This window comes from Aulostomus chinensis, chromosome 12, assembly GCF_037954235.1.
Source record: "Aulostomus chinensis isolate RoL2024-O1b breed Wild chromosome 12, RoL_Achi_v1.0, whole genome shotgun sequence".
Lineage (NCBI taxonomy): Eukaryota > Metazoa > Chordata > Actinopteri > Syngnathiformes > Aulostomidae > Aulostomus > Aulostomus chinensis.
In genome coordinates, this window is record NC_141331.1 from 5241084 (window position 1) to 5313172 (window position 72089).

The 72089-nt window shown below is 44.4% G+C and overlaps 3 protein-coding genes and 1 long non-coding RNA gene across 5 annotated transcripts; 2 read left to right on the top strand and 2 right to left on the bottom strand.

Moving 5' to 3' along the window:
- Nucleotides 1-7815: 7815 nt before the first annotated feature.
- Nucleotides 7816-11538, top strand: LOC147251814 (beta-crystallin A2-like). Its single transcript, XM_086221167.1, has 5 exons — nucleotides 7816-7858; nucleotides 8444-8631; nucleotides 10036-10177; nucleotides 10458-10600; nucleotides 10882-11538. The coding sequence occupies exons 2-5, from the start codon at nucleotides 8474-8476 to the stop codon at nucleotides 11027-11029; spliced, it is 591 nt and encodes a 196-aa protein (XP_086077293.1). The 5' UTR covers nucleotides 7816-7858; nucleotides 8444-8473; the 3' UTR covers nucleotides 11030-11538.
- Nucleotides 11539-12181: 643 nt separating this feature from the next.
- LOC147251815 (uncharacterized) lies at nucleotides 12182-49538 on the bottom strand. Of its 2 annotated transcripts, none has more exons than XR_015118812.1 (3): nucleotides 49243-49538; nucleotides 47833-47978; nucleotides 12182-12851 (listed from the first exon to the last, which is right to left on the bottom strand). It is a non-coding gene; the product is annotated as an uncharacterized LOC147251815 (long non-coding RNA). The 2 variants fall into 2 exon arrangements; XR_015118813.1 differs by lacking the exon at nucleotides 12182-12851 and adding an exon at nucleotides 38977-40030.
- On the top strand, nucleotides 16159-18506 carry fev (FEV transcription factor, ETS family member). Its single transcript, XM_086221168.1, has 3 exons — nucleotides 16159-16222; nucleotides 16874-16945; nucleotides 17965-18506. Exons 1-3 carry the CDS (start codon nucleotides 16174-16176, stop codon nucleotides 18504-18506), a joined length of 663 nt encoding a protein of 220 aa, XP_086077294.1. The 5' UTR covers nucleotides 16159-16173.
- LOC147251817 (cyclin-dependent kinase 5 activator 1-like) lies at nucleotides 30952-33182 on the bottom strand. Its single transcript, XM_086219757.1, has one exon. It carries the CDS (start codon nucleotides 32916-32918, stop codon nucleotides 32040-32042), a length of 879 nt encoding a protein of 292 aa, XP_086075883.1. The 5' UTR covers nucleotides 32919-33182; the 3' UTR covers nucleotides 30952-32039.
- Nucleotides 49539-72089: the final 22551 nt, after the last annotated feature.

A 72089-nucleotide genomic window follows, 5' to 3' on the forward strand; every position in this document is an offset into this window, starting at 1 on the left:
CCTTTCCATTCAAGTCTTTGCAACCTTATGGGTGATTGACAGTTACTGACAGTTACCAGACTTACAGGAAACAGATGTTATCAGGCTCTGCCTCCTGTCTGTAAGACTAAATTGAGGGCTTAAAGTCCATGGCTTACTACCTTTATGCACAAGGACATATCGTGAATGAAATCGATTGATTCTTTAAACGTGACATTAAAGGAGATTAAAGCTTCAATCCAACGTGTGTTCTGGGTGAATTTAAGGCCCTCATCAAAGTTGCGACAGACACACCTGTACACTCAGCCCCCCCCCCCCCCACCCCCCATGAGACTTTAACTGACACTGGGAGTGTGTGTGTGGTGGTTATTGGCTGTCTAAGTTGCTGGTTTGAAAGTCCTCCTGGATCAGAACACGCTCACTCCTCTGTGGCGTTCGTCTCTTGGATGACTTGGATAATCATTCCCCCATCGGCACATTCATGATGTCAGCGTGTGTTTTCCCGACTGTTCATCCCCGTCCACCTCCTACGTCATGAGCCGAGGCTGCAGGCGAGCACCGTGCGGCACAGAGATGGGCTTAATGGGGGCTTCTTTTAATCATTAACTAAACATCAAGCACACACACACACACACACACACACACTCAGCTCACATCTGATATGGGCCATCTGCCATTTGGATGCAGCTGTAACACTTTTATCCATCATTATGTTAATTCTTCGATTAAAAAACAAGCTACGCTGCTGTTTTGTCCGAAAAGAGAAAAAAATAAATGACACTTTGTTGCAAATGTTGCATCGTCGCTTCTTTCCTGCGACCAGACGTCACTTTTGACTTATGATTTGAACAAACGTTCGTCCAGACGGGGGACACGGAGCTGATGTCTCAGAGTGACCTCAGAGGGAATATTAAATGCAAACAGAATTGAAGTTAAGTTGGATCTTTTAAAAATTAAAAACTACTTTTGCAACTCAGACGTTTGAAAGCACATTTGAGATTGGAGATGACACTGAAGAAAGAACAAGGCAAATAAAGAAGGAAGAGTTTACAAATTCTGTATTTTCAAACTTGTATTCATATTTTTTACAGCAAATTCAATTTTTTTGGTGGGGGGGGGCAGAAATAAACTTGGGATACTTGAAATATTCTGTTGCTACTGAGAGGCAAAGAAGGAAGTTCTGCTCCTCCATTTTAAATGCAATGAAATAAATGTTAAAACAGCAACTATGAATATGAATTGTGATCATCAATTGCCTACCTTTGTGTTTGGTCTTTATGGTTTTTATTCTTAAAGATGCAAAAAAAAAAAATCCTTTCCAAGTTAGTACATTATTTAGTGGGAGAACTCTTTTTTTTTTTTTTTACAAATATGATTCGTTCAATTTAATAATGTCTCAATTTTAAACTCAGAGGTTTGCTGTAGATTGTCAAAATTTGTCATAATCAGGGACTTCATCACAATCACACTCAAGGTTCTCTTCTTCAAAAACCGTTTCCTTAACCACGTTTTTGTTGCTCTACGATTAAAAGCCCTCTGTGTTAATGCTTCCGTTGACTCTCAGGTTGGTAGCAGGGGGGCTCCTCGTGTGGATAACTGCTGTTGAAGCTCTGCTAAAGTCCCAACGTTAGCTCATAAAATGCCTCCCGTGTGTAAGAGGCATCATGAGGAAGCCAGTCCTGCATGTCCTTCTCCACCTGAGAGCTTATTTGACTCTGCTTGAAGCTCCAGTCAATATTTGTTTAAACTGAGGAGGAGGGAAGGCTGACGCTCCTCAGTATCCTGGTTACCTGCAACTGACTGTCCCGACTGGTCCTTCTGCTGCTGCTGCTGCTGCTGCAGCTTCACCCTCTCTCCCTCCCGGCTCCAGGAGCCACAGTGGCTCCCAGGTATTTTGTTTATGATTCAGGGTGGAATCTTAGCTACGAGCTTCACGCCCTCAAATGGGAAAAAAAAAAAAAAAAAAAGGTGTGGGACGATACGAGACGTTTGGGAGGTGGTGTCAGTTTTCTGCGGCGCCACTGTAGCCAGCCAACACACAGGAGAATCAATATTTTCTGGATCTATATGACATCATTTTACTCCGCTTCATTTCGTGTAGAAGAGTCACAACATTAGATTTGCTACTTCCAAGACATCAATTTCTGCCGAGTCACAACTTTTACAGCGTGACCTGGTTTTTCTCTCAAGGCTGCAGCATCTGGAGGGATGAGGGTGGGAAGTGTGAGGCTCAGTGCTTTGCTGCTGATCTAAATCTTAAATCAAAAACTATGGAGGAAATGATACAAACTTGTCAAGTGACCCAAATAAAGTCTCCTGTGACCCCGCGGGGTCACGACCCAGCCTTAGAACCCATACATCTGAGCATTTCCTTATGTCATGATATTATTTCTCTCTTCTTTTTTTTTTTGTTTTAATTTTGTAGTTTCCATCTGAATTGTCAAACGCCTCCCCCCTGGTCTGGCCCCTCCCAAACGACATCACCTGCTCGCAGCTTTCCTAGGAGAAGTGGTTCCTTGATGTTCTCGCTCTCTCGCTTTACTGACAGGCTCTCAAGTTGCTATTTGCTTTTAGAAATAAATCAACCTTTGTGTTCATGCATTCCCGGCTCAACAGTTGCGGTTGCCACATACCGTTTTCCCACAATAACACACGGCCTGCCTGCTGATGATTCAAATTTACTTGAAAGTTATCCAAAACAAATTGTTTCCTTTAACCATTTGGACTTCCCACACACCTCACAGTGTGACAACATCCGAAATACAAATCCTCCGATTTGATATTAATTTACCAATAAGAAAAAAGCTAAAACACCAAACCCAAAGGTGAATCGCAGCCTGGCATGTAGGAGCGTCAGTCGGCTGCATGTGTGAATTGTACTCCATTTGTTTTTTTTTAAATTTAGTCTCAGTCCAGTGTCACTGTCCTTGTTTGTCTGTATCATACCTAAGCTAAAGTTGACGAAAAGTCTCAAAGTAAACTGTAACTAAGTCATCGTGGTGAGCTGTAGGATGTGTGTGTGTGTGTGTGTGTGTGTGTGTGTGATCAACTTTTTGGGCACCTGATTTGTTTGTTAATTAATTACATTCTAATTTTGTTTTAATAGATGAAATTAACTCTCAAAAACAAGTGTTCCTACAGTCCAGAACAGATAAATGAAAAACAACAAACGCTGTGTTCCACTGAGAGGGATGATTTTTAGTGAATTTACGTTTTTGTTTTTTTTGTTTTTTAAATGGTGGTTTGAAAAAAATATACTAGAATTGCTTATCTGGGCGTAAAACTCAGCACCTTCAAGTCTGATTTGGATCTTTCAAGTTTCCTGGTCAAAGGCAGCAAATGGACTTCAGAGAGAGAAGGAGATCTTATGGAGATGTTAATGTTGTAATTGCTTTCCTGTACAAACCATCTCAGACACAAATATTTTTCAGGAGTATTTCTTGCATGTGATGCGTGGAGGTGACGTTCTAAACCCCGGGGGCGTGACCCAGGGACACCCGTGACCTCATGAACCTGCTCTGTATTTGTATCAGCATCATTAGTACCACTGTCTGTATCTGGGCAGCAGGAACATGATTACATTTGTGGTGTCTGCTAAACTGCTGTTTTCTACTATCTGTAAATGGTTGAGTGTGTCCTGGTTTTGTGTGTGTGTGTGTGTGTGTGTGTGTGTGTGTGTGTGTGTGTGTGTGTGTGTGTGTGTGTGTATGTGTGTGTGCGCATGTGTGTGTGCCGTTTCCTCTGACAGTTACTGATAATCAGGACTCATGCAAATGCCCGAGGCTCTGGTTTCGGCCACCTCACCTTTGCTCTCTGACTCTCTGAATGCAGTGGTTGGATGAACCTGACATATTATATTGTATTCATGCTCTAAGGAGGGTCAGCTCTTCTATGAAGGTCAAAAGGTGGACGATTCTGCGCTAATATGCTGTGATTCTGAACATTCCCTCTCAAAAGGAAAATGTAGAGCGCAGGTTACATTTGGCAAGCGTGGTAACGAGGTTAGGGTTCGTTACACACTCCAACATGGAGGCACAAGGTAAAACACTGGTACAAGAAGTACACAGTTCTGTTACTTAAATAAAAGTACAAATACCCAGATAAAATAATAGGTACTCTGTTAGAAGTAACAGTCTTCGATCAAAATGTAATTTTAGTTAGAGTGGTGAAGTACTTGTAGTATTCTGTGGGTTTATTCATGTGACTGACACCTGTGACGAGCGTGAGCCTCATCAGTCAGAAAAGTTGAACATTGAGTGGTTATTTCTTGTTTATGTACACATTGAAAGTATATTTTTGCTCTTTCAAGGGAACATTTTCACAAGTGTGAGTACAGTGTCGAATCTCCTTTCATACATATGAATGTCACGGACTGGCTTTTACTTTTCTGGCTCTTTCAAGCTAAAATTGTCCTTCTTTTGCTCGCTGTCCATGCTAGCGGACCGGCCTGTAGGTCGGAAATTATTCACACGCCTGCACAGAAAATACAGCAATCGTTCTTTCCTTTCTGCCCACTTCCTGCTGGTAAATCCAGACGTTTGGGTGTCTGCTCAGATGTCAGCGGAGACAAGAGGACGCAGTAAGAGCAGATGTCCCGCTCACATCATCCTTACCTGGATTAGTCTCCACGGCAACTTCCCACCTGAAGGGGGGCATTGAGTGCAGATATACAAACAGTCACGTGTGTGTGTGTGTGTGTGTGTGTGTGTGTGTGTGTGTGTGTGTGGCTTGTATGCAAACACGTTTGTATGTGTGTGTGCAGGTGCATTCACTGACTATTCAAATACATCTGACTCACGGGGATTCAGAAACAAGATCTCACTCAGCAGTGTGAATACACATCCTGCACTGCAGCCCGTCTCTGCACGTCCAAATGTCTGCCTGAATATCACCTATTACACCTAAATATTACCTCCTTGATCTGCATGAGGAGATACGAGTGAAGCCTTGGTTATTATCTGGATCTGAGATGTGTGCGTGCCTGCTGCAATATAGCTCTAAGGTACTGGACTCCGAGTCACTTTTAACGGGTGAGCTGAATTTTGAAGTAGAAATGACAATGCTGGATAAAGGGAACGCAAAACAACTGCAGGAGGATGGAGGGAATGCAAAAATAATTAAACAAACGGATAAATCTCACCGTTGTGTACTGACATTTCCCCATAGTGCTAAAAAAAAAACAGAATTCAAATAAACAAGCAAGAAAAAACAGATTAAAAACCACTAAAATCATACAAATTCTTTAAGGTAAGTAATTTGCAAACAATTAGAATAAAAGTCGAGAGTAAAAATAGCACTGGCGACTCGTCCAGGGTGAACCCCGCCTCACGCCCAGTGTCAGCTGGGATAGGCTCCGGCCCACCCACCCCCCCTGAACCTTGAAGGATAAGCAGAATAGAAAATGGATGGATGGATGGATTTATGAAAAAGTTTCAATTTAAGTTCTCAGCAACCAGATTTTGAGTGGTTGAGGCAGCTTCAAGTTCAGTCCCCGCAAGTAACCCCGCGTCGCCTGAGAGACCAGCAGTGTGAACAGTCCACCTGAACTTTGTAAATATTCTTGAAAAAATTTGACGCCATTACACACGACGTAGAGAGACACTTAGGAGACGTTGGTTGTTGTATCCACAGTGGTCAGGAGGGGTCGAAGCACTAATAATCTCTGAGTGAACAATCTGAGACTTGAGCAACTGGAAAGGTCAGAGTGGGTTCTGTGAGGAGAGAACATGTCGATACGAAACAAAGCAGCAGAAGTGTCACATGACCACTGAGAACAATTCATCATGCAGGAAGATAAGGTTCAAAGCAGAACTGGACCATCTCCACGCTGGACAATAGTCCCTGACGCATGCAAATACACTTAGCTGCATTTAACAGGGAAATGAGTGTGTGTGCGCGCTCTCTAAACGACTGATTCGACTTATCACAGTCAGCAAAGAAAGATGAAAGACCTTCATACCACCATGCAAAAAGATGCAGACACTTTTCCTTCAGTACTTGTGTGACGTAACCTATCGCATTTAAATGCTGAACCTGACCCCCCCCACACACACACACACACGCACACTCCTCCCCTCTCCTCTCCTCCCCTAAACTCAACCTTAGCTCTGAAATCGAGTCTCAACCATGTAAAAAAAAAACAGCGTTGGTGGGCTAAAACATCCTCAAGATGCAGACTGTAGCTGTGGAGCAGCTCAGGTCGTAGAGCACTAACATGTGACATCTGTCTATGTGTCTTTTCACCTGCCCATCACCTGCTTGGGGGGGGGGGGGCACTGGGAGAACAATGAATGAGTTAACAGAGTACATTGACAGAACTGTTTACACAACCCCCCCCCCCCCCCACACACACACACACACACACATTTTCATGGCTTCAGGGGGCCATTACATTGACTCAGTATCAAGTCCTGAACACCCCTTAACCTCAAAGAGCAGAAAGTTCATTCGGACTTCTTTGTTTATAACAGATTCATGTCCTCACAACATGATAAAAACCTCACGCACACACACAGTGGCGTCACACCTTTACATCACGCTACTGCTGAGCTGGATGGCGTCCGACCGGTACAAGCTCTTTACGTTTGTAATTCAATGGTTCTGTTAACAGTAGTTCAGCAATAACTCTCATCCCCCTGGTTGGAGTACAGGGATCCTCCACTAGATGTCACCGTGAGGAAGGCAAAGGTTTTAGCGGCTCTATTGTTTCTTGTCTGCTGTGACAGTGGTGCAGCAAAAAGAAAATCAGCTCATGGAGAGCGAAATAAAAGAAAATCTCAAACGCCACACGCCGACAGTGATCGCGGGTCCGTGTTCAGACGGTGGAATCCTACGATTGAATCCCCTCATATAAATTACATTACTGACAGAAAAACGAATGAGACTTTTCAAAAGCTGGAATTCGGCTGTGCGCAGAGACAAAACCATGAAGGACAATAGTGTGAGAGTGAGAGGATTGTCATTCATGTGCTCACAGGGCCAGCGAGTCCTTTCTCAGAGACCACAACAACAAGCGCCACAACATTCCAAACATATTCCAGATTTATGTCAGAGTTTTGATGCTGTTATTATGTTTCAATTATCCCTGCTATAAATTTATCTGTTCTGATATTTCACTTTTTTTTTTTTTAATTCTGTCCGTATATTTTCCAACGTATTTCCTGAGCTCTAGCTGGAGGTGAGGCGACCGAAGCGACAAAGCCCACGCGCTTTTCTTTGCAACGAAGCAAATCCCAACATCGTGCCGCTAATATTTAACAGATTACTCATCTCTGCAGCCCAAATATTTATCCATATCTGCTGTGTGTCACAAACTGCCACCAGGCGGACCTGCTCAGATGTTTGATTGGTTCTGGCAAAGCTGCTGTAGCTTTACATCACTTCAACCAGTTGACTCTTTTCAAATGGCCCACTGGAGGAGAAGACGATGAGAATGTCCCCAGGCTGGACTTGGCAGGAGTCCCAGCACGAACTATATGGGATGCTGTGTTTCCCACCTCTCCTCTAGTTTACCTACAGCGTGAGTTAGAGAGACAGAGGGGATCAGCTCCTAGAATGTGTCTATTATGCTGCCACACCAATCAAACTGTTGTGTCAGTGCGTTGCCATTGTATAGTCCCGGGTCAGGTTGCAACTGGCCCTGGCTGCCATATTGATGACTAAGTCGGTTTGGGGCTCTGAGGACAATACGTCCCTGCAGCCTCCACAAAGCGTGAGGCTAATGCTCCCCTTTCAGCCGCTCCGCTCAGCTGCTGAGTGTGCAAGGCTGCTGGGCAAATGGAGTGGCGCAGGTCCAGGGGGCCCGGCCCTATAAAAGCACAAGCGAGTGTCTGTTCCCCGACATTGATTATTCTGGATCTGTCCCACCTCAGTACTGTCTGTAAGTATATCAACACACTGCATCAGGCTCAGCTGAGAAACTGCAGTAAGAGGGCAGCTATGTGCACTGAGGTGGCGCTCCACAAGATGCTGTATTTGACTGACAGGTAGCGGCTTGATTTGCTAAGATTAAAACAAAGGGGGCCACCTCAGACTTAGTGTATAGAGCATCAACCCTTCTAGCAGCTATAAAAGACTGAGCCGTGCTATAAAGGGCTAAAATTACATGCTAACAATGGCCAACCCAGTCATACGCCTTTACTTTATTAAGATGAAGTGATTCTGGGTTGAATCTCCAAATTTGAAGGAAAAGAAGCTCATTTTTGGAAGTTTAGAAGGGCCATATTTGGGTCTCTTTGTCTTATTAAAGAGCAAATATTGGTAGTTGATTCTTATTTCCTGTATGTTTCCTACAAGTCTGTCGTCAAGGCAAGAGTCCTCGCAAAACTTTCCTCAGCAAGCAAGACACTATACCTGTATATCAGGTCACTTTTTTTTTGCTTTTGTTTTTTGTTTTTGTTTTTTTGGATAAGTGATCGACTGATTTGATTCTTCATCCCCAAAACGACCTTTTACCCTTCCTCAGAGAGTAACCCCCAAGGGAGTAGCAGCAGCCATGAACACTCAACAGATGGAGCAGATGGGCCAGTTCAAGATCACAGTCTGGGAGGAGGAAAACTTCCAGGGAAAGCGCTGTGAGTTCATGCTGGAGTGCCAGAACATCATGGAGAGGGGCTTCAACAAGATCCGCTCCATCAAGGTTGAGAACGGACCGTAAGTAGACCCTGGTCCCTCTTTGAATCGCTCGTTTCTGCTCTGGGTGCCTAGCTTGACATCTGGAGTTCTGAATATTTCCCGGACGTGACTTCTTTGCCCTCTTGACCTTTTTACTGATGCACTACATGAGTGCATCATGACGACTCTCACTTCGCCTATCTCAGTCTCTCCTTCAGGGTGAGATGGTGCTAATCCAATTTTTGGCATCAGCCTGATAACCCCCAAATTCCCTGAATTGCACATAGGGAAAAAAAATTAATTAGTATATGCAGTATTTTACACTATGACTCCATATAGCTAAATTAAATCTTTTTGTTGTTACATTTTTCATATTTGACTGGTGCTGCTGACCAAAGAATGCCGCTGAAGTAGCGCAGCAGAAATACGTAGCAGTGTTCCTGAATCCTGGTGTGGGAATATTTCTACTCCCAGTTGGAGTATAATGTGTTTTAAACGGAAAGAAGATGCATGCCTGTGTATTCTGGTCTGCTTAGCCGATTGAGGATTTAAAAAAAAAAGAAAAAAAAGTCACATATGCAGGAGCAGAATTTGTATCAGTATTGAACATCGAACAGTGGTACGTTCCAACAAATTTGAATACATCCTCCTAATTCAAGCTTTGATATTCTAATTTCAAAGCCAGATTCGTCTTAATTATCTTTTTAAATCTGTCTTAAATACTCTTTTTTTTCTTTACATAAAGCTAATAAATATTTGTATTGTGAAGAATGAAAAACGACTGTGGGGACAGAAGCAAAGCAGTGTTTCTATGTCGGTCCCCCCTAAGGACAGGAGAGAAGAGCCTTTTTGCCAAATAACACTATCTAATTTAACCATATTGTTGACCTCGCCTCAGTCGAAGTCAGATTAAAAGACACATGGTCAGAATTTAAAAATACATAAATTACAGCTCACAGCATTATTACACTGCCATGTAGAGTTTGTGTGTGTGTGTGTGTGTGTGTGTGTGTGTGTGTGTGTGTATGCGTCCAAGTGTGACCCTGTTATGAGTTGGCTTTGAGCATCTGCTGGCTGTGAGTCAGAGCGGCTGACTGACTGGTGATCAGATAAAAAGGCCTGGGTGCAGCCGCCGCCGCTGCCGCCGCAACCGCGGTGGCGGCAGGAGCAGCAGGATTTAATGTTTGCTTTGTGCGTTCACTTACAAAAGAGGCTGTTTTCATTAGAGGTTATTCTCTGGGCGTGCGGCTGAATTGTTTAACAAAATTAAAAGGTTGCAGCAATATTACTTTGCATTTACTGGTTCATTATTGCTTCATGAGTCTTTTTTTGGGGGAGGGGCATTCAGCTTTTTATGTATTTTTTCTGGCTTTTTCGTTATATTTCACCCAATCTAAGCATTCCTATCTCTTCACTCCCTTCCTTTCCTCTGCTCTGCATCAGTTGGGTGGGTTATGAGTACCCAGAGTTCCAGGGACAGCAGTTTATTCTGGAGAAGGGCGACTATCCTCGCTATGAGGCCTGGAGTGGAAACAGCAGCTACAGAACCGAGCACATGCTTTCCTTCAGACCCATCAAGTGTGCTGTAAGTCCTACGTTTCCCTGCCCCGCCCCTCCCCCCTCCGCCACATCACCTGTCCCTCCTCATCCCGGTGAAACCATCAGACGTGTCTCTACCACAGCAGCTCTGTTACGTTCGCTGATCTCTGCAAAACATGAATCCCTGCTAATTTGATCTTAGCCTGCTTATTTTCTGTTAACACCATTTGATTTGTGCAACTGCGTTTTGCGGTGATCATCGGCCACACAAACACCTCACATCTTCTCTCTCTCTCTCTCTCTCTCTCTCTCTCTCTCTCGCTCAGAACCACAGCGACAGCAAGGTGACCCTGTACGAGTGTGAGGACTTCCAGGGTCGTAAGTTTGAGATGTGCGATGACTACCCCTCTCTACAGGCCATGGGCTGGTGCAGCAAGGAGGTGCCTTCTATCAAAGTCAGCTCCGGAGCGTAAGTTCCGCACTTCCATCTCAGTTTGTCTGGTTTCAGACAGGATATTAGAGGCCAACCAGCATCCTTAGAGAGGTCAACCTCGTCTAATGATGGAGACGACGTCAACAGATCAGCAGCAGAATTGTGCAGGACGCTAATATTGCTTTTCTCCTTCTCATAATTATCCACAGCCTGTCAAAACACACACACACACACACACAAAAACATTTAAACCAGTGCTGAAATGATATACTGAAGTCCTTGATGTGACATGAGACTCTCTCTCTCCCCCCGTGCAGCTGGGTGGCCTACCAGTTCCCCGGTTACCGTGGCTACCAGTACATCCTGGAGAGAGACAGACACCAAGGCGAGTACAGAAACTACAACGAGTACAGCACCCAGGCTCACACCAACCAGGTGCAGTCCATTCGTAGGATCCAGCACTAAGCCTCCATTCTACCTGCCTGACCCAACCTGAAGGAACTTTTCCCGACCCCCCGCCCCCACCCACCCCACCCCTCCCCCTTCCTCATCTTGAACCCGGACTGACCACCGTCACAGAACAGTAGATGGACAAACTCTTTCTATCACTCTGTGGCTCTGCATGTATGGATATCTAAGTGCCTACTTCTTCTACCATGCTGAAGCATGTTCTTGAAATAGGAAATAAAGGCTTTTCTTCCAAACTAGACACTCTTTGTTGGTATTATTTTTCTTTTTACATTGGAAATTGTCATGTTAAGCAAATAAGTGCAAGTCAAACGCTCAGAGAAGCTGATTGGCTAAGCTGAGCGATAAACAGTCTCGCAAAATCAGAGCCCCTTATTCTCTCAGACGCCGCTGTTACCAGAAATAGTTTTTTTTTTTTGCTTTGTATTAATTTAAAGGAGATATTGAGCTTTAGATACATAGGTAGATCTGATTCAAATTTCTCTGTAGGAGGTGAAACATTGTTTTTGTCAGATTGTATTCTTATTTCCAATAAACAAGCGCTTGAGATTACATTTGTTTCTATTATTTGTTGTCTCGCAGTGACGGTGAAATTTGTCCAAAAGGCAAATCAAAAGAAGAGCTGCATGAGAAGCAGAGTGTAGCTGAACATTGTGAAGCACACGGCGTAGCTTGTGTCTATTTTGATGTGGGGAATTAATGGAAAAATAATTAAGATGGGAGTTCTCTTGCTGTTGTATCGTCTAACGAACAAACAGTCTTGCTCATATTTTTTTTTTCCGCCCGTCCTGCTTCGTGGTACCACTTCGTTCAACAATGAACCGGCACTGAAATGAGCCGAGGATGCGCCGGAGGGACGACAGCACACTGTGAAAGCAGAAGAAAACACTCATGTATCAGCGCTCTCAGTTGTTCAGTCACCAATGATTGTAAGAGGAGCGTAAGGGGAACATAAACCGACTCATGCTGAGGAGGTAAGGCAGCATTCCCGTCATCCTAACTGAAGATCTGCTGGTGTCACGCTGTCACCCACCGATTTGGAGTGGGTTCTTATCCAGATACAAATTGCACCTTTACCGATCGAACTCCTGGCGCAGGGTCACTATAGTTTTACTGTCCACACCTCGACAATGTGACGTGCAGCCATCCCTGCTCCAACTCCTACAGGAGGAGTCAGAATGAGCAAATGTGTCCCCCTGCTTCAAATACAACCCCGCATCTGCAAACACTTCCACCTGAGCCACATATTATCGCTCCACTCACTTGGGAAGTCACTAAGTCCTTTAATTAGCTTCTGCCTGCCTTCCGTGTCCATGCCAGAGCTTCACCACAAAAGTTAAGAAACACAAGAATGGATTGTGATGAAATAATTCATATATGGAACAAAAACTACGAACATTTTTTTTTTTCATGCATGTCCTGCAACCCCGCAGTGTGAATCTCAAGCCGAGTGTCAGAAACTGATGCTTTTCCTCTCTGGGACAGATACAATATTTTAGGACAGTGACAACACTGTGGATCATTTAGTTCACAGTTTCGGTTCAAATATAAATTTAAAAAAAAAAAAATCCAAATATAATGGCTGCGGTTGTTTTGATCTCTCAGGGTCAAGGTTAATAAGTTATTAAGTTGGTTTTCAGCTCAAATGAAAACGTTTGCGGTATACAGAACAAGGCTGAACTAAAGGGACGTGGCCTGTTCAGGACGAGGCTCCTGAGAGTTTGCAGATGGACATTTGCAACGGTTTTGCTGTTGTTGGTCTCTGTTAGCTTCAGTTATGTAGCTGGTGTGGTCTGAATTCTGGAGTCACCAAGGCGCCCTGCAGGGAGGAAAAAGGTCTTTGTGAGTTCAAGACATCTAATGTTTAGTGTTTGACTCGTCGCTACGTGTCGTACACTTTTCAGGTGAAGTATCACTTTTATTTCTCAGTGTTTCGGATCCATAGCTAGTTAACGCTATGAGTTTATTCTGTAAGGATGAGCCCAAGTACAAGACTGGGTGCTTTCTGTGTTATAATGATGTAATCCCCCCGCCTACCTTGAACACGGCTGCAAAAGTTCCAAAACGAAAGTCTAGTGTGTGTTTGGTTACTCTAATGTGGCACGACCACGTTTATCTTACTGTCACACTCTGAGATCCTGGTGTGTGTTTACCTCCACACACTCCTCCTGTTGTCCAGGACATAGGATTCCGTGTTACACACCCACAGGCCTGCTCCGGCTCATAGTCCCACACCCAAAAAAAAGCAGGATATTTTAATAAATGTGTAACTGTGTGCACACACCTTTCTCAAATATACATTCCTCTGCAGACTGATTAAAGCAGCGCTACTGTAGCTCGTGGAGGAGTGACGCTGCAGAGGTCTAGCCAGGTGCACCTAGGGTTCACCCAGGTAAGTCTCTGGATTCAGCAGGGATTATTCATCGGAGCAGTCAGGGCGTCACGATAGCCGACTACCACTCTTGGATGAAAAACATTTTGGATACACGCACTTTTAATTTTGCCTTAGTGTTACGAGACTTAACTTGGTGTAATCTACTAACCGTAGCGACGTATATTTTTGTCTCTGTGTGGACGGATCTCTTCCCTGCTAATTGGAGTTTATCCAGCCATTTACCAGCGTGGCCATCAACGGACACAGTCTTGCTTTCGAGGCTTGTTTTAAGTTGCCTGCGACTTTTACTTGGACACAGGCAGCTAAAGCAAGTCTGGGATGCCAGAGACACACCTACAACCCCCGAGGAGTATCCGCCAGCAGGAGCAACCACCAACAAATAAATAATATTTGCTTCTCAAGTCCTGTTTTAACGAGCTATGCAAATCTTTTTGTCATTAACCGGGACAGAAAGCTTTACAACTTTGTCATCTACAGTTCATCCAAGCTGACAACTCATAGAGAAAACACAATAATCTGCCACAGGAATGTAATACCTCGGTGTCGTACTGCACTCTGCACTACTTGTACTCTGTGTCTTTTCGTGCCTCTCTGGGCTCAGTCAGGTTACACATTATACAGTTGATGAATGATTATTCAATCATTCACTCTTACTTCATTTTTCAGGATCTCTCTGCACTCCAAGGGTTGGTTGTTTTTTTTTTTTTTACTGCTGTGAATGTGACGTCATCAAAGTTTTGAGTAGAAAATAAAAGTTTTTTTGGGAGGGGGGGGGGGGGATATGAGCAACTGCTGTGTACGTGGTCAGGTGTGGAGATCCAGGATAGAGGTGCCTCAGTGTTCCCGAGCCTCCACGAACACAACCGAACTTTAACATCGCAGAAATATTCGTTTTAAATATAAAACAGATGTGAAAAACAAACAAACAACACAAATAAAACTCAATCTTTTGGTATCGAACTCATTCAGGAACAAGTAAACTATTTGTGACTATCTTTGACACTGGCACTTTATCAAAGAGGTGAGCTTTTTCTTTTTTTTTTCCCATTTGTGAATTGAAAAGGCATTTGTGGATCTCAGTTGTACGGAAGCCAGGACAGGCCAAACTCGCAGTTTTTTTGTTTGTTTTTTAATGCCATAATCCCGTGATCAAAAGACATCCATAAGATATAAGTTATTATCAAGAGAACAGGTGCTATCTTGCTCTCAAGTTATCGGTGTCCAGACAACAATTAGCTGGTGCTAACTGGACGTGGTTTGTTGCAGGGCGGTGCATGAAGCCAAAAACACTTCCTGGAACGAACCAAGCAAATATGCTCAGCTGGTGAAACAACTCCTACCTGTGGTTTAACCCTACGTTCACTTTAGTTGGGATGAAATGGTTTAATCTCACTGCTCTTGCAGACTTTCCGGACGTTATCGGACCCAGCAGATCAAATCCCAATTGTTAAAAAATAATTTATTTCACAGGGATTTTGAGCTAAAAAAAAAAAAAAAAGGGAAGCTACAGTTTAAGTGTATTTTTTAAAAAAAAGGTCATACATGTAATAACACAGTTTTGCCACAATGTACAACTGACTTCACCTTCCTGTCTTGTGACATCACTATTTTTGTAGGACAGTGAGCATCGGTGATGTCAGTTCCTTTTTCAAAGTAAGAGCACCTGATGTTTTTGTTTTTTTGTTGTTGTTGCTGTCTGTGCAGGTTTATTGGTTCCTACATACAGAATAAATCTGTTCACACTCATAATACTGAGTCAAATCCAACCCCATAACTATTGTGTGTCTGCATTATCAGCAACTAAATAAATATTTGTGGAGTTGTCTTGTCTGCCTTTGTGATTTCATCTCTCAGCTGTTGCCCTCATCCAGTTTTGAAAATAATGATGATATCATAATCAGAGAGGTTGTGTTGACTATTACATTATTATTATATATCAGAGTCAGTAGGGCAGCAGGATAAAGCTATCACACGTTCCAAATTCAAGATTTGTATCGCTTTGCTCATCCAGTTTTGTGAGTCAGTTTGGCTGTGAAGCGCCATTATGGGAGGAAAAAACGAGAAAACCGTGGTGAACAAATAGCCCACAAGTCATAAAGTAACAAAACGCAGCCCCAAGCCGTAGAATACATGCTATATTTGTCCTTTCTGAAGGAAAACAATAAGGAAACTAAGAACTGATGTGTTGCGGGCAGCAGCCGTGCTCCCTCAGGCTATAACCTGAGACAGAAGGCGGGGGTTGAGGGGTGGGGGGGGGGGGGTGGGGGGGATGTTCTTGTTTTCTCATGTCCACTGAAGCATGTTTTTCAAGGTAAATATTCTTTCCCGACGTGAAATAGGTCTTTGTTGTTTGCCCAGAGGTAAAGAGGCGGAAAAGTGAGGAGGATCTGAACTGGTTTCCATGTCAAACACTTCAATTCACCATAGAAACTCAGATCTTAACGCTGCAACTTTATTAAACTGTGATGGTGGATTGATAAGGCCCCAATTTCTATCGCCCTCTTTTTATTGTGGGCACCAGGCGGGCTGACAGAGGTAAATTGCTCTTTTAATTAAAGCAATGCACCAGGGGAAATTGCTGTCTGAATATTGTCTCAGAGATGGGGGCCAGTGACAGTTGCCTGGAAACTTCAATCTGTCCACTCGCATTTATTCCAGATCACAGTTATGAGATAAAGTTTAATAAAAATCTTTTCCTCCGCCACCAACGAAATGAAATCCAGCCCTTTCTGAACAACTGAGCACAATGAGGCAGGACTGCGGAGGAAACCTCATGTTCAACATGTATCTCCCAGGTGCGTCGTTTTTGGCCTGTTGAGAATGACGGGAACGAACGGTTTTATTCTTCTCGGGGGTTTTTTTCCTCCCCTTTTTCTTCTTTTTCTTCAAACGTTCTGCTCGGTAACGGCGTCCTGAGGCGGCGGTGCTCCGTTTCTACGCAGCATTGTTCAGCCTTTTCAATCTGAAAGCCCGTCTGCTCTTTTGTCGGAAATCGGAAATCCTTTTTCCTGGACGCGTTTCCTGGCTTCCCGCAGAGAGACGCGCGCAGACGACACGCTTCACGCAGTAGACTCCGACCCCGGGGGACGCAATTAGGATTTTAATCCCCTCCTTTTCGTTCCTTTTTTTTTATAATTTAAGATTTTAACACATTTGATTTTTCTTTTGGACAATTTTCTACATCACCTTAAGTAACTTATCATATCACTAATTTACAGAAATCAAAAATGTATCCAAAATTATTTTTATTACTCTCACACCTCTTTGCTTGAGAATGTTATTTTTTTAGATTTTAGATTTTTTTTTTTTTTGGTATTGTTTTGCTTTAGATTGTAAAACAACGGTTTCCTCAATGGCTTTATTATTATCATCATCGTTATCATTTATAATTCTCAAACCGACTGTTCCAGAAATCACCTGCTGCTGACAATGTGATTTAATTTCAGATCCAACAGAAAATCTGTTGAAAGACAGCAAAGGAGCATCCTGGGGTCCAATAAATACCGGAGCACAGAAAGGTAAGAAAACGGTCAGACAGTGACGGTTCCTGGAGCTTTTGTTCCATATCAGCCGCTGTTAGTTTGTTGCTTAATTCGTTGGTAAATGACAAAGACACACACACACAAAAAAAATACAACCAAAAATACGGACATATACTATCAAAATAATAATAAATCAGGTAAATACAGCACGGGCAGCCTTCGCGCTGCTGCTTTAGACCTCATAGCGGAAGGAATAATATCTCAATGTCCTGCTCTTCTTCATGTCTGCTCTCAAACTACAGTTTATTTGTGTCTCTCGGTTCTGTTCGTGAAATTGGCTTTTTTTTTTGGGGTGTTTTTAAAAAAAAAATCATAAGAATCACGATTATCCGCATGTTTTTCTCCGTCGTTCAGAATGAAAAATAAATCCAAGTTAGAGGGGAAAAATGGGATAAAAATACCAAAGGAGCCATTTATGACTCGCCGACAGGTACTTTACATCAGGGTCGCCGTGTTTATCGTTATTCCTCTGAATAAAAATGCATTCGAAAATTGAAAGAAAAAAAACATGTATTTTATTGTTTCATCCACTCCCTGCAGCCTATATTTTAAAAAAGAAAGCAATAAAAGGGGTATGTTTGAGTGTTTTACGCTATTTATGAATGGGACACAGAAATATATGTCAGAAATATAAGATGGAATAAACTGTCACTCCACGATCCATCCGCGTCACGGACGTCGGTCTGTGGAGGTGAAAGCGGCTGCGCGGCTCCTTCATCGGAGGAGGAAATCCATAAACTTAAATAAATAACAGAAGAATCAGAGAAGCGAAAATCAATGGGCCTATGAGCACTTAAAAAAAATAAAATTAATGATTTAAAATATAGATATATGTAAATGTATCAAACGCAGCCTTCAGGTTTTTTTTCTTCCACAATGCAGGGTTTGGTTTTATTCTGACAAACAGCTGGATGGAAGACTTATTGTGGTTATAATGGTTATAGGCCTGTTTCTCTCTGATTTGCCCCCCACCTACCCGCCCCACCACCACCCAGGCAGCGGGCAGATCCAGCTCTGGCAGTTCCTGCTGGAGCTCCTCTCCGACAGCACCAACATGTCGTGCATCGCCTGGGAGGGAACCAACGGCGAGTTCAAGCTCATCGACCCGGATGAGGTGGCCCGGCGGTGGGGGGAACGCAAAAGCAAGCCCAACATGAACTATGACAAACTGAGCCGGGCGCTGCGCTACTACTACGACAAGAACATCATGACCAAAGTCCACGGGAAGCGGTACGCCTACAAGTTCGATTTCCACGGCCTGGCGCAGGTGTGCCAGCCCTCCACCACGGAGCAGGCCATCTACAAGTTTCAGGGGAATTTCTCACCGATTCCGTTCTCCGGGATCTCCAAACTGAACCTGGTGGCTCCCGGCGTGGGTCCGTCGGGATTCTCCTACTGGCCCGGGTCCCCGTCGGCGGCCCTGTACCACAGCCACAACCTGCAGCCTCCCGGGCCGTTTGGAACCGTGTCCCCGACGCACATCAGCTGCGTCAACAACATCAACAGTCTGAGTAACATTAATAATCATTACAACTGACAAATTGCAGGGGGATCAACACGACACGTTCATGAAGGAGGTCAGAGAGCACACGCAGGTCGGGGGGGGGGGTCATTTATCCACGATACATGACGTGAAAAGTGAATCTTTTTGATCAGAACGGTTCTGTTTTGGAAAAAATTGATGTGAGAAAAAAAACGGATGCTTAAAAAAAAACACGCAGTTGAGCGGACACGAAACAATTCAAGATTCTAACATTAAAGCCACCAGGAGAAACTTAGATCACGTTAACGCCTTTAAGAGCCATTCGCCGCGGTATTTTAGGGTTCGGGGCCATTTAACAGAGCCCAAGATTCACAGTAAATCGGAGTATTTATGTGATGATAAAGCTGCGAATCTTCTAGAGTGATCTGAAGGACCGCATGGACAGATTGTTCCTTTTCGAAAGTCTCTCATCCTCCTTCCGTCCGCTGAGCTTGATTTCACACGCAAGTGTCAGTCGTTTATCAGACCACTGGCGCCCTCTGGTGGTCAGTGAATGCCTTTCGGGCTGAATGCCTTCTTGCTCGTGTGAGTGTCATCACCTGACACCCTCATATTCCGGGTTCCACGTGTCAACATTCCACATGTAGTGTGGACACGCAGAGGCTGCAGGGTTGTTGTTTCGGTGTGAAATGATTCCTCAACGTGAACAGAAACTGTGAATTCATGAGCTCATGTGTAAATACTGACAGCGGGAGTCCAGGGAGCTGCTTTTTAGGGATTTAGAATGCATTCACTCACTCACTCACTCACTCACTCACTCACTCAGCCAGATCCACTCCACCAACACAAGACAAATGGAAGAAAAATAAAAAGGAATGGACAGATGAACCCGTTTGTCAGTACTGTTGTTGTTCTTGAGTCGTATCCAGAAGTTTGTTTGTCACTCAGTTTCTCAGACAGTCTGAGCCACCCCCCCCCCCTCCGTTCTCCCGCCAGATCCCGGCAACCTGTTTTAAATAAAACATCTTTTTTTTTTTTTACACAACTATTATCAGTCTCCACATAACTATTTGGAGGCATCCAGGTGGGGAACCACTGGCCCGTAAACTCCCGTTTTCACAGGACTTTAATTCTCTGTATTTTATGCCGATAAGTGAAGACGCCCCCGCCGCCTTTATTAATATGACAAATATCAGAAAGCACAATGTTCACATGGCAGGAAATACGCCATGATGTCATGTCATTCTGGACTGAGACAAATCCGGCACAGCAGCGACTCGGCTTCTTCGTCCGCGACTGAGAACGTGAGCCGATTTGTTGTTTTACAAATGTTTTAATTTGTCCGCCACCCTGACGACCAGTCGAGTTACCAAATCACGGCAGAGTCAATCAATCACGACTCACTCAAGGGTCTCATTTTGCTGCTGGTTCTGAGAGAACGTGTGCATCCATTGCTGGGAGAGCGACAGTATTTCTATCAGCCACACGGGGGCGCCACAACTTCTCTGATATCACAAAACTGCTTACATAACGAGGTGTTAATGCAGAGCACAGATGCATCTGCAAATAGCAGATTAACCCCAAAACAGACAGGTCTACAGAGTGACGGCTTTCACACACACACACACACACACACACACACACACACACACACACACACACACACACACACACACACACACACCTTTGTACTTATTCTTTGTGAGGACTTTCATTGATGTCATACATTCCCCAGCCCCTCACCCTAAACCTCACCATCTCAACTGACTGCCTGACCCTAACCCTGACCCTAAACATAATCAGAACCTGATTCTAAACTGGACCCTAAAACCAAGTCTTGACCTGCAAACGGCCCTTTGAAGATGCGAGGACCGGCCTGTCCTCACTTTCCAAAAATGTCCTCGCTCTGTTGGTTAAATACGTATTCTAGCAAGTACAAGAACACACACACACACACACACACACTGCAGATTGCAGGTGTGGCCTGAAAATGCCCCTAAACGCGAGCTTGACCGACAGTACAAGTCCATCCTCTCTGGAAAGTTCTTGCCATATTAAAAAGTATAATTGAATACTTAAAAAAGTATCCTTTGTTCTGTCAAACAGTTAAAACTCCAGTCACCCATATACTTATTAAAACACTAGAAAACCAAGGCTGCTTATTTGATCCCACAGCGGAGACTGAATGCAGAAAAAATGGCCCTGGGAGGCACAGAACCATTAAAACCTCCATGCATCACCAGGCAGCAGCTTAAGGTGGAACACGTCGCTGCCATGTTCTGCCCACTCAACGCTCCGCTTTCATCTGGTGCTGATTATTTGAACGTGGCAGCAGTTCAGCCTCTCCTTAAATAATGTTGCCATATTATATAACTAATATTTACATAATATTTATGTAATAACATAAATGATATGAACAATCAGTGAGAACGAGAAGTTCTTGAGTAAAAAAAAAACCCACACACACACACACACACAAAACCACAAATGTGTAGATTTTATTCATGTAATGAATAAGCTGGAGCCCAAAACAGAGCATCCACGGATGTCTGGTGCTGGGTGGGTGAACGCCATGACGCCAGGTGACCGTGGAGTTTGTTTCGAGGATTTAGTTTAGTGGGCGGCATGGCTCAGGGGTAGAGTGGCCGTCTAGCAACCGAAGGGTCGCTGGTTCGATCCCCGACCCTGGTGACCATGTCCAAGTGTCCTTGAGCAAGACACTGAACCCATAATTGCTCCTGATGAGTAGGTTGGCGCCTTGCATGGCAGCCTCCACCATCAGTGTGTGAGTGTGTGTGAGTGTGTGAATGAGACGACACTGTAAAGCGCTTTGAGTGCCGCTAAGGTAGAGAAGCGCTCTATAAAATTGAGTCCATTTACCACTGGGTCCATTTACAGTACTTTAACACTTTCTGAAGCTTAAGTCATTCAAACTTTTTTTTTTTTTTGCCAGAGCTTATTAATTAATTAATTAATTAATTTTTATCAGTAATCCAAAATCCAATGTTAAAAATTCGAACGTTTGCTCAGGGGAACGCGCCGTGACGCCAACAACCCCAGCTGCACACGCCCTCCTGAGTAGATGTTGCTATCTTTGTGGGGACCCTGCGGTTAACGTTCACTCATTCACTTCCATCAGCCAGACTCTTACCTACACCACCACAAGGGGACGCCTAACCCTGACCTTAATACCCCGTGAGGCGTGAGGTCACTTCCACAACTCTCTAATCTTCTTCTCTCCCTCTAATCTGTTGTGCCTATCGTCACTGCTGAGCAACACTCATCAGCTGTCTTCTTCTCAGTCTTGCATAACGAACTTGGTGGGTGTTTTCCGTACAAGCTCCAGGAATAACAGTGTGAATATTATATATATATATATATATATATATATATATATATATATATATATATATATATAGTGATAAGTCGAGAAGAAAGAAAAGGGACATTTCTGGTTAAAATCCTCCCACTTCTGCGAATGTGTTGTGTAACGCCGTGTAATTCTGGAGTGAAATCACCTGTCTAGTCAATGCAAAATCCCCTCTGATCATTCTGCTATTGTTCCCTGTGTTTGGAGAACATAATCGCACCGAGGCCTGTGGGCAGACGCTAAATCTGTCCTCAGGACTCGGCCTTGTTTTTGACTCATTTCACATTCATTCAAGTGCTTTTTTTTTTTTGCTTCCCCCCCCCCCCTTTCTTTTTAACTTCAGCTATTCTTCTAAAATGCGAGCGCCCTCTAGTGGGCTGAGAAATACTTTTAAAATGATGCTCACGTCTTGCCATTCAAATGACTTTAGTCAAGTACACATTTCATCTCTAACGTGTAATAAAACGAACCAACATTAAGCTCGGCTTTTGTGAAAAATGAAAAAGTGGGTGTATGTATGTTGTTCATTTTTGGTCTCCATTAACTTCCAGCCACAAGTACCAGGCTCCTAATTTCCTGAATTCTCGATTTGCCAGGTGTGACGTCAACACTCCGGCAACAGAGTGGTGTCCCTGCTCCTGTCGAACAGTTGCAGGTGAAACTGTCTGGCTTCACATCCAACCTTTACATGTTCTCCGGTACGATAACGTCAGAATGTCGCGGAATGAGAGCATTAACGTGGAAAACCGCGTGCGAAACGCTCAACTTTTCTAAAACACGATGTTCTTTCCCCGTTATGTTTCCTACCCTGTCAGGTACGCATGAGTCACCCGCCAAGCGAGAAAACAGGTCTCTGAAGAGAGCGCCATTGTGACACAGGGTGAGACAGTCAGTGGGCTTTGTGTGGCTCTGCGCGAACGTCGCAGTCAGTGAGTCATTCTCCCACCTGGAGTGAGTGGTAATGACGGCTCAGCTTAATTAGAACAGCACACTTACACGGTACTGAAATAGACTTGAGAATGAGCGGGGAAGAGAGAGCGAGAGAGAGAGAGAGAGAGAGAGAGAGAGAGAATGCTGGTAGAAACAAGAGAACATGAGAGTGAGAGCACTGGAAAATAGAACAAGTTTGATCAATGTATTTGACACGCGCTTGCCAGGGACACAGACCTACATTCGGTGAACCAAAAAAGACAAACAATCCCGACAGTAATCAAGGCCAAGGCTCCCGACTGGATGTACAACGTCCTCAGTAAGCTGCACTCACTTAAAGAGGAAAAAAAAAAACAGAAACCAACAACGACAACAACCCACTTCCAATAATAATAATAACAATAACAATGCCAAGGTGAGAACAGTGTGAGGGCTTCATCGCGTCCAGAGGCGGGATGTGACGCGCAGTACTGACGTGTTTCAGACCCGCTGGAGTTTTCAGAAAACAGTGAATCTTCGAGGCTCATTCATCCCGTTTCGTCTCGGAGAAAAGCGTGAGCTTTAGCCACGTATCTGTGAGTATCTGAAGGCAAAACCCACTGTTGGGGTTGTTTTGATGCTGTATCGTGTAACACGACGCCATTGGTCCCGCTGTGGCCCAGTCCATTGTTCCTGTTTTGGTTGTGAACTGGTGAATAATTCGGTTTAAGCTGTTAATGCGGAGAGACTCACCTGGCAAAAATGAGCACGGCTAGAATTAGTTTTCGTTACCCTCCAGAAAGATCTGATCGTCCTGAACAGTTTGAGGTACAAGTTCGTCTGAACGGCTCAAGAAAGAAAGAACCGGAACCCAGAGCCCCAGCCCTACTGAGCGCCGTGAGAACTCACTTAACAAGGGCTTGAATGTGAGGGGCGTTCATTTACATGAAAACAAGGTGCACTAGAGCTTTAAAGAACTTCTGTTCTGCTGTGCGTTTCGCTGCATTATCCCCTGCGCCAACGTCATGAGCATCAGACCCTCTCGACTCCCCCGATGCTGAGCCTCAATCAGCGTTGGCCTCTGCATGTATGGTGAGTAACCATCCCGGCTCCCGCTGATGAAAAACACACAACTTGGTGCAGAGTGAGCACACATTTAGCGAGTGTCCCAAATGTGATGAACAGTAAAGCTGCGAGGACGGAGCACCTCTGTGCTCCCTCAAATCCAGGCTTGGATTTTTTGGCTGTTACGTAAAACTACACGGATGAATAATCACGCAAATGTGAAATGATTCACTGGGGGGGGGGAAAAAAAATAATAATCATGAGGGGACCAAAAAAAAAAAAAAAGAAAGAAAGAAAGAGAGAAAAGACAATGATCACTTTGTAGGTGTGTGGTGAATGAAGAAATTATGCTGCTTCGGGATTATTGCATAACATTTACATCTGAATATAAAAGGTGTCATGTAGACGCGACTGTGTGCGTTATATAACAGTCGCTGGATGAAGGAAATCGCTACAATCAGACGCGGATATTGAAGTGAGGGAAGTTCCTGCGGCCGAGTTTTCCTCTTAAGCCCGACTTCACCTGCTTTGTGACGGCCGCGGCCAACTGCTTCCCCGCAGCTCCTCACTGGAGTAATCTAGTTAAAGAGATTAGCTGGGTGGTTATGAGGCGAGAGGGCAACAAAATAGAAATAATCCCTCTCTACACTCCTCTTTAAGTTGCTCCACATTTGGCCCTTTTTTTTTTTTTCTTCCCCCCACTCAGCTGAGGGGCTGAGAATAGAGTTCCGAGAGAGCGGACGGTTACCTACAGCCATTAGGAGTCAGCGGGTGCAACGGAAAAGCAGGAGAAGGTTTACTCAGAGGCGAAGAACACCCTGAAACATTTGGCTCCCATGTAAAATGACTCACTTTCATCCAACCGTTCTTCAACTAGGAAATTAAAAGAAAACAAAAACTAAACACCTAAAATGGCACAAATGCTGCCAGTCGGGTCTTTAAAGGTAGAGCAGCGTTTCTGGGACTTTATGGTCAACACACACACACACACACACACACACACACACACACACACACACACACACACACACACACACACACACACACACACACAGGTTAGATGGGGTTTTATTCACTAATAACCTCCAAATGTCTGCTTGACACACTGGAGCAAACACAACAACCCAGCAGAGTTTTTAAGCGAATGTCTGTCCCACCTCAGATGAATACGGGGTTCAGTACTCTGCTGGTAAGTTTGTTTCTTTCTGCAGCAGGAAGGTGAAGACGAAAGATGCACCCACTCAAATCCTCTCCTCGCGCCACTGACTTTCACTTCTCATTCTCTTTCTTTTCCTTGACAAACACTGTCACTTTGTCACGTGTTGTTGTGTCTAGTTTTCGCCTGAGAGCAGGTCGCGACCGACCGGCACGTACAAACAAGTCAGCTGGGATTCGTCAACCTGCCAATGGAATTGGCTTCTTTCTTTGTTTTTGCGCTGGAATGTGCCCTCGAGGTGCAATTTCTCCAAGTGGACCCCTGTCGTGATATCGGCACTCTCTGATTTTATCAGCCCACCCGCCAGTGGTTCACACCTGTGTGTGTTTGTGTGTGCGTGTGTGTGTGTTTCGATCTCGGCTCCAAAAGCCAAAATACATACTGTTGGTCTGATGTCCATTTTTCAGATATATTGTACTTTGTGTACTTGTGTACATTCTCATTCATCCGGGTCATCGTAAGTCTTAGGTCTTAGTGATTCGTAGTTCTGAACTGAAGCGGAAACATCTTACAAGAGGTGAGTCCAGGAGCCTATATTGATTATATTTTGGAGAATTACGATGACCTGGATGAATGATCTGCACGACTAGTTGCCTATATTGATTATCCATCCATTTTCTTCAGCTTATTCCTGTTAAGGGTCGGGGGGGGGGGGGGGGCTGGAGCCTATCCCAGCGGCTACAGGCAAGAGGCTGGGTTCACCCTGGACAGATCGCCAGTCCATCACAGGGCCAACACATAGAGACAGACAACCATTCACACTCACAGTCACACCTACAGTCAATTTAGAGTATCAATCAGCCTCGTCCTCTCTTGATGTCTTTGGACTGTGGGAGGAAGCTGGAGTACCAGAGAGAACCCACACAGGAACAGGGAGAACATGGAGACTCACACAGAAAGATCCTGTGCCCGAGCCGAGGCTTGAACCCAGAACCTTCTTGCTGTGAGGCGACAGTGCTGACCACTGCACCACCGTGCCACCTCTATATTGATTATATTTTTGAGAATTGTACTTTGTGGGTCAGCTGTTTCCATGATTTGATAAAGACAAACTTATCTTGGAGGAAAGCGTATTTGCGTTAAAGAGAACTTTCCTTTGCACCGCAGTTTCAGTTTTATGGATTATAACAGTAGCAGTGGGGTCAGTTTACAGTTGGAGTGCATCAGAGGCTCAGCTGTTACTTGTACGTTTAGATTACGAACGTTAACCAATAAAACATGTACTTGTTAGAGTGCACGTCTCACCAGTGTCATACACGTGTTTTCGCCGCCCCGAGGTGAGCAGATTAAGATCTCTGCAACGCGAGGCCACAGCACTCTCGACGAAAACGGCCTCCATTCCAGTAAACACTTTACTAGGAATGAAACACATTTTTCACACATAATCCTACAACTGTCCAGCAGCCGTGCTTCAAATAAAAATAAACCACTCAAAATGCCCCCTCCCCACCAACCAGTAGCATCATTAACAAAAGCAGCAAATGTCCAACATTGTGCTCCTGGCTCACGATTACATGTCTCCTGCACTTCAACTTCATGAGTACGCACAGGGACAAGCGTGTCATCACCTGTGAGGTCATCCGGTCGACCCTGACAGGCGCGAGACTGAGACGTATGACAAGTGCTTGGCCTTCGATGAATGCCACACGTTCTGCGGTCTATTTCCGAACCTCCTGTGACTGTAACGCTGCCTGTTTGTGTGACTTCAGGAGGAGTTATCTGGCAGCCGGGCTAAAAGCTTCTCTGATATCACGGAACTGCGTGTTTTCATACATTTATCCTTTCACGTGAGACAGCTGGTGACGGCGAGGTTCTTCCATCAACGGTGGGAGTTGAACATCTCCTCGAAGCTGACGGATCCTGAGCTACAGTATGAGATTCGTTTTCATTTCAAGCTTTTTTTTCCCCCCCTTACGACTTGACCTAATACATGTATACTTTTTTTCTTCTACATTTAAAATAATTCAGATCCCGAGTGGTAGATGGAGCAGGTGAAGGTGTCAGACTGGCTGGAGGTGAAGGGGTCAGTGACATCCTGCTGCTCCGTTCAGAAACACTGTGTCCTCTAATAATCACTGCAGCGTGTGCATGTTGTTGCTCAGTGGTTCATCTCATGCTCAGCCACACACACACACACACACACACACACACACACACACACACACACACGCGCTTGCGCACATGCACTTTGTCCAGCTCTCATTCACTCACCTAGCCGTTACTATAGAGACGCAGCGGAGAAGAATGCAGAAAGCAGGCTGGCAGACAGATATGCAGGAGCCCTGGGTTGAATTTTAATAGTGAGGCTCACAACATTACACTGGGAGGTTGTTACGTAACGCTGCTGCAGGAGTCTGACATCCAGACGACGAGGACTCGCAAAATAAAGACCATTAAATGTGCCTCCATCCACTCACACAGGTCGTTTATGCTGGGAGGCCAACGGGCGAAACGTTCACTGCGCTACACAAGTCGTCTTTCAAGAGATCAGTGAGGACAGAAGTGGCTTATATTTCATGTTTCATCACATGAAGTAGTGCAACAATATGATGGATTAAAATGACAGTAAATGTGAATTCTGCATCTCTGGCCATCACCCTCCTCACTCCTCCCGCTCTAGCTGCTTTTTTTTCTTCTTTTTTTTTGTCATTTTCTGCAAACACGTCTCCATTTTCTTTTCTTTTTTCTGCTCTGTAAATAGATCCTGTGAGTCCCTGTGAAAGAGACAGACAGTTCTGAGACTGCAGCAGATTCTAACCAATCACATGAAGGAACCCTCCAGCCCACATGGCTTATTCACAAAAAAGAAAAAAAGAAACAGGAGGAAACACAGCTCTCATACAGTGTGTCATCAGTGGACCGTCCTCAGACCTCAGGGAGATGTGTTGTTTGTTGCATTTTAGGCATGAATACGAGACGGGAGGTACGTTTAAAAGACATAATCAATAATTTGGCAAATCCTAATCCTCCAGAGAAGAATTAGACTAAGAATAGATCAGAACACCACCCACAGAACACGAACAGACCCGCTCTTCATCGAGTTGATTTAGAAACTACTCAAACTGTACAGAGTTTTAAAAAATCTGCAGTTGCAAGACAATAATTCAGAATGAATGTTTGAGATGAGGGGAAACAAAGACAAGCTCAGAGGAATGTGCACATCCAGTACAAAAATACTGAGGACAAATGCAAAGCTTGTAATACTGGAAGAGCAATACTTCATTCCAAAATGTGTATTCAGCCGTTCAAGTACTCATAGTTGGCTCCAGCTCTCAAAGATGTTTTCTTTCATCACAATTTATTTTTAGACGTCAAAGCCGTGGTCACACCGGACGACGTTTGAGGGTCTGAAACATTTCCAGACAATTCTGCTGTTTGTTGGTTGAGAAGGGCGCCATTAGCGTGGAGCTAATTAAACGTGGCTGGCTCTTTCTGCAGACGTGAGTCACAAAGACGTTAATGCAGCAGTTGGGGGGAAAAAGTTTTTTCCTTTTTTCCTAAAAATTGCTCAGCGACTGTCTGTCTTCATGAGTATGAGAGCGGTAGCCCACCTGGAAGTTTGGGATGTTTTAAAAACTCTTCTTTAGTTTCTGTTCCCAAATGAGAACGTGACCCTGATCAGAAGAACCAGGACACACAGAAAACTAAATATAACTTCTATATGCGTCATTACGGGGCGGCACGGCGGTGCAGTGGTTCGCACTGTCACCTCACAGCAAGAAGGTTCCAGGTTGGAGCCCCGGCTGGAGCACGGGGTCTTTCTGTGTGGAGTCTGCAAGTTCTCCCTGTTCCTGCTGGGTTCTCTCTGGTACTCCAGCTTCCTCCACAGTCCAAAGACATCAAGAGGGACCAGGTTAATCCAGACTCTAAATTGACCGTAGACGTGGCTGGGAGAGCCAATGGTTGTCTGTCTCTATGTGTTGGCCCTGCCATGGACTGGTGACCTGTCCAGGGTGAACCCCGCCTCTCACCTGAAGGATGCTGGCATAGGCTCCACCCCCCTGTGACCCTTAACAGGATAAGAGGTAGAAAATGGCTGGATGTGCCTTATGTACCATTGCCCTCAGCCTAGCACAATACTGTGAAGATATTCTATTTGCTGCTGTGCCAGATTTAAATCCGACACGTTTAATCTTTACATTCGCATCTCTAGAAAGTTTGCTTCGTATTCTAAAACTTCTGTTGAGTTTCAGTTTCATGGCAACCAATGAAGCCTCCAGAGTTTTTGTCTCATGGCAACACATCAGTAGGCATATTCGTCATGGACTTATTTTATTGCATAATCATGTCTCAAGGGTTCCCTGCAAATCAAAGGATTAGTGGGTGGTGTGAGTGGATAAGAGGCTGTCCACATTAATTCCTACTTCAGCGGGGTTTGTACCAGCATGCGCGCTTAACGAGGATGCACGTAGAACACGCAGAAAACCAGGGAGACGAGGGTTCCTACGCAAGATTTATTTCACCCTGATCACCATAAACAATGACTGCACTGACCACTTATTAACATGTAGAGAGAGTGAATTAAAATGTAGTGCAACACCAGAGTGCATTATCTATCTTCTGACAACACACTGGCTCAACTTCACATATTCAAATACCACTTTTCATTGATGACACATTCGGGGAAAAAAAAAGAAAAAAAGAAAAAAGAACTGTACAAAAGATCTACAGATGATGATCCTAAAAAGGTGACAGGAACACTCCAAACGCCCGGGAGGTACATGACATCATCATCATCATGTAACACTGTGCAAAACATCAAAGATTTGTTCACAGGTGTGCAAAAATAGCAGCTTTACATTCCACTCCAAGCGACGGGTTCACGACACAGCGGCACAAAGATGATTGAGATGGACCATAATACTGAATCATGCTCTATAAGCTTAGCTTCAGAGTCCTTTAGCTTACAGGAACGGGACGGCAGAGTGAAAAGGTCATGAGTAATAACTTCACCTTCAGTATTTACATCAGAAATCACCTTCGCTGAAGCGACCGATGAAGTCAGCCGAACCCCGCAGCTCAGTTCTGTTACGCTCGACCTCACCACGCAAGCTGCAACCACCTTCAAAACTGGAATAAAGTCCAATGCAGTATGTGAGATATGTACATGTAAACCATATCCTATCAGGCCATGAGGATGTAAATAGTTGGCACAGATTGTCCAAAAAAACAAAAACAAAAAACTCTTAAAACTTGAATAACCATACATTCCTCTCTTGTTGTCTTGGCCATAAATAAAGTGATCAGAGCAGGTGCTGAGGTGGCAGGGCTGCAACCAAAAATGACTTTAATCACTGATTGATCTGATGAGGGTTTCCACCCTTAATCAATGACTTGTTCAGTCTGTAAAATGTTCCTTTTTAAATGCTCATCACAATAAGAGACACGTTCAATTTGCTTCACTCTTCCATCACATACACCAAAACCTCAAATAATCATTTTCTGTTACAAATGATACAAAAGAAAACACATTTTTTTGTTTTTGTTTTGTATTTTAGGACGTGGAACAAGCAAAACGTTTGCTTGAAAGGGGGGAAAAAAAAAGAAACTCCTGATCAAACATGAGGGCAATCCAATTTCTCTCGGTGGACTTGTTGATTTCGCGCTGCTGCTCGATGATTCTGCGGCATCAAAAGGGACGATTGTCCTTCCACGTTAAACCTGAGCTGGCGGCTCACGCCAACGTCCACCGTACCTTACTAAGGTTTGAAGATGCGAAATATCGTATCAGGATGCACGATGATATTGGCACGTCATCTGTATCAGCGTATCAACTGATATATTGGTCATTCATTAGAATAGCGGCATCACCGATATAAATATCTGCCCATTGTTTTGCTAATCGGGCCAAAATATATTTAAAAACTGACCAATATCTGCCAACAATATTGATGTACAAATATAAAGGTCGACCCAGTTTTACCCATCGTCCGATGATGGAAACGAGGCCGTGCATTTATAGGCTTTTCCAAACGTTTTGAAAAAAAAAAAAAAATCTGGAAAAAAAAAAACCTTTTCCAAATTTAAAATGTTTACATTTCTTTTTCACAGTTATGTACAAAAAGTGAACGTTACATGAAGATGTTTTTATACACAGGGTTCGCACACATTTTTACCAATACGTTTCTGCGACTTCTCCACATCTTTGAGGACAAATAAAAACAGAAATCCAGGTCAAAATTTACCGTTCGACACAACACAAACACGTATTCAAGTAAATCGATATTAACAAAATTAGACTCTTTTTTTTTTCCCTCCCCCTCAGAGTACATGAGGTTTCCTTAAGATGCAGGTTCTGGTGAGGCAATTTTTCATGACTTTCCCAGAATTTTCTGACCTTTTCTAGAAACTTGTCCATACCTGAAAAATTGCTTTTGTTTTTTAAATTCCATGTCTTTTCCAGGTATTTCCAGGACCGCATAAACCCTGTTTACGGTTAATATCAGCCATAAGACAACTGGATCGACACGGCATCAGCAACACATCTGATATCGTGCCAGACATGAGTTGCATGTGTGCTGATTATGTTTGCACCCCTACTTACAAGGCTTATGTGCTGAGAATGTACTGGACCTGACTCTGGTCCTCTTAAACCCAGCTTGGCTGTGCTAAGTGACTGAAATAGCCCGACAGCGGGGGTGGGGGGTGGGGGTGGGGGTGAGGAAAAACATGGCTGCGCAGGTCAGCACCTTGGACAGCTCCACCTCTCTGACTCGGATCTATTTTGGTCCTGCTTGGATCATCACCTCCCTGCCACATCCACTCACTTACTTAGCAGGTAAAGTAGGCTAGGCATGAATGAAACCGGGATTTGAAAGGAAGAGTAACACCCCCCCACCCCCCGCCACTCAAGGGGACAAGACGATAGAGGACACTACTGGCATGCATGCATGAAATCGCCTAAACAGACTGATAATTAGAGGGATGTTCAGCCCTAGAAGCCTCCTGCGTTGGCTCTTTACATTCAAAGCCGCCATTATGTGGTTTTGCATTCATAAAAAATAACACACACCATTCAGTGTCCATGTCAGCGGTCCAGGTTGGACTCGCTAGCATCGCGCTGGTTCTTCAGGTCCTGGAAGACCTCGGTGAAAAAGTGCGGGTCCGCATTCAGTTGCAGCATTTTGCCGCTCAGCCTGTTGATGATCCCCAGCGACGTCTCCCAGAAAACGTCCTTGTTCGACTCGATCATGAAGGGTTTGAGCGGGTAGGAGATCTCGTTGCCCATGTAGGAGTAGGCGAGGTAGAGGCACGTCTGGAAGGCGCCCTGCAGCTCGCCGGCGCTGCCGATGCTCTCCTCGATGGTGTCTGCGCAGAGCAGGTAAACGAACACCACGTTAGCCGGTGTGATGAAGCCCTGGTCCTGCCAGCCCTGGAGCAAAAGAGTCCGGTCAATGTTGCGGAACCAGAGGATCACCTCCCCGCTGTTTAACTCTTTCAGTTTATAACACCTGCGGCACATAAAGTCCCCCAAACAGCGCAGCAGCTCCCCGGTGGAAGCCTGGATGACGATCCGCCTGGGTGACGACAGAGAAAGGCTGCTGGCTTGTTTCTGCACCGATGAGAGCCGTCCGTTCTGGGTCGCAACTTCATTGTTTTGAGTGGGCACCGTGGGCACGGGGACCGGGATCGGCGCACGTTTCCGCTCTTCGGTCTGCCGCGTTTTCCGATTATTTTCGTTGTTGAGCTGAGCCACCTGGCTGGACGGGAGCTCCCGGGCCGGCAACGGGTTTGGCGTCACCTTCTTCGCACTCTTCTTGGCCGAACTGGCCACCAGCTTCTTCCAAGACAGTGACACGAACATGGAGTGTCGTTTGAGGCTTTTGTCACATCTCGGTCCGTCCACCGCGATCTCGGCATCCATGGCCTTCTTTGTTGCCGGGGATATGGAGAGGACTGTTCCCATGTCTGCAGAGGAGAGAGCCGCGGAGCTGCGAGTTGCTGCTTCAACTTCACTCTGCTGCAGGATGAGAGGCGGCGAAAAAAGCAGTCACGACAACGACTCTACATCCATGGACACGTTGATGAAGTCCATGGAATCCCAGCCGGTGTGCGCTGTGCGGGGGGGCGGGGGGAGGCTGCAGCAGCTGGTTCCGAGAGCGATGCTGTGGTCCGGTGGAGTCTCTCTGCAGGGAGACTCAACGGCAGCCTGAACGCAGATTAGTCGCCCTGCGAACAACACAGGCTTAAAGCAGCAAGTGCAGCTCCTGACTGACAACTCAGGCAGCCAATTAGAAGCTCGATCGATGATCCAATCACTCGCGCTTAGGCTGCTATTGATAGTCTATACACAGCTGAGCAGCACTATTTTCAGCCCCCCCCCCCCCCACTAGTCCACTTACCCATCACATTAGACTGTTTTCTAACCTCAAAATAGACCACAACCAGACAAGGAGTCGCCTGGTTTCCCTGACTGAGAAACCGGGACAATAAGCAGCACATATGACGCATTAACTATGACATCTGCATGTCACAGTTATTAAAATAAGGTTGTAGAGAAGCAGAGCAATGCCAGAACTGAGAACCAGGCTGTGCTGCACAACACCAGCAGCCTCAAGCAGCTCTTCTCATCTCTTACAGGTCTCATTTATTCCATATAAATCAATATATTCATATCAAAATGCATCCAACACTGGCAGTCCTGCTGCTTCCAGGTACGTGTGTAACCTGGGAGGACAACTGCTGGATTCGCCAAACAAGCTGTGAGAGCAACCGGTTCATCAGGCCCGTGAGCTCAAACGTTACCTCCGCGCCGTAGCAACCGCAATATTTATCAATATTTATCATCATGTAGCGCGTTGCTGAATTTGTCCGAGGGTTCTTAAAAATACAGCACCTCCCTCGTCTCAGCAGCCTCAGTCGCTTCATCTAAATTCCCGCTCTTGTACAGACGTTCCAAGATTTAGAACTTTTCCCGCCGCCCGCTCAGTCTTTCTCCTCTGGCACTTTAAAAAAACGAAAGAAGAAAAAAGTCTGCTAACAACATCAAGCTATGAAGAGTCCAGCACCCCGTCGTCATTTTTGATCCTTTCTTGTTGTTACGTGAAATTCATTTCTTCTTTTTGACTTTTTTTTTTGGTCATAGTGGTTTTTAATCCATCTCTCTTTTTGGATTCTACACATGTGAGTGACTCTTTTGATACTTTGAGGGGACTTCACCTGGCGAGCTCCTTGACAGTTGCTTTCTTTCCTGGGCTTCTCCTGCGTGTTTGGCGCCACTAAATCGATTCATCATGTGAAGAAATAACTCTCATTTCTTTATAATGTGATGAGGGAGAGTCATGTTGATTCGTTAGCTGTGAAATCACACCGTCATACCGCACATTTCAGACATTCCGATGAGGATTTTTTATTTTTTTTGCTGCTGGTCCCTTTGAAGCCATGGCAAACTGCATGTTCACGGACATACGAGGACGACGTGCTGCAGACTCCTGATCATGTTGTGCCCGTGGCAGGAAAAGTTAACAAATTATCATGAAAAAGTCTGAACTTGCGTCAAGGTCAGGGATGCTCGCCTGCGCGGCAGGATTCTGAAGCAAAGTAGGATACACAGAGAGCAAAATGAGAGCAGCGGACTTGTTATCTGAAGGGCAGAGGAGTGGGAGGCTGGAGGGTAAATGAGCTAACAGGGAGCACTCCTGCTCCTCTCCCTGGCCCAGAGAGAACCAGGAAGTAAATATCTCAATAAACCTGTCTGCCCTGCCCCACTGGGCCCTTGCTGCTCGGAGGTGGTTATCTTCACGTTTGCAAGTTAAAAGTACATACAAGCACCTACACACGTGATCTAACCGGCGGTGATGCTACCAAACTTCACTTGACAAGCCTTTGCAATCATTTCAAACCACAACAGTTCTCTTTGAGCTTTCATCATCGGCGTAAAACCTTTGATCAAAGTGAAAGCAGGTCCCATTTCAGAGATGCAACCCTTTGAATTCTACAAATGATTCTGCAGGGGCAATCAGTTGACTGCCTGAAATAAATTATCTGGTTAACACAAACTTGAAGTAATTAAGTATTTTATAATTTTGTTCTACGGCATAAAATACATTCGTAAACACCACACTTGAGAATTTTCCAGCGTAATGCATGTAAAAAAAAAAAGAAAAGAAAAAAAGGCAGTCGCTACCAAGTGGCTAAACGAGACTACAAATGTGTGTCTGTTCGTTAACGGTTATTCAACTGCTCTGGAAGATCTGAAACCACACGGACAATTCATTCTTCTCTTAACACTTCATGAAGGAATGTCCCTTTACCAGCGGTTGGACAGAGGTATGTAGATAGCATCGTGCCGGCTCGGGGGGGAAACTAAACCTAAAATAGTCCGAGAATTTGAACTATGCATTCGTTGAATTTCATTGTTTTGTAATCGGAAGGATGGAATTGTTTTGATCAGTCCTGATTACGGGGATTCCAGCAGCAGCGGTTCCGTGAAGTAGAGCCAGTTTTGGCAGATTACTGTGGCAGCGCATGCATGCGTGTTTGGAAGCGCCTCCGATGATCCCATTACCTCCTTCTACTGAGTTACATGACTACTGACTGAGCTTTTCCACGCAGCCTGGAAACAGATACAAATAGCACTCCAAGTGTCACGCTAAGAAGGTGAATGAGCTCAGACAGGGAGCAGGAGTTGTAAATCTCATCGTTCCTGCATTTCACAATGTGGAACTTGGCATCAAAAATGGCATCAACACTGGACGGCGGCTAATATTCTTCCCCTCTAAGCCAAGTGGCTGAGAGTGTCAGCCAATAATATTGCGTTTTCAGTTTGAGAACTTCATGCGTGATTGACCCTGCAGGCTACCGTAGGTTTTCCTGAGAGGATGGTGAGAGGGGTCGCAATCTCCATCATCATCATCATCATCATCGTCATCATCCTCCTCCCCTTTAAAACCATAGTGGCAATCAAGCTCTTTCCTAACACCAACACTCTCATCAAACTGTCTTCAAAGCTTTTTTTCAGACATTGAAAGACTAAAAACTGAACTTGGCCATTTGAGATGAAAGACAGTGACGTCCCAGAACTGTAAATTGATGCCCGTTGCACACAAACTCTTTTGATTGCGCCGACGTTTGATCAATCCATTATAAATCGGACGGTGATCAAAAGAGCCTCTTTCATCAGAATCAGACAAAACACAGCAGGATGTGACAGAGGAGAAGCCTCGTCACCTCCAGGTATCAGACAGGGCCATCACATCAAGGCGGTCTGGTCACCGTTCACGTAACAAAAGGTTGAAATAAATGATTCACAAATCATTTACCCGGAAGAGAAAAAGCTTAATCTCGGCTTCTAAATTCGCCACTATGTTCTCGAAACTTTCAACCCGTCTGCTTTCTTGTGTACATTAAGGAGCACACGACCTCCAAATACGCTCCCGAGAGACAAAACGTCGTCTCACCGTGTTTCCTTACAGAAGATATTTAAGTTGTACCACAAGCGCACACGTCGGGCAGAAATTCTTTCAACAAAATTAAACAAAACCAAAAAATAGAAGAGAAAAAATTCAATTTGCAAGACGCTGTTATTATGGAGGAAGCGCCACCGCATCAAATAATCCTGTGCTGGAGGGGGAGTGAGAGGAGCAGCGGGAGGTGAGAGGAAGGTGCCTCATGAGGGAGAATCAAGAGCAGGAAGGTACGCAGAAAAAAGTGCAAGTCTGAAAGAGCAGAATGGAGGTGTGTGTGTGTGTGTGTGTGTGTGTGTGTGTGTGTGTGTGTGTGTGTGTGTGTAAAAAAAGGGCGTACCTATAATTCCCTTGCTCTTTGTTTGATTGATAGATTTAGTACTTGTTTATTCTACTGGTGCTTGTGGGTCACTTTGGGTAAAAAGCATCTGTTTAATAAATCAGGCGTCAACTCCAGCGGATAAACACGTGGAGCAACCGTGGCAGGGAAAACATCCACACAAAAGAAACTGGGACGATCGAGGAGTTATAAGCTGTCGACTTAAATACGGAGCTAAAAAAAAACCCCAACCAAACATCTGACTGGCAAATGAATCAACACAACACACGTCTGCACAGCTGCAGTGGGCTGATCCAGACGCCAGCCAGCCTGACAGGTGGAGACAGAAAGACCCCTGCATTATTCAGACTTGCTGCTGACTGAGCTGAAAGATGAAGTCCAAAACATCATCAAAATTTTCAGATGATGTGAGCTAGTATTATGCAAGAGGCAGGTCTCGGAGGGATTGCGCGCCCCCCCCCCCCCCCCCGTTCCCTGAGCTAAGTGCGCCTCTTGGTGGCGTGTTCGTGCAACTGTAGGGCTGTCATGAGTATTCAGACTGATCTGACTGTAGAGCCTGTATTTCTGAACCGTGGTATGCATGACGATATTTAAATGTCGAAATAAGACCTATTAAAATCAAATAATAGCTGGTGAAAGTTGATATTAAAATGTTGTTGCCCGCAAATAAAGTTAGTCTAGATGCAAAACAATATTACCAGGAGACTCTGTGTCTCTTTCGTCAAACGTTCCAAAAAGATTAACACTGCATCAAGGTTACGAATTTAATACGAGCCTCAATTGTATGATTAGAGGTTAAAATCTTGAATCAAATGAACCCATTTTATTGCTCCCAACACTTTTGTGTGTTTTCAATTCCAACTGTCACACCTGTACAGAAACATTATTTATTCTGTCATGTTACAACGATTGTTTATTTTTGAAATTCTCATTTTACACATTTCATTTTCTACTTATCATAAGCAAGAAAGCATTTTGCATTTCTGCATTTATTGTCTCTGAAAAGTGCAAAGCAGAATTTCTTTAAACAGCCTAAGCTGTCACGATCTGGAAATCCTCCTTTCCACAGAAACCTCCCAGGGTTTCAGAGGCAGGCGGAAAAGAAAATGAATAAAAAAAGAACCAACGTTTGCTGATTTCCAGTCAGGTTCCACTCTGACAGCATGAGCGCTAACTGGGCCAGTTAAAAAGAACAGCAGTGATACGCTCCATTGGCCACGAGAGGGCAGTCAAACACAGCTACAGACAAGTGTGGAGCTACTGGTCGTAATGGTTTTGCTGGTGACATTTCCTCTCAGCAGGGGTCTTCACCACCTCATCCCAACATTTAATTAGTTCCAGTGAAGCTGCAGGAAGACTGAAGAGTGGAGGAGTGAAGCTTTCTGAGATCGTATTAACTTTAGTGACAGAATCCTCCCATCGGCTGACTGAGCGTCAGGCAACAGGAGCCCTCGCGCAGACTGCAAAGGACGGTGAGACATCCCACAGCTCCGACCGTGGGGAGACATCCATACGTTCAAGTCTTTCTTAGCCCTCTATTTAGTCTTACAGGCAGGATGGCAAAGGTGGAGAGATGTCACTCTCCTTGCTCCCGACAGAGAGCCATCAAACTTTAATTTCTGTCTTTAAAGATCAAAATGAAGGCGAGGAAAAAGTCAACAGAACCAACTTAACCCTAACAATCATTTACCTTTTTTTTCCTCTAAGACACTTCTGAAATCATCGACTATTCAACTACGGACATCATATTAAAGTGCACACGCAAAATTGGAGTTCTAACCCTGCAATGGGCACATAGTAACAGTACAGCCGGGATGATCCTGCTCTTGGTGTGTGTGTGTGTGTGTGTGTGTGTGTGTGTGTGTGTGCGTGTGCAACAAAGATCAAACAGTAGAGAAGGGATCATGTGTCCTGTCTTATCATGTGTCTGTCAAAGCTGGTGGGAGGATTTAGTGAGGCAGACACAGGCAGGTGGAGACAAACTACAATCTAGAGTTGGAGAGGGGCAGGTGGGGCAGGTGGGGCAGGTGGGGTTCCCCCCCCCCCCACACACACACACACACACGGGTCCCTGTGAATGTCATCGACGTGAGAGCAATGTCTCCTCCCGTCTGCAGCTGCATGCTCTCCATTCATGACAAAGCAGGATTGTTAGTGAAGAGATCTCCCTGACAGAAACCTGCAGCTACGCAGAACATAGAACATTGCGTGATGTTCCGTCATCATCTGAAGATGAGGTTGTTTGCTACGTCAAGATTACAGTACATTTACCACCCTTGAATTAAATCCTCTTCTACTACCTGAGGGTCTTCTGCTCCTTCTTGATCGTATCCACAAGCTAACGGGATGGCATTTTTACTCCATTATATTCAACTCACATCATCCTTCAAATTTGAACTGTGATTGCTGCACATTTGTCCACCCGGTAGTACTTAAGTAGGCTAGTAACAATTAGCTTCCCCTGCATAAAGATGCCACACAACGCCGCCAAAAATCAGACGATGTCTCAAATTTAAAGTTCCTCGCATGTTAATGTTTCGGTGCTCAAGTTGAACGAGGAGGGAAAAACATCTTTTTAACCCTTGGAGATTCAAATCCATCCATTTTTTAAATTAACGTTTTTTTGTTCCTTCTAGTAAAACAAGGCACGACGTGTGTGCTCTCTAATCAATCGCCAACGTGTAGCAGCTTATGCTTCTGAGCTAAGACGCATTAATTAGCTTACAAAAAAAAGATTCCCCAGCAGGTTTTCGCTCCAGACCGCAGTCATGGGTCTGCTACGAGGATCCAACCTAGAGCAGCAGATGGGCCTCGTCTCTGTCTGAAAGACGCTGCCAGCCTGAGGTATGCCCTCTTTTCAGTGTTCCAATCAAATTCCCACTTTTCATTCCTGTTTTCCTTACACTCTATAAATTACACCTGGATTTCAAGCATTTGTTGTTCTGTTTTTTTTTTGTGGGTGACAGGTTAATGGAGCGAATAGTGCGACGATACTGTACAGAACAACCTGAAGGGACAGATCGCGACGACAACACGCCGTAGTTACGCAGTATTTGTGGAGGATCTGCTGCTTCCCTGTCGACCGTCTGTGCACACAGGACAGATTCAGCCAGTTTAACGAATCCGTCCTGTGTGTTTGACGTGACCACACAGAAGAGTCGACATCACGGGTGTCAGTCTCAGTGCAGCGGCTGACAGAGCGGCCACGTTATCCACGCACACACAACGGCTCCACAGCAGCATCTGGTGTTGACCGAGGCCACCTGCTGCTTCCTATTGAATAATGCAACAAAAGAAAGACAGAAAAAAGACAGTGATATCAAAACAAGGCTTTAACACTGTGCCAATTCAATCAAACCCAGCCAGGTGATCAAAGGCTGTGATCTCTCTTGCTTCCTCTCGGTCTCACTCACACACACACACACACACACACACACACACACACACACACACACACACACAGTTACGGGTGGATGCAGGTCCTTCCTCTCATGTCCAACCAGCCTGAAGTCCTGTCCTGGACTGTTGTGGCTATAATTAGAACAAGGGACGATAAGCATTCGAAGGCTTTGATGTTCTTATCTGGAGCAGCCAAAAGGCAGATGGGGAGACGCTCACGCAGACAGAATCTCAGAGCCTCGCTGGCATACGAGTGCACGCACTCTCACTCTCTCTTACACACGCACACACAAACTCTGTTGCTTGTCTTATAACCTTTAGCTCTCCCTTTAAACAGGTCTTTATTATTTAAAACTTCAAGATTTACATTATGGTAAATGGCAATGAGGAAATTGAGAGAGAGAGAGCCACACACACACGTGCGTGCACACACACACACACACACACAGAAGTAGAGAGTACGCTATGTCACAGTGCATGATTGTTGTTTGGGGATAAGATACAGTACATATCAGAACACACGATCACCATCAACCGTCATGTGAAATAACAAAATCCCACCAAAGTCTAACCAGGTCGTTTTTTTTAAATCAACTTAATGTCCTTTCATGTGACTTCTTAAACTGTAAATAAATGCTTTTATTTGGTCAAAATGAACAAATCCTCCACATCCCTGGGTAAATGTAAAAAGAAACCCCCAACAACAACAACAACAACAACAACAACAACAACAACAATCAAAATCTTTTACCTTCACTGCACTAAGTCAACTCTTGCCAGGACCGATTATTGATTACTGATTGTATGAGAGTTTAATCAGTTTACAAAAAATGTTCACATGCAGATCTTGCATCTGACAAAGGAAGACGTGAAGAAGTTTGGTCCCAATTGTAAAATATTTCTTGAAAAAAAAAGGTTCTATTGTCTTCAGACCAAGCTCCTTCGTCTGACTGGGATTCCACTTGTGAAGTGATTCTGTCTTACATGAAATGTCATGAGATTACTGGACAAATACGCTTGGCAAGATTTTACTCGCAAGGGTGGAACTTGCTTTTCCGCTTCATTTAGTATTGTTAACTTTCCAAGGTTTAATCACCAAATCAGTCCAAAATAAAATGTGTTTTGAGCAAAACAAACCCACATTTAAAAAAAAAAAAAAAAATTTAAACCCTAGTCAAGACTTTAAACTTTCCAGTGATGCCGATATGTCCAATGCCTGAATCTGAACAGCACCTGCCATTGACATTGAAGAAAATGTTAGAACAAGGACACTTAGAGTGAAGACTTTCATGTGATGTGGGGGGAAAAAAAATGGCACAAATTTAACAGGGATATGAAGTATTTTGGATTTAATGTACCAAACGTGATCGTGTACGACATGTTCTGATTAGCCAAACGAGGAGCAGATGCTGCGATAGGATGCGACCCTTCCCTTCCTTCCCAGCAGAGAGCACCCTTGTGTGGATGAGGGGCGAAGAGAATAATCGGAGCGCAGGCAAACATACTCACACACACACACACACACACACACACACACACACGGACAGCATGCTGCCTCGTCCTACCGAGCACTCTCGTCCCCTCTTCTGAACTGAACCCTTCACTCCTTTTTTTGTCCTCTCAGCCTTTCATGTCTCGGGGAAATCATGTCACATGTCTGCTTTATTTATTTACCAGGGACGGCGCACATCAATCAACATTTCACTTTCCACTCCGACGCAAATGTTCGCTGAATACACAGTAAAAAGAACAATAGAACGCCACAATAAAATACAGCGCAGGAAAATATGTACAAACCTACATTGTGAAAACACACTTTTGTCATCCTCAAGGTGATCAAACCACCGACAACGACAGACATCAGCTGTTTCAACAAGGTACCTGGAGGTTAACACAGAAAGTTGTTTTTCTCTGTCAATTAGAACAACATGAGCGTATCTTGAATGACCCGCGTACTCGTGTTGTCCTGCAGTCTCGATTAACATCCTCCCCTCTGCTTGCGACTCTAAATTAGACCCAAACCCAGATAACCCACACCCTAATTTCCCCTGGGCTTAATGATACAGTATAAATGTTGAGGTTCACACGCAGGATCAAGTCCAATCTGTTTACACTGTGGGCAGATTCCTGCTCCGTAGGAACCGAATGTGGCGGCTTTGATGCTCACTGGGAGCTACTGAGCGAGAGGAGGAGAGGGAGAGAGAGTCGGGGTGGAAAGAGACAGAGATTGAAGTGATGATGACCTTCTCATAGTTGACCTCTGATTTCTCCTCTTGGTAGGATAGCATAATATGGATAACAGATGTTTAATGTTTTTGTCTCCGGGTTTATCATGCCAACAAGGCAGAGAACACAGACGCCGAACATCTCGCATTATGACTCTTTCCGGTATTTGCAGTAAAGGTACAAATATTCCGAAGATTATTTAAGTGCTGTGTACACAAATTAAGTGCTCACAAAGTTGCAGGTGCAAGTCCTGGGAACTACCATTTGTTCTTCAATTGCTGCCAAATCAAATATAATAAAGACAAGAGAAACACTCCTAATATCCATTGCAACTGTAACAAAAACAAGAGCATTCAGCCCCCTTCTTGCTTCTGGCTGTTTTACTTTCTCCGAGCCAGAGACCAAGGAGAGCTACGCAGTTCAGAGGCTGCTGGCCAGCACATTTCTACAAACTGGTGGCCATCTCACTTCCCTCCTGCCTTCCTCGCCCTCCTATCCCTTTGTTTTTCTACATCGCACTCTCGCAAACCCAAATGAAGAGACACACATTTATAAACAGGTTCTGCGAGATTAAGAACGGAAATGGAAACGTTCCATCCTCTCGTCACCAGAGAGACCCGTGCCGTTCTCCAAGCAGCCGGGATCAGAGATCAAACCATGTTGGACTTTGAGAGTAAAGCTGGACGCAATCTCACAAAACATTAAGTAACGCTGGAATCATCGATGCTAGAAGCTTCTGATCGTGTGTGACACCAAAGATTCTTTCCTTTCAGACACTGTTTGGTCAACCGGGCTGTCGGAGCAATGACATACTTCCAAATGGTGTACATGGGGATGTTTTTGTTCTCGATCGCCGCAGTTAAACACGTTTCCACATCTTCCTATTTGTCATCAATTCTCTATTCTGAGACGTTGCTCTACACTCAATGGGAGCCCCTTCAATGGGAAATATTTACCCCTCTGGTGCAATTAATGCATTTCTGATTCTGAACATCCTGAATTTGGTAAACACCCAGAAGAAGAAGCAAATAGAAGGGCGTGCATTTGTTGTCGCCTCAGTTTACATGGAGCTAAAAAAAAAAGAAAAGAAAAGAAAGCAAACCTAAATACAGCATTTCCTTTAACAGAACAAAAGTTTTACGGAGTTACACAACGCAAAAAAAATGTACCTTATCTTTTCTAACTCTAGACAGTAAAAGAAATTTGGCTTGGTTGGATAAAAGGTATAATTAAAAAAAAAATGGAATACTCACACGCACACCACAGTGATGCATGCACTTTATACTGCTGCAGAAAGGCTGCCTCCAAACGTGATACTGGAATACGAGTCTTAAAACTGACAAAAATATAACTCTGAATCAAGGAATTATGGTTTGTTGAAACCAAATTTCTAAAAGGCAAGCGCTGACCCAAACCTCTTTGTTGCTGCGGCACATCCACTGGAGCGGAACCTTGTCTTCACCAACAGCAGAGGGCAGCATCCCCAAATTTCTCTCTCTAGCTGTCCTCATCTTTCTCTCCGTCTCTCTCTCTCTCTCTCTCTCTCTCTCTCTCTCTCCCTCCCTCTCACTCTTCAGGCTGGAACACATGACATCAACCCCTACACTCTCCCATGTGTATTACCAGAGTCCTCACCCAGGGGTGAGGAGTCATCCAAGGAAAACAAATCAAAGCAACCAAAAGGCTCTATTACTGGAATGTGGGTTTGTTACACCCACGGTAATCTCCCATCTCTTCAACAGGTGCTGGAAATGTGTGCAGGACAGCTTTCATTTATGCGATTGTAAAGTTGTTGTTTTTTTAAATGTTTTTTTATTTGAAAAAGTGGCACTTCAAATATAAACATGGGAGGGGAAAACCGAGAATCGGGGAGATATGGTGAAAGTGCGGTGAGGTATCGGACCTATTTAACTAAAGAATGGCTGCCAGCTTGCAGGCGACTCTCCTGCGCAGCAGGTGAGAAAACAGAGACGGCCTAAAAGTTGTTGGTAGCAGCAATCAAAGACACAAAAATATCTGCACAAAGTCTACCAGCAACAAAGCAGAGCTTACATCTCTTCCTCAATTGCTGTTGTTCCTGTCTAGCAGTATCACATATCACACGGTAGGCAGCAAAACAGCAGACAGATCACACGGCTGCTGCTAATGTGGATCTTGTTATTGCAAGGGCACCCAGAGGAGCATTTTAACCCCACAGTGGGCCTCCCTCGCTGGGCTGCTATCGTTCCACATCAGGCCTGGGCTCCTTGATGTGGTTTGGGAGGACATGACGGGGCTGAGCAGGGCCCAAAGTGATCAGTCGCGCAGTAACATCTGAAACCCATTTCCCCACAATTAAAGAGAGAGAGAAACTATCAGGACCAAACATCGCCCCGTTTCCACGGAATCGAGTCAAACATTTGCATGTGTGTGTAATGTGTGTGTTTGTGCGCGCCTCTCTCAACCACAATCACTCACAGACACACTCCTTTCCCATCCCAAACGGTGACAGAGCATTTCGTAACGTGTTTGCTCGCAAAGAAAGCCGCAAAAGTGAGATATCAACACCGATGCAGAAACGAGATATAAAACAAGAGAAAAGTTAAAAGTGTCAGCGCAGCATCATTGTTGCACACCTAGCATCATACTCATTGTGTTGGCATGACTCATCCAGAATACGTCAGTTCTAGTGGTGCCCTATCTTGATATCCCTCACCACTGTGTGTGAGTGAGAGTGTGTTTGTGTGTGTGGTTGCACATTAGTAGTCATGTTGGTTTCTTCGTCTGAACGGTCAACGGACATCAAACACAATAAAGCCCAAACTAGAGTTGAGCTGATCGCTATCTCCGAGTGTAATCAAAGCAGATCGACCCACCAGGGCACATATTCACCCTCTCTCTTCCTCGTACACGTACACACACACACACACACACACACACACACACTCTCCTACTCCAAACCAAAGAGTAAAGGCCACTCTGTTCCACTCTCTTCTCAGCGCCTCCTCCCTGGTTCAGATCATTGGTCATGATGTGCTTGCCATGCCCTTGGCCCAGGATGTACGGCACAGTCACCGAGTGCTGCTCCTTTGCTGTGGTATCAGTGGTCGGCCATTTTACAAACATCCTCCAAAGGGAACCTGTTAGTGAAGTTCCTATCCAGTCAAGCCAAGAGCGTCAGCTTCCCATGACCCTCGGCTTTCATGGGTTAGCCTGACCTACAGTGAACCCAGAGATGACCTTTTGTTACAGCTGAAGGTTTTTGATCAGTTTGTCTATTATGAATGATGCATGGACATGATAATATCAGGCCGTGAGCAGGCTGCCCTACCATGCTCTCTGGGTTTTCTGCTGCCCCGCGTTCTCTGATCATCTTTGGCTCAGCGACTTTCCGTAACGACCTCGGTGAGCGTGTGTTTAAGAGAGACGGACAGCGACGGGGGAACAGAAAGACTGTATGTATGAGACGGAGATGAGATTTGGCATAATTTAAACTACTTGATCAGTGAACTGTGGACGGGTGATATCTGACGCCAAGCCGGGATTGAATGTCATTTTCTGGTGAGAGAAAAAGCTGCCGAACATAATTTTTGGTTCAGGAAACTTGGAACTTTATGTTCTTTAGTGAGTTTGCCATTTATGAAGGGATCGGCGATAACATCAGACCTGCTCAAGTCTCTGATCATGTTTGAATCAACAGCTTGCCTTTCTGTGTTCCTGAGCCTGCATGTCCTTGGCTCCCACAGAGCAGTAGCAGCAGAGCATTTTCAACAGAACATTCAGGCAGTGCGACTGAACTGAAAACAGAGAAATCGAGACAAAACTGAGGCAAAGCAGAACTTTTCATCAAGGAGACAATCGAAAGGGTCGTCACGTCAAACCTCTCTTCCAGCAGACACCGGCTAACTGCCAGTTAGCCTAGCATAATATTCGGCTCAGCTTCCAAAACCTGCGGGTCTTCTGTGTACTCTGGTCCAAATATATCAGTTTTGGGATCTTGGTTTGACCTTAATCTTACAAAGCCATCCATTATTAGTGCTAACAGTGACGCCTTCAGTCATAGACAAACGTTTTGTTATGTCAACTGAAGTTCAGGGTCGCTCCAAATCACTACACCCAGTCAGGGAAGTAGTTCCAGCTTTGTGACTCTAAAATCACAACACATTGCAAATTTAAGAAGTCATTTCATCTTGAACTTTATGCGTAATCCTGGTTTTCTGACGCAGGCAAAGACGATTTTGGGGAAAAGGACATTTGATGACTTCTGACACAGCCCATCCAATACCATTCACTGTGCTAAGCTAACTAGCTGTCGGTGGGTCTAAGCTGCCTAATGCATGCACAGAGGGGAGAAAGATATCCATCATCTTGTCTGGTTGTGGGGAGGATGGCAAAAAAAGAAAAACTCCATTTCCTTAAAAGGTATGCATGTTCCTTTAAAAGTTGAGAGAGTGAGAGAAGGCAGACCTCTAGTTTAATCATCATTGTTTGAGTCTTCGCTAAGACAAGCATGTCCTAAGTATCCAGGAGCGAGTAGCACTTTCACTGGCCTTCTCTAAAAACACCATCAGGGAGAGGCCTTCCATAACCTTTCACCTTTTGTAACTTGGCAACAGCTAACAATGATCTCCCATTGCCTTCCTCGGGAGACGGGAGGGGAGCATGACATCAATTTGTGGCAGGGGAAAATCAAACCTCCGAAAAGAATCCAAACTAATCTGTTATGGTTTTGGATTATGAGGTTTACTTGAACTGCTCAACATATACAGGTCTGACTGAATGGGGATGATTAAGATGTGCTAGACCCAAGAATACAGAAAAATGGAAACAGTTATTCTGGATTCTCATACACATACGGCTGCAGAGAGTGCTGTGTGAAAGAAAGTACATCCAAACTTTGACTGCTGCTAAGAAGAACTGGGTGTTTCAGTCCCAGTTCTTTACTGGACGGCTGTTGTGCTGGTCATGGGTGGGAAAGGATGTCCTGGGTGTATCCGACCAATTACTGACCCCCTGTCTTTACCGTGAGGTAAAAATCCTCTTTAAATATGTCGGATCCCTGGTTATTTTTTTTCCATAATCTGATCAGGTGATTGAGTGACACTGGTAATGGAGTTTGTTGAGCTGAGCGCTTCAGCGTGTTCTCCTGATTCTGATTCAACTCAAAAACACGGACCAACATTCGGCTTGTAGGGATTATGGCCCAGGGTTAGGGCCAGGGCCAGGGCCAGGGCCTGGAATGTTAACCTGTCTCCTCTTACGACATTGAGATGTAGGCTTAATGGGAACAAGTATCACAGAGGCCCAGCACTGTACTAAGTCTCCTTTTAACTTGTCACCTGTCCGTATGTTGCATAACCCCTAAACGCTCACAGAACATACAAGGCAATTTTCTTCCGGCGTGGTGTTTCACCTTTGGTCTTAAACTTAAAAGAGGGCCTCCTTTGAAAAGTCATGTGAAAAAGATTTACCTGGAGAGGGCAGGCAGTGGAGAAGCGCCAAGAGAGCAACAAGATGGGGCCAGAGCGATGCGGAGACGGGGTGAGGGAAGATCCTCTGAGGGCAGAAGCTCTGGTTTCATCCCATCACTGATGCTGAGTGGCAGCCGTGGCAGAAGCTAAAAAAAAAAAAGAAAAGAAAGAAAAGTCAAAGAGCGATTCTCAAGTTCATCTTTAGGGCATGCCAAAGTAAAGCTTATGATTTTAGAATGCCCACAACGCGCAAACACACGTATTCATTTCCACAAACACATGTACAGACACACACACACACACACAACCTTTATAAAAAACACATATGCACTCAGAGTGCTTTGAAATTAAATCTTGGCTGTCAGTATTTAATTAGCAGTAAAAACTTTTAAGGCTATTACGCACACTGAAGACTAGATTAAATATAATTGCTGCTAAGGCATCTTCATCCGGGGATTAGCTCTGTGACGGACAGCGAAAACGTCAGGCAGGTTCCTTTATCAGAGAGGTGGAGGCTTCTGATCACAACTGGCACAGATAATCACCTTTCCATTCATTACGCGCGGGGACACACACACACACACACACACACACACACACACACAGAGTTTCAGTGTCTTCTGTAGTGAATTAGCACTAGACAGGCTACAAGCTATTGAATCTACCTCAAAGACAGACTGCATTACGGCTGTACGCCTCCACCATCCGTGCCCGTCACATGACCTTTGACCATCAAAAAAACCTTTTCAGTGCCTGAAGTCCCAATGGATGTTTGAAACAAGACTGGAGCAGCTCCACTTGCACGTCCCTGAGGTGTTGCATTATTTGGGATAGGACAGACAACCTGTGGTCCGTGGCCCTCACTGGTGCAGAGGTATAATAACTTGCAACTGTCAGTAAGACGGAGCCAATTTGAAAGTGTCGTCATATATTTGGTACATTCGCTTACGGCAGTCACTTGAACGGGCCCTGTTTGACTGAAGAGACATTTGTGTAGTTGTGTGTGCGTGTGTGTTCATTTCACCCGCAGCTTGTAATGACATCAAGTAATTAGTCAGTCTTTCAATGTAGTCCACCCCAGAGACGCACTCAGGTCTGGGAGCTCAGGTCCGAGTCAAGTCTCAAGTCTCTGCTTATGGCAGTGAGCGCTGCTCTTCTAGTCTGCCTTGAACGCAGCACAGCTACTGCAAACCTAAAGAAATCATGCATGGAAGGTTTCATCATCCCTCCTTCAAGTAGCAACACTGATGCGACATGAAAAAAAAAAAAAAACATAAAAAGTTCCTGAGGCTAACAACTTGTACTTTTGAAGTATTTTTTGCCTACTAGTCCACACCTCAAGGTAATCTTCTACTGATACCATTTTATGGTATGATGATGAAAAAACAGGAGAATCAAAACTGAACTGACCGTCCGTGTGAGCCCTGAACCTCCGCTGACGTCAAAGCCGTCAGGTGCCGGCATCTCTCCGTGGACGCGTGGAACCAGACTGTGACCTGAGCCCCGGACAGCCATCGGATCTCCATGTGTGGAGGGAGCTGTTCATGTTCCGCGTCCATACGTCGTTGTTCAATATGACACAATGAATGACACAAGCCTGGCTTCGAACTGAGGGGCGACCTGTTCCGCAGGCCAAGGAGCGGTCTGACGCCCGGCGGCCATTTTTTCTCTGTCAGGTGCTTGTGACCATCGGTCATGACGCATGCGCATTAAGACGCCAAGACCCCAAACCTCGATTCTAAAGTCTATTTTTAAGAGGCCGAGTCTAAAGTCAAGACAAGTCTTGAGTGACTTAAAAGGTTCAATGGACAACATTAATTCCTCCAGATCAGTAGATGTCGCTCTCACTCCTGCTGCACTATTCTTTTCTACCAGCTGCCAGGTTGACAGCCAACCAGATGTGGCCAGAGTTGGAACTCTGGGGGTGAAGCCTATCCCAGCAGCCTTGGACTTGATTGAGAGGGTTAGGGTTCCCCCTGGACAGGTCACCAGTCTATGGCAGGGCCAACACATAGAGACAGACAAGCATTCACACTCACAGTCACACCTCAGGTCAGTTTAGAGTCTGGATTAACCTGGTCCCCTCTTGATGTCTTTGGACTGTGGGAGGAGTAACCGGACAGAACCCACGCAGGCACAGGGACTGCTCACAGAAAGCCCCAATGCTGGGACTCGAACCCAGAACCCTCTTGCTGTGAGGCGACAGCGCTGACCACTGCACCACCGTGCCGCCCCTCCACTCAGTCCAACAACTGAAAACTCCTGCAGTCGGTGACACAGATACCAGGTGATATCAACGTGTTCATGTTACTGGCTCAGAGATCCTTAAGCGTCTGTCTGCCAACTCACTGGAATGTAAGAATTATGAGCATTTTGGGTGAAAATTTCAGATAATTACTTCACACTTCTTGTCTTTTGCACCCTTCAGTGGGACTTGAAGCCTCCATCTTTGGCTCTCACTGCTAAAAAAAACACAATCAGATTTCAGATGTCAGTGCATCCTGGGTGTGTTTATGTCTGATGTTACAGCTTCCTACTTCGGAGCAGAACCCTTAAGAGACATATCTGTAAAGCTCTGTTTACATGTCTTCTACATTTTTATAGCGTCTGGTGCTGTACTTTTCCCCCAGGAAGCCTCTTTCTGTGCAGTTCCCAACTGTAGCTCTTCCTCGTGTTCCCTTCCACACCGCAAGGCCCTTTTCATTCTGCCAGCTGATCTGACGAAGAAAGGGATGTCTGACGCTGAGAGAAACTTCACCAAAGGGTTCAAAAATAAAGTGGGTCTGTTAACACGTGCTGCGTTTTGTGGGGAATATACCCTCCGCTCAGGACATCCTCGTCCTCTGGGCTGCGCCGGCTCAGGGAGGATGAGCTGCCCACATCTACTGACAGGGTACGACTCCTGCAACCCCGCTTCAAAAAAGGAAAAGTAAAGTGTTAGATGACAATACTGAACTGGAAATTCCATCGTGAGTGACATGTGCTTTTCTGATTTCCATTCCTTGTTGGTGCGATCAGTGCTTTGATTGAACGGTGCCTGGCAGGGCAAGTCTGGGCCTGTCCCTGTCCTCTGCACTGATGCACACGCTCAAGTGCAGTGTTTCCCAGTGACCTATAAAGGGAGCAGTTCCCTCCGCGCGTGCACTGACTCCTCTTTCAACCACAGCTGGCTCTAACACCTGTTCTCCAGATGTCTTCTTCCACAAGAGAAAGAAATGAGTTGGATTTTTTCAAACCCTGTGGTGGGCTACTATTTTCAGTCTACCTCTTTCTCTCTCTCTCTCTCTCTCCCTCTCTCTCTGTCTCCCGCTATCTCTCTATCTTCACTCAGTTCCCATAAATGCAATATTCACTGTGGACTTTCCTCATTTTTCTCTTCTCACCTCTTAGTGTCATTCTTTCTTTTCCATGTCCTGCTTGTTTGTACAAGTCTTCATTATACACAAGCTGCTGGAAGCAAAGGTGCAGTGACGGAAATGAAACATCACTTACACTGTAAAACGTTATTCTGTAACCTCAGCTCGTTTCCCTCAAGGACCAAGCTTGAAGGATGTCCACCCTTTTGCAATCTCATGGAGGGTTACTCCACTACCCAGGGTTCTACACTGCCACAGCATCATCTCCGGTTGTCGGGGGCGCACTGTTACCATGGGAATGTTAACTGAACTCGTCACTGTTGGGCATTTCTTGAGTTCCGCCATCGTCTGAGAACCTAGAGAAACATGATTTCCCATCCAGGCGAGAAACATCAAACATTTCGTTTACTGGCATCAGTTGCAAGTAGCTGGAGCCTATCCCAGCATCAACAGGCGAGAGGCGGGGTTCACCCTGGACAGGTCACCAGTCCATCACAGGGCCAACATACAGAGACGAACCACCACACCTACGGTCAATTTAGAGTATCAATCAGCCTAGTCCCCAAATTGCATGTCTTTGGACAGTGGGAGGAAGCTGGAGTACCCGGAGAGAACCCACGCAGACCATGCAAACTCCACCCAGAAAGATCTCGCGCCTGAGCCGGGACTCGAACCGGAACCTTCTTGCTGTGAGGCCACAGTGCTGACCACTGCACCACCTGGTCAAGAAATGCTATGATAAAATAAGGCAGGGTTGGAGAGTTGCAATGCCTTATGGGATGAGTAGTCCTCAACTCTGACTCCGAAAGCTTTGGCCTCTTGTCAGCTTTCCTGCCAAATCACATATTTTCTGATAGTGATTCATCTGCTTGCTTGATGTGGTACATTCCCTAAAACCCCAATGGAGGAATTGAACGGGGAACGTACATCTGGACCTGGAGCTGATGAGAGGAGAGAGGACTGAAAAACCTTGTTACAATCATGAACAAAAACTATCAAGTTGATAAAAGTCTTTCATGATTAGGAGTTTGATTAATTCAGAGAAAAGAGTAAAAAAAAAAAAACACAAAAAAAAAAACTGTCAGCTCACCTCCAGACAGCCGGTTTGGCTTTTATTTAAAGTTCAGCCACCTTGCACGTTTTTTACAGTGCAAGGACAAATGCAGGAGGCACAAGTGGACCTCTTTACATCACTCCATTAGGTCACTCACTCCCATATGGCTACTTCATGCTCAATAAAACCCCTTAAATCTACAATGATGAGGTGTTTGTTTTTAATGCCTCTTTTATACTCTTCAACAACAAAGTACACTGTGGCTGAAATGTGTAATTTGTATATATATCTTTTGGGAAAAAGCAAAGGAGGTAGTTGCCCCATGCAAATGTTTTATGAGTCATATAATGATTCAGAAACCACGAAGGAAAAACTTGAACAATGGACAAAGTTGTACGCTTGGGTTTCTGCAAAAAAAAGTATCAACAAAGTGATCCAGCAGTCGGTGAAGTAGCCAGTGATTGTAGGTTGTTGCAGTGTAAATCTTTTACCCTTCGAGTAATTATCCCCTGTGTTTGTAGTAAATCTGCAAGCATACGGTGCTGCCTTTGAAGACGCAGCTCCTGAAAAGCCGTCCCTGAAAGACGAAGAGGGAAGACACAGAGACAGGATATTTTCTTGTAGCTGATAGAAAATATTGTGTGTAAATTCCTGTAAAAAAAAAAAAAAAAAAAAAAGGCATCCTCATTGAGACACGAGGGAAAACAAAAACGAGCCACTGATCATGTTTCAACACATGTTGTTCATTCTGTTTTTCTATAATTTTGGGGATTTCACTGGATTTTTGTGTATTATCACAAACAATGGCAGGTTACACAGGTCTTTTTTTTTTTTTTTTCCAATTACACCACCACAAAATGGCATTCAAATAAAGGAAAGCCGAAATGGCCAAAGGGGAAGGCCAGGTCTTTAATATTTGTCAGGAGAGGGAAGCCACAGGGAGGGTGTTTCCCTCTGGCCCAGGGACCGGTGCTGTGGTGACCGCTGCCTGCCTGCCTGCCGGGGCCGCCTGTTAGCGACCATGTTTGATCCCGGGAGCCTGGGATCCCTGGAAAAGCTGAACTCCATTTGCCGGGGTTGGTTGACTTCTGGAAGCAGAACAGTCAAGTCAGCAGTGGATTGGCTCAGATTCTGTGCAGCTGCTTGGGAGAAAACACCACGAGAACCACTAAAGGAACCGCTCGGGGAACCGCCGTGGCACCGCGTGGAGAACCTCGACATGTGTCATAGCCTGTGTTGTGCAAGTTCACACTTAACAAGAGCTAGCTCAGGGTTTGGTTCACACAGATTCAAATCAACTAGCTCACATTCATAGTTTGAATTTAAAAAATGAACTGGTTCCTGATCTTTTTCTTTTACCTGATCTGAACGAGCCGCTGCGAACTATGAAGTTATGGTAGAAACTGCTCCTGCTGCCTGTCCGACCTCAATCACTGCTCACTTCCCAAACTAAACATGTCACAAAAATGCTTTCATGAAAAAACAATAACAGATTTCATGTAGAACTGGGAGAAAGAGGTGAAGCAAAGATAGGAGAAAGACCCCGGTCTCCGTTCGAAAAACATAGAATAAAAATCAGAATATTCAGGCAAAGATTTTAAGATAAAAAACCAGGACCAAAGTTGTGCTTGGTCCGCTCAAAATATCCAGCCAACAAATGTTCACATCCCGCAAAAAGGAAATAACTGAATACTGAGTAATCAATGATTAAGTCATTCTCATTCAGTTCGAATATCAATCTTCCTGATGTTTGCTCAGAGAAAAGACACAGCTCTGAAAACTCACACAGACACACGACAGCATTTCAACTTTCCCTCTCACACACCTCCCAGCACATCAAGGCAGGTTTGTCCGTATTCTAAGTGAAAGCGAGACTGGTAACTCTTGGTTTTCTTTCCTTACAGACTTCATGTGATTGTCACTTGCCTCCACATATTTACCCTGACAGGTCAGATACTTCAACTCCATGTGTCATTTCAGATTTGTTGCTGACGTGGTTTGACAACTGGACTTCTTTTTTTTTTTTTCCCGCTCTGATTGTTATTATTATCTCTACCACCGTATATGTAACCTAGCATTAGCCTACATAGCTTAGCCTTGGCTCCAGTACGCTAACCAAAAGTATTTGATTCACTCATCTCCAACACCCTCTGGAGTGTAAACACCCCGTTTCTTCCCCTCCTCCTTACCAAAGTGTGTTTTTTTTCCTCTTATTTTCTTACTTGTGGAGGTGCAAAGCGCGCACACAGGTACGTTAACAGCTGCTCTCTCACCTCCGTGTTTGTTTACAGTGAAAACCTTGTCTGCAAACTTTACTGTTTTCACAGGAGTTTGAAGTGGAAATTTGTGTTTGCATAAAAATTTGCTGAAGCCAGTCATTTGGAGCTCCCAGTCTTTTCATCATGAAAGTTGTCTAGTGTGTCGAGGTGGTTCAGGCATCGAGTTAGGATGCCACCTGGGTGCCTCCCTAGGGAGGTGTTCCAGGCATGTTGAACGGGTAGGAGGCCACGGTGCGGACCGAGGACTAGGTGGAGGGACCAGAGCTGCCGGATGTGGGCAGGGAGAGGGAAGTTTGCAGCTCTCAGCTGTAGCTGCTACCTCCAAGATCCAATTTCAGATAAGCGTTTGAGATGGATGGATGGATGGATGGATGGATGGATGGATGGATGGATGGAATAGAAGTCATGTGTATCCACAGCTGTGGGTTAAAACTCCTGTTGATGCTCCAGGCCAAAGCGCGAGCAGAAAATGTTGGCCCTTGGTGCTCGCTGACTTGGTAGGAGTGTGAACGCCCACCTATCCAGCGTGATCTCACAGAAAACACTTGAAGACAAGACAAAGCATTACACGGTGGTGGCACGATGTGTTAAAAAGAGGCGTTGCAGTGCCAGGTTCCCCTGTCATGATGGACACGCTAATGCCCCGGTTCAAGAATGTCACGCGATGCATGAAGTCATGTCCGCATTCGGGGCCGCGCTGGGTCCAACAAACACTGGACGTTTCTGCAAGAATCGGGTGTTCCAAGTCCCATTTGAGAAGCGTTTACAACACCACATGTCACAACTGTAACCAGAGCCACACACTGTACTGTAAGTTTTCCTTACCAAGTGTTTGTTTTTAATGTCTAAATATCAGACATGAACCGTAACCGACACATCGTAAAACATGATTTTCAAGCAGCGAATTTAATTTCCTAAAAGCTGTAGTCAGCGAAAAATGATTAAATAAAGTTTTTGAAACTACAAAACAACATTCACCCCCACCCTCAGTGTTATGTGTTTGAACCAGAGACTCCATGTGTCTACCACGACAAAGGATCCTAATTGATTTCCAATGGCATTGTTGTACTTTTGAGTCACGCTGTTGCTACGTGTGGAAACACAATACAAGTAAACAAAGCGCTGGAAAATGGAATGAGTTATCCATATTAAAACTAAAGTGAAATCAGCAATGCTGTAAGATGTGTCAGCACAGATTTCTTATAGAATACACACAATCTGATGCCAAGTGTGTTAAAGAAAGAAGGATACTACAATAAGTGGATTATTAGAAACAGAAGGGAAGCGTGCTTGTTCTTGGTCAAATTGGATTACTGCACATCTAAAGTATATGAATTTAGACCTTTAATTTGATTGTATTTGTCATCATTCCATTCGCTCCTAACATTTCCTGTTTTGTGCAGATTTACAGGATGGATACGACATTCCCAGAGAGATTGATAGTGACGGTGGTGTACCATTGAGGCTGAACCGGACAGCTGTTTCTAGACTCTGAAGCAAATATTCTCAGGCCATGGTCATGACACACAAATACATAATGATCAGTTCGGCCACGTCGGGCGATACTGCACCGCTGCACACACACGTATAAACATATACACACTTGCACACACACTGACGGTTCCCAGACATTCTTGGTGATGCGTAGAGCCTCATGCCCCCATCACCATGTGTTGAAGTAGCGCACAGGCGACCACATCATGGTCTCTCACCCCACCCTGCTCACCCGCAGCATCCAACACACAAACTTGCTTTTTGTAACACAAATGTAACAGGAACAAGTGTGCAAGTACAACACACAGACAACGCTCTTAGCTGTATATATGCAAATATACTCAGAAACCACACACACAAGCAGATGCCGGCTCAGTCCGACCATAAACATATGGAACCATGCAGGGGATCAAACCAGTAATGACTTTTCAACTGTGACGTTTTGTTGGTTGAATCTGGTTAATGTCACTGTGGTTTGGTTTTAGAAAGATTTGGAAATCAAAGGAAAAAATAAATAAAATGTGGGAGAGGAATGCAGCTACAGTTTGAACTGTCATCAAATGCAAACACTGAATAGAATTTTTTGAATACTTAACGGATGTTGTTTTGTTTATTCTGTGGCTGCTGGAGCTCCCGTTGGCTGTGGACCTGCAGACCTGGAGCCTGAAGCAGAAAGATGTGTACGTTCACGCCTGAGTAAGCACACAAAAGAGAAATTTGCATTGTTTGGAGGTGTTTTTAAAAAAAAAAAAAAAATCAATTTCACATTATTCTGTTTTACTGATCTCAGTCATCGGAGAAAGCAGAGCGTGAACACAAGCTTATTTCTGACCTGATGCAGATGCATGTAAACCACATATTAAAGTAACATGTCACTCATTATTAAACATCAGAAAGATGATTGATGGTTTAATCTATGAAGCTCATACTGAAACAGTCCCAGTATCGGAAGTATTTAAAACCATCACTTCTTTAAATCTGTACCAACTTTATTTAAGCCCCCATCATCTTTATATCCAGATTTCAATTTCCTCAGTATAAACAAGCGTAATTGTTGACCTGCAGTTCATAAGCTCATCAAACTCAAAAGCGTCTGGGATCCACTTTAGATTCCTGAGCCCTGAACTGGTTTTCTAAAGAGTGATGGTGACATTCTCTGACCCCGTGGAGGACCTGCAGGGGTCATACCTATTAAAGTGGTTATAAACTCTTTCTGGTATTCTTTCTGTCTGTAATTAAAGCAATAAATCCCGTGCTGACAGTGACAGGGTGTTAATGGTGGCTTGACGGGGCCAATAACACGCAGGTGCTGCCTTCGTGCAGAGGCTTTGTTGACAACGTCCATCTATACAAATTCACAAATAATTTATACGATTGAGTTTGATTGAGCTACATGAGTGAATATAAATATTTCAAGGGATTTTTTTTATATCTAAAAAGGTTTTTTGTCTTTTTTTTTGTAGAGTTTTATGATTACCAGGGTCTGTTTTTCTGTCTGATTTAGCAGGATTGCACAAAAACTACAAGGCTGATTGCCACCTAACTCGGTTGCAGCGTGGACCGAGGAAGAAGCCATTCGCTTTGGAGGAAATCTGAATCCTAGGATGAACACAAGAATTATATCTCACTTCCATTGAGAGATTTAAGGGTTGTATACAATAGCAAGTTTGCTTCGTCTTACTAAAATTCACATTTGTACATTTGAGTCGTTGTTTAGTTAATGCGGCGTGGTTTCATACTGCACAAATTCCAGCAGTCCAAATACAACACATTTGCCAAGGGAGTACATGAAGGTGCAAAGCCAGAAATCTGCTCACAAAATTTATTTTCTTTGGTAAAAAATTTTGCAGTGGAAAATGTAAACTCTTTGGCATTTAGCAGGTCATCTAAAAAACAAAACAAAACAGCAGCGTGCAGACGGCCCAGAATCCTCTGTTTTGTTTAGCTTCCTGCAATTGGGTCGGATCAGGCTTGGATTGTTTTCCCTCTGCAGTCGAAGGCAGCAGGGTGATGACATGGTCTCGGACCAGTTGCTTTGGTCTGCACCAGAGTAGAACTATGGCTTTCACGAGTGCCCAAAGGAACTGCACCAGGGTTTGATTAAAACTGACCAAATGCCGGGTTGCGAAAAGTCCTTTTCTATTCTCAAAGATCTGGGTTTGATGGAATTTTCACTCTTCCCAGGTAGGCGACTAGAGCATCAGAGCAAAAGACTCCACGGCCCTTCAAGTGAACTGAGTAACTGAGCCCATGTGAAGCGATCAGGGGGGGCTACGACTATGACTGTTAAATTGCTGTGTTCCCTACATTTTTGACACCACAGCAAAATAATTTACATCGCAGTATTCAGAGAGAAACACTCTCTCCCAATATAAAAATTGTGGCAACGGCAGTTATTCTGTGTACACTGTTGGTCTGTGTACGCTTTTGTAGCTGTACTGAGAAACACAGATAAGTCAAACAGTCTAGACATGTCAAGAAATTTCCCAAGAATATTAAACTCATCCTGACTCCTGTCTCAAAAGATTTTCATTAATTTCTCAGGAAATATTACACGGACCTTGGCGGAGGTCTGTGCTCTCTTCGCGCACTTCCACTTGTCATATTGTAATTATTACATGTCCTGAAATATGTTTATGTGTCTGTTGGCTGGCTCTACTCCAGGAACAAAGCCACACTACACTGATGGTAGCAAAATATCAGGCCAAAGTGGAGTGAAGTAACCGTTTGACTTAATGGAAATATTGACCAAGTTGTCAACGTGTCACTCCTCGGCCTGGACCTCAGTCCACTCGATAAAACCTTCCCATGATACCACATGTGCGGACACACACAGAGACATGATTACATTTTCATCAGTGTCGCTGTCTTGTATGGTTGCTATGACATTGGGTGGCCCTGATTTCAACCATAACCAACCCTTACATAGGTCCAAGACCCCAAAAACACGTTAACTAGTGACTGTATGTTTCAAAAGAACTCCATGCTTCTTTCCATTGAAGAGATCTAAAGTTCAAAATAACACAAGAAGTGATGGAAATTCAGCAGGAAGGCCGGCTGGCTCGGGCCTCACATGTTTTACTCCAAGTTTGTGCTGAATTTCTTTTTCAATAGATGGTTTAAGTGAGATGTTATGATTCTCTCGGTGCCGCGGTGTCAGAGGACGTTGTGAAACGAGCATCCAGTCGGAAAGAGAAAAGGCCAGGCTCTAAGCAAATTAAAACAGCCATCAATCTTTGTGATTTTATAGCCTCTCCGTCTAGATGTGACAAGTTTGTTTTGTCTAACATGAAATAATTATTTTGTAACTGATCTAATAAGCAGTTAGCTGCTTGACTGTTGTGTTCTAGACTTTGAACTACCAACTGACAAGTTTCATTACAGCAGTACTTCATCCAAAAAGTCTATTTCGCCTGTCAAGCTCTCACTCACAGTTGTCTTGAGCTCACAAAGACGTTTTTCCTCTCCTGTATCACTTCTGTTGGACTCCAGAAGGCAGAAAGAGCCAGCTGTGTATATTTAGCTCAGAGCTAATGGTGAATGATGGGTAACAACGTCACAACTGTCCAGAAACGTTGATTTACAGACTCTAAAGCACATGGTTCTGTATGATCTACATCTTCTCTATCCAGTCGTAGCCTCAGTAATCCATCAACACTTTGATCTGAGGTAAAAACGACCAAACTGCAACACTTTTGGTTTGGTGCTCCTGTGAGCGACGGTGGACGGGCAGATCGGTTCAGATGAATGCGCCAGCTGGTAAGGCTCAATCAAGGTAGCGCCCAACCATGAGTGTTTTGTTTCATGTGTGTTTTTTCTAGTTGAAATCACAATGATGCACCAGGAGAGTTTGTGCACGGACTTTTTTTGTTTTTGTTTTTGTTTTTTGGATGAAGTGTCCAATTTATAATTGATCATCTTAGTAATCACTCCGACTCGCTGGGACAGTTGTGCTTTGCCGGTAATTCTGCTGTAAAACCCATCAACAAATAATGAAAGAAAAAAATAATGATGTCGCTTGTCTCCACAGCAGCCTTCAGCCAATTTGTGTGGTCTATCTGTGTTTAAATAACACGAGGAGCAAAACTTTCCTGTGAGAAACATCTTTAGAGAGAGAGGGAGAGAGAGATCCTCCCCTCCATTACGTTCATCTGGATACAATTGTGTCATTACTGCCGACTCCTGTCTGCGAGTGACGAGATGTTAAATACCCTGACAATAAGGGCTCAAAATGAACTTTTATTTTCTCTATCCATTTCCCAGCTTGACTCCCTTTTCCCTCCCTCTGCACCCAATCTATGGAGCCACACAAGAAGATTGTGACTACAGGAAATAAGGTCACTCCCGTCAAGGCAAGTGGGACCACGTTTGACCTTTGGCCACTACTTTGTGACTCAACACAGACACACAAACACTTACCGTAACTCATGGCTCTTGTTCCCGTAACATTTGATATTAACTACTGTGAATGGCTGCTAGACAAGCTGGATGTCATCGAGCAGCTGCTGGGCTTTTACCAGAAAGGCTAATAAAAGCCAGGTTTGGCTAGCATAGAAAAATCTACATATCAATAAATCATTATAATGATCTTGAAAAGAGTGCAGCATCGTAATCCCCGAAGCACAGTGTTTGCTTACTGGGGTTTACAGAATTTCTGTCTTTTAGCCCCAAATTTCAGTGTGTGAGTGCGGTTGTGTACGACCTTTAGCAGACCTGTAGTCTGAGTGAAGAAAATGACTTAATTAACATAAATATGGAGATTTTTCATGTCCGTGTTTCTATTTATTGTGTGTTTGTGTATGTGTAGGTGGGGGTGGAATGGGCCACTTTCAGGGACACAAACCCGAATTTTGACTAGTTTACTGGGAACGGCATGAGCAACGACATGGTAAAACGTATCATTTGATTTTTTTTCCCATCCACTGAAAAGTTTGAGCATCAGGACTGAATTAATCTCCTCCCTTATTAGCACACCTGAAAATACATGTCATGTGACCTTTTGCTGGCGGTGGGCATGCATGTAGCAGCAGCGTTAAAGGATCATCTACGAGGGGTCTGTTGCAGGAAACACTTGGTTGAAATGTAATGTTATTTGACCTCTTTGCTTGGACTGAGGACAAAATGGAATTATTACTGAAAGTAAAATGTTTAAAAGGCAGTAGAAATACAGACTGGTAATTTACGCAGAGGACTTGTTTCAGCTATTGGGGGAGTCTTATCCACCTCAGAGGGAAGCCACGGGAATTGAAAAGCAGCACACGAACAAAAGAGACAAAACCACGGAGGACTTTTATTGTGGAGTAACGTTTTGGTAAAAGATTGAAATGAGAAGATGCTTCCCATCTGTACTCTGTGTTTTCCTGTAAACTGGATGCAGATTTGATTTACAATGACTCAAAGAGCTTGTTGGGGTAGTCCGCAATCATGAGCCTTTGCTTCTCTCTAGATATGGCGACCTTAGGAAGTGACGTTACAGCCACAAGTGGCCTCTTGTTTATTGTTCTGTGGACGTAAAGTTTCGCTGAGGTTGAAAACTTTTATCGCCGTTTCTTTTTGTCTCTCTCGCAAAGACAACAAGGTCAGAAACGCCTGTAATTCTCCATCCATGTTGGGTTAACTTCTACTAGTCGAAGGCGGATGTCAAGCGTTTTTCCCAGGACGGCGCAGCCGGATATGCTGACATCTACAACCTCGTCATCGGGCTCCGATGTCTGCGGCTCCGCTCTCCGCGCAACAAAGCATCCCCGGAGCTTTGGGACGGAGACAGAGCACAGCACGGTTTTAAAAGGTCGGCGTTAACTCTGATGATTGATGTGAGGTGCAAACGTATTTAAAGTGAAAATGAAATCTTATGAGAACCTCTGGGGAAATGATTTAAGTCAATGCAAATACCACATAAGAGGCTAAAGGAAACGTGTGTGTGTGGGTGTTGGTCATTTGACAGATCACTTGCCCTTGATCCTCTGAAGTGACAGCCATTCATTCACCTGATCCGGGAGTCGACCCCACCCTATCATTTAGCTAAGACCCCCCACACAGGTTAGTTATTCTGACCCCAGAATCCAAGACTTCATCCCACATGTGGAGCAATTAATGGCCATGTTAGACATCTCCATGACCAGAATATTCATCTTCTAATACAGAAATAGGGAGAGGATGCAATCGTCGAGATGTCGTTTGAATGAAGCACGAAGAGCAGAAGTGATTTTTTTTTTTCCCCATTGTTTCCGACGATTTTTCAATTGGGCACAAAAACTTTGGAAAAACATTCTCATCCGGGGGTACGGGCTTATTGAATCATACGTACATAAAATGACCCACGACACAGGGCTGTGACTCATTTTGGGTCATAACGGGTTAGCAACCTGTGAGGGGTATGCTTCTCCACTGTCTTAGCTGTTGTTCCCAACGAAACAAAGCAAAACAGATATTTCAGTTGAGATAATTGATCGATTTCTACCCACTGGTTTCAGTAAAGATCTAAAAGGAGTTCTTTAGCTCTCCTTCCGTCCCATACATCTCCTACTGCTACTGATTAACATCCTGGTGACTGTGTGTGTGCGTGCGTGTGCGTGCGTGCGTGTGTGTGTGCGTGCATGTGTGTGTGTGTGTGTGCGTGCGTGTGTGTGTGTGTGTGTCAGTTCTAGTGTTAGATGAAACGTTGACTGCTTTGATCTCACCATCACCTCCCATGAACAGACACAGCTGGCCCCAGACCTGTTTGTGTGTACCGTGTGTGTGTGTGTGTGTGTGTGTGTGTGTGTTGTATTGTACATCCTCTGATTGAATGAAATGTGAATGGAAGTGTAACACATAGCATGTACATGGTGATCCCGTTCACCCTTATAGGATTATCCTGTCTTTAAAAGTTTTAACGGTAAAACTGGGGTCAGGTACAGCATCAAAAGGTGAGTCAGTCAGACCTTTGTCAATACATTGTCTTGCATTGAATCCCCACATTCTTAAAAAGAAAAAAAAAAAGACACAAAAGCCGCAAAATAAAGTGTATTTCAAGCAACTTATTTGTATCTCTTTGCATCAAAGAATACAAACAAGAGATAAGAGCCAGGGTTCAAAGATTCAGCTGTAACAAATCTGTAAATTCGATCCTTGTGAAACCACATAAAAAGGTCTCTGTTCCACTGTAAAGTCAAAAGCACCATTTTGAGGCTGGTATTTTATCGTTCACATGTTTCTGTCATGAATAAATACACACAGACAAAAGGAAGAACACGTTGATGTTGGACTGTTGGACTTACGGCCTTGTGCTCTGGTGAAATTCTGCCCATTGTCCATACAGCAGGGAGCTGGGATCAGTCAAGGACACTGATGTATAAATATGTGGCATTATACTAGTTTAGACTACAAGATTGTCATGGGTGCTCATTTATGTGACCATATGCTTTCGTGTGTGGAAAAAAATGACGACGTTTCATAGCCTGACAGTCCATCTTTTAGTCTTAGGAATCATTTTTAAACAAAAACAAATAAATTCATTTCTTTTACACAGTTTTGTGTAGTTTCTTTTATTTCATAAGCCTGGAGGGACTGCAATGAAGTCCACTGATGGATAGGATTGACATAACTTTACATGTTTGATGATTGTGTGCCACAGAGCACTACTGAAGTCAGTTGTGCAAAAGTTTGGTTTCCCCCCCCCCCCCCATTTTTGTTGAATTTTTGTTTTTTTATTGCATTCAGACTGAAGGCTAATGCTGCCACCTCTCTTTACGCTACTTGCTACTTTGTGGGTGTGAAGCACAGCGATGTCCTCTGTGTCAAGTACATACCCTCTGACATGTATTCAACCCCTGCCAACATGAATGAGCGGTAACCTGGCACACATGGAAGCGCATGAGTCATTTAATCTGGCTGAACTAAGCAACCAGCCTACATAATGTACAGCATGTTCTCCACCGTACACTCAGGCTTTTCGAGACATTTGTCAAAGTCTTCTTTTGAATGATGATTTTCAGTTTGTATTTTTCCTCTTGACTCCAGTTTTGGACTTCTGTTGACACTCCTGACCTTCGGTTTTTGCATTCTTCTTGTTCCTAGTTTTCCTGTTGTTCTACGTTCATGTTTTATTTTGAAATCAGTTCCAGCTTGATCCTTTGTTTGTTGTTCTTCCTGTCTTTGTCTGCTTTCCCTCCATTTTGTGTTGGGTCACCTGTGTCTTGTAAATGATTCAGTCCTCCTCAGCCCTGTTTGGAGCGTTTCTTGTGTAATCAGCTCCTTCGCTGACCCTCTGCCCTCCCACCTGTTTCTTGTTGTGTGATTAGTGGAGTTTGTATTTTTTGTTTGGTTGTGCTGTCTTAGTCATTGTCACATCCTGTGTGTTTAGTCATGCCTGTTCACCTTCCTGTGCTTCATCCTGCCTGTTTGATTTCCCATTGTTGTGTAGAATTCCTCAGTTAAGTAGATCACTTTCATTGACTAGTTTAGATTTTGTCCGAAGAGTCCAAATGATCAGATCCACTGACTCCCGCCGTGGTGTCTTCACTAAACCGCATTAACGTTCCAAAACCTTCACCTCAACTTGAAGCTGTTTGGTAGAACTGCTGGAACACCTTGTGTGTGAGAGGCCAATTTTTTTTTTTTTTTTTTGTAGCGCAACAAAGGAGTAAGCAGCTCTCACAGTTCAATCACCATGAGAATTCTAGGCCTCTGTTAAAAGTCTTTGCTGCTGCTGCCAGCTCATGGCGAACACATGACAGATATTACTCTGCTTTCTTTATATAGAGCCAGCCCTGCCCAAAGCTTTCCTAATGAAAAAAAACGAGAGGGAGGCAGGGATGGAACATCTATGAAGAGATGAGTGATTAATAAACAAAGTATTTTAGAGGATGACACAGTCTGTAGGACAGCAAGCGGGAAGGTAACTGAAGAAGAGATCAGAGAGGAGATGGACAGGGTCTGGATCTGAGCTCTGGAGAGGGAGAAACCACAGAGAAAGCCTCTGTGGCTGAAGCATCCATCATCCTCGTGTTCCTACCATGGGAAGGGATTCCTGACCTCACCAGCAGATGTGCGGCCTGCTAGCAGGCCTGGGTTTGGGCAGGGACTGCTACATTTACATGGAAGTTCCCATCCAAGTTCTTGAATGGTCATTTTAGCTTGTATGCTTATTATGCTCATAATTGAATAGTCATCTTGCCAAAACATTCACATTTAATGGTCATTTTCCATTTTCTAAATGAATGGTCAGTTAGTGCACTGATGCTGAGGGACATGAACATTTTAGGTTGGGTTAAGGTTGCTTAGGAAAGCTAACACACAGGCTACGTCAGGAGCTTCTGCTGGTTTAGGCTTTACAAAGTGGTGTCGTTTCAAATTTGTTAAGTACAGGTGGGTTTCTTTCATGATAGCTAGGCTTAGCTGACATTAATTTAAATAAGTTCCTTCATTGTCGGCACTGCAGCTGCATCTTTACACAGCTTACAAATATTATTGGTTGCTCTGCTTTTTTTTTTTAAGGAAAGCTAACACTGCCTAGATTGAGCCCTGTATCACGGAAATATACCAAATAAGCCCAAAGTCTTAACACTGCATGAAGTTGCAGTCGGTCATCTGTTAAAAATGTATAGCAACACGGTGGAAACAATACCTCTACAGGATCCTTCAGTGCTGGAGAAGTTGATGTTTGAAATCTCTGGTTCAACAATATAATACGTTTTTTTTGTGGTTTAGAAATGTATTTATACTTTTGGTTTTCACTGATGTAGCATCTTAAATTTTCGAAATAAATGATGAATTGGAACTCATCAGCCTCATTTCACTGGAAAAATAAGGTTCAGTTCAGGGCAACAGTTCTTCAACCCCAACAATCTCTAGTATTCTCAATATCAGATATCTTGGCCGACTGAAGAGTGGATTTCTGAACGCCAGGTATTTGCTTGCGTGGTGGAGAGAACAGCCGCTAACACACCGACGCCACTCGCTTCAGCAGATATGATGTTCACACAGAGCGAGCAGCAGTCTGGCTTAAAGGATGAAACACGTCCTGTCAAATAATTGTGTCAGTTTTTAATCAATATACATGTTTACCCTCAAACGTGACAGGCATCAGCAAACTTTGATGGCGTTTTCTTCTGTGTCTTCATCTGGGACGTCCTAAAATGCACGTGTTGCTGGTAGGACAGAGTTTACAGGCACACGACTTCTGCATGTGACCATCCCACATTGAATTGCCGCCCTGGAGACTTTGAATTGCTTCTGCAATGCAGGTTTCAACCCTCTGAATGTTTCCAACCACTTTTAGCAATAAAACCTGGGTGACTGTCCTCAGGCCCCACGAGTGAAGCCTTTAGACTGACCTATTAGTCTGTTCAGGCCCCTCCTCTTTTTCTTTTTCTGTCCTTCCCTGCCCCACCTGCTCCACTAACCACTACTTTCCCTTCGTCTTTTGTTCTGTCTCTTCTCATTTGTTTACACGGTGCGCTCTCTTCCCGCTGCCCTTATCTCACCCTACTTCTTGAGCCTTCTGCTCTCACGTCTGTTGCTTGAGTTTAGCAGAAGCACCAGGAGCTGCAGCAGTGTTTGGGTCACCTTGGCGAGAGGAAGGCACGCTACTGGCAGCTGGCCTACCACATGAGAGGACTTTGTTGTATGTGTGTATCCTTGCGTGTGTGTGTGTATGCGCATGTGTGAGTATGTGTGTGCATGTGTGTACAATAATAAGAGCCCTGCCGCCTGTAAGCCACAAGGCAGCAGCTGCACAGGCCCACAGATTAGAGGCTTGCACTGCACTGGATGCCCTCAGTGAGCGGTTAGATGGATGGATGAATGAACAGATGGAAGGATGGATGAGGAGATGGTGGGGAAGATGTTGGGAACTGACTGTTCCTTAAACTTGGCCCCTCGCCGTTATTATACTACACCTGTCAAGCAACAACAGCAACACGTGATAATAACCGTCTTCAATAAATGGTGAACTGATTAATTAAACTTCATTAACAGTAAATAACCTTTAATGAGAACCCCAACACGCGTCTCCCGCTGCAAAGCCTTTGTTTTGGGCACAAAGACGATTTAAACACCCATCTCCTGCTGCACAGTGTTTGTTGGACTTAAATGGGAATCGAAACAGCAAAAGAACTTGAACCATCTGTCTCAACAAATCCGTTCCAGTTGCACTGTAATAGGACTTGATCACTCGTCTCCTGCTGAAAAGTCCAGTGATTGTTGGATCCAGCCACCACCACCTACCCTCTAAAGTTGACTTCCTCTGGTTTTTTTGAACAACAGCACCCACCACGCATTGCGTGATGCTGTTGAATCGGGGATGTGGTGCAAGCACGAAATCAAATGCATTACTTAGAAAGTCGTGCCGAGTGTCAGGAGAAAATCGTGTCCGTGTACACGAATCAATTCATCAAAATTTCGTGACTATTGCACGAACTGCAGTGAGACTGGGCTGGTTATTGTTGATGTCTAAAAAGCTTTTTTTTTCCACCCAGTAGTCAAAACTGTACTTGTATTTGAATTATTCAGGTAAACTGACTGTTCCAGTCTCTAAAGTGAAGCCATCATATACCAGCTGTTCCCCCGCAACTGCTTCCTGATGTATTCAAACTGCAAACTTTAAGTCCAGGTTTTTTTGTTTTGTTTTTTTGTTTATCTGCACAGCTACGGAGTTGATGTGTCAGAGCTTCTACCTTTGGCTAAAATCAGTTTTAAGGTGGAATTTCCCTTTGGGTGCCATCTGACATGCTCCAGTGAGGTAGCCTTCCCCGACCCTCTGTTGTGGTTCCTCTGCATGAGATAAAGGCTATTGCCCTGACAATGGGAGGGATAGCTGCACTCTTAAATGCTCCCTCCTTGTGTCTGATCTCCATGGTCCCTGGCTGGCAGACACACACACACGCACACACACACACGCACGCACACACACACACGCACACACACACACACACACACACACACACACACACAGGGAAATACACAAGCACATGCGCTCATGCACACACGCCATTTGTTGATCCTTGTAAGAGTATACTCTTGATGTCATAACCCCAATAAAAGAGCAGCCCTCCAGATGTCTGGTGTGTGTATCATTGTTTTGGGCAGATTGTTACATCAGAGAGAACTCCCCTCTCTCCACACACACACACACACACACACACACACACACACACACACACACACACACACACACACTGAAGGTGTGATCATGTCAGCGGTACAGCAGTAGTTTTCTCATACAGAAAGGAATGCTGTTCACTGACATCTGGTGCAGGTAAGGATGTAACCCAGTTAGATGTCATCATGTTGAGATCCTGGTGAGGAAGGGGGATGTTCGGTACACCAGATGTTACACACACTCACAACAATACTGTCTCACTTTCAGGGATACAAATTAATTTTTATAGAGTGCCATTTATACATTTGACAGGATTTTATTTGAATCATCCTGAAAAGCTATTGTTAATTCACTACGATGACTCAAAGACAGCACTGGGCCTTTTTTCATGAAATGCTCTTGAGCAGAAATGTGTTCTTACATGTTAGGACTTTTTAAAACCCTCAGTTAAGTCTTACAGACAGAGAGCAAATCCTGATGGCTATAGGTAACCCCTTGCTCCTGCTTCTGTTTTACTTAGTGTCTGCAAGATTAAATTAAGCCCTTGAAAATTCCTGTTGTCAGTAAGACCAAATTTATGTGTAAGAACATTTCATGAATGAGGGCAAATACTGTCAGAGGCAAACCATATGATTGATAGATGCCCTCCAAACTTCGATCCCACCCATATTGCAATAATGGCCAGGGAAGTTAGAAGGGTCAGACCGGTAATCTGGGCGGCACGGTGGTGCAGTGGTCAGCACTGTCGCCTCACAGCAAGAAGGTTTCGGGTTTGAGCCCCAGCTGGAGCAGGGGATCTTTCTGTGTGGAGTCTGCATGTTCTCCCTGTTCCTGCGTGGGTTCTCTCTGGTACTCCGGCTTCCTCCCACAGTCCAAAGACATCAAGAGGGGACGAGGTTCATCCAGACTCTAGATTGACTGTAGGTGTGGCTGGGAGAGCCAATGGTTATCCATCTATATATGTTGGACTTGCAATGGACTGCCGACCCGTCCAGAGTGAACCCCACCTCTTGCCCAAAGGCTGCTGGGATAGGCTCCACCGCCCACCACCCTTAACAGGATAAGAGGTAGAAAATGGATGCATAGATAGAAAATGGTAATAAATAACACCTATATCAGTAACAAGTTCCTTCCTCGCGATGTGTGTCTCCTTGAAACATAAAAAGATGCAGAGGCAAAAAATAATTTGACTTTGGTTTTATGGGGCCATTTAAAGGCCAATTTTGTAACCATCATTAATGGTAACAAATGGTAACCTGGAATCAAGAAAAAAAAAAGACCCATTTTGAGATATCTTCCCAGTTTAAGCTTCGGCCTTTTCCACTGGGAGGTCCCTGGTCTGCAAGATGCATGAGTCTACATGCATAGACCAGAATACTGTAAATGAACACACACACACACACACACACACACACACACACACACACACACACACACACACACACACACACTGCAGCATTGGGACAGGTTTGAACACTGGTAGCAGTGCAGTGCTGGCACTCCCCTCCCAACATGTTCAAATCTGTTTCTGATTCTCCACCCGTTGACCTCTGTCACATCAAATGAGCAGAGAGGAGCGGTAGTGTATGCTCTTATATAATTAATCTATTTATTCATTTATATTAGGTCATAAAGCATGTTTAATTTAAATGGGAAAAGTAGCAAACTACAGAAAACATGGCACAGAGGGGTGGTGGTTGACATTAAGCAGCACTTGTGAGCTCCTGTCACACCTGCATAGAAGCGGAAGGTGAAAGTTTTCCGATACATTCCTCACACTCTTCCCTTTAGTTAAGCACATGGAATGTACTGCAGTGCATGCCACACACATATATATATATATATATATATATATATATATATATATATATATATATATATACACAATTATGAAAGAAACTCTGTGTCTGTGTGTGTGTTTGTGTTTCTTATGTAACAGGCAACAATGCAGATGCGTACATTGCAGAAAAAAATGGAGAGAATTGCTAAACCACATGCTACTGAGAGACAGTTTTGAACTAAAAAAGTCAAAGATCAAGACAAGATGAGAGGCTCCAGGTGAATTGTTTGCACACAGGGTTCATAAATATAGTCGGCGTGTGTATGTGTTAGCATGACTGATTTAAGAGCATTATGCAGTGAAATGAGGCCAGGTGATCCAGTCTGATCCTGGCTACCTGCCGATGTTGTGCCGCAGTCAGCAGACAGGGTTGCCCTGTGGGAGCATAGAAGAAGGGATGGACAGGAGTGAACGGAGGAGGGAGGAATGTAAGGAATGAAGGGTAAGCTCAGCCTGGCAGGTCTGTGCAGAGACAGCATGCGCAATGAACTCAAGGTTAGGTAGCAAAAATGGCCTGGGGACACGTCTTTGTCTCTACCTCTGCACAAAGAACTTGCTACTGATTAAATTATGTCTAATCACACACACGATCCTCTACACACCGACTGAAGCCGCGTGATCAGAGGGTAAAGCAAAATAATATTGGAGGGACATTTGTGGCACGCACTTGCAAGGCTTATGTCCTATATTTAGTTCACTTGACCATTCACATCTGTCCTGATTCCTGAATGAAAAGTCTAAATGAATGCCATAATGTTCCATTTTGTGGTTGTGGTAGCAAGATTTTGCTAAATTGGCTGGCCTGTGTACCGTCATTTTGGGGAGGTCAAAGTGTTTTTACATCAGGCATACATTTAAAAAACTAAACTAAACCTAACTCTCATCTGGTTCACAGTACTATTGTACTGACTCGAGCTCACAAAGATGTTTTTTCCCCCCTCCTGCATTACCTCTTTGTGAGTCCTAAAATGCAGAAAGAGCCAGCCACACACATTTAGCTTCAGCTACTGTAACTGCAGCAGAACAGCACAAAAATGTCAAGCTTGTCCCTGGTAGCACCGTCATAGTTTGTTTTTAGATCATATCAAAGTGTTTGAGGATTACTGAGCGTTCAGCTGGATAAAGAAGGCTGTCATTATACCGGGTGACGCTTGAGAGTTTGTAAACAGACCTTATTGCAGTTGTTAGCCACCAGTCACAATTAGCTTCAAGCTAAATATACATGGCTGGTGTTTTCTGCTTTCTGGTGTCACAAAAAGTGATGCAGCAGAAAAAAAAGTGCCTGTGAGCTCAAGCATATTGTAGCTTAGACTACTTGAAAGGTAAAATGCACTTTTTGGGTGAAGTATGGCTTCAACTTCCTATATGGTGCTACGAGATGCACGTTCACAGCTGCTGCCGAAGCCAGCCATGACAGCATGCGTGTGGAAACGTCAAAATGTGGCCCTGGATCCATCTATCTGGAACAAACACAGACGGCACTTTTGTGTACCACCATGCAAGAGGCTGTCACACAGAGATTAAAAGATTAAAATGAAGATGAGTATTGAATGCCTAGCACTGCTAATAACGTAGGAATCACGGCTGAGTGTTCCAAGGTCCGAGAGGTAGCATGTTGACTGACGTCACAGCTTTGGTGTGATCCAACTGGGAGATCGGGTGTATGCTTACAGCTGCAAACAGTTTTGGTAATGGCCATTACTGAGATCAAGGCCTTGCGTTTAATGGTTAAGATTTTGACCTTCAATGCCGAGGATAACTGGAATTCCTCAGTGGAATTGAAGCTCCTCTAAAACTGCGGCCTTTGTTTATATTGTACAACCCTGAAAAGGAGCTGTTGGGATGATGGTTTCTTTCAAAGAATAAGCAAACAATCTAACGGTTAATCCTCAATAAACACACCTTATCACTCCTCTGTTGAGTTTATTATGATGCTTTGATGCGCTTCAGATGATGTCCCGGGAACCATACGCACCCCTTTTTTTGAGGCTTTTGTCCCGGTGTGGTTAGGGGTCGTGGTTTGCAGTCCCTGGTGGCTCAATCGAGGTGCAGATGAAGGCAGTGGGTAGCAAAGCAGGAACATAAAACAAGCCTCTGCAAAAGGTTAAGATTAAAGGGTACCACTGCTTGTCCCCCACTGGGTTAATAATCC

Excerpts from the sequence above, each read along its gene's own strand:
- LOC147251817 (XM_086219757.1), bottom strand. The coding sequence starts at position 32,918 with ATGGGAACAGTCCTCTCCATATCCCCGGCAACAAAGAAGGCCATGGAT.
- fev (XM_086221168.1), top strand. The coding sequence starts at position 16,174 with ATGAGGCAGGACTGCGGAGGAAACCTCATGTTCAACATGTATCTCCCA. Across the intron at positions 16,223-16,873 it reads GTTCAACATGTATCTCCCAG|ATCCAACAGAAAATCTGTTG; the intron begins GTGCGTCGTTTT and ends ATTTAATTTCAG. Across the intron at positions 16,946-17,964 it reads AAATACCGGAGCACAGAAAG|GCAGCGGGCAGATCCAGCTC; the intron begins GTAAGAAAACGG and ends ACCACCACCCAG.
- LOC147251814 (XM_086221167.1), top strand. The coding sequence starts at position 8,474 with ATGAACACTCAACAGATGGAGCAGATGGGCCAGTTCAAGATCACAGTC. Across the intron at positions 10,178-10,457 it reads TCAGACCCATCAAGTGTGCT|AACCACAGCGACAGCAAGGT; the intron begins GTAAGTCCTACG and ends TCTCTCGCTCAG. Across the intron at positions 10,601-10,881 it reads ATCAAAGTCAGCTCCGGAGC|CTGGGTGGCCTACCAGTTCC; the intron begins GTAAGTTCCGCA and ends CCCCCCGTGCAG.